We start from the raw sequence: 60948 nt of genomic DNA on the forward strand, positions 1-60948 counted from the left end.
TTTCTCTCCATTATTTAATATATCAATACATTTTAAATGACAGAAGAAATAACCTTTACATAAGTCCGAATCAGAAGTCTATAATTTCTCACTTGTTTCTGAAATACTCCAAAACATTTTTCCAAATTGCAATTAAAACAACATAGTCTAATTTAACCAACGTTTTGGATAAACTCTTTGCATCTGTTTGTGTTAAGCTTTCTCTTCTGGGTCTTGAAAAATAAATATGTGTTAGAATCCTTGAAACATTGTTATATCCATATTGCAAAGCTTAGGGACAGCTTTATAATGGGCAGATCATCTCATTACACTTAGATTAAAAAAAATAATAATCAGAGTAGCACCTGGGTGGCTCAGTTGACTAAGCATCTGCCTTCTGCTCAGGTCAAGACCTCAGGGTCCTGGGATGGAGCCTTGCAATGGACTCCCTGCTCAGCGTGAAGCCTGCTTCTCCCTCTTCCTTTGTCCCTCCCCACCCTACTCAAGTGTTCTTGCTCTCTCTCTCTTAGATAAATACATAAAATCTTTTTTAAAAAATTCGAGTTGCCAAGTTTGTTTAAAATGCTCTGCATATGGGCACCTGGGTGGCTCAGTGGGTTGGGCCTCTGCCTTCGGCTTAGGTCATGATCTCGGGGTTCTGGGATCAGATCCTGTGTCTGGCTCTCTGCTTGGCGGGGAGCCTGCCTCCCCACACCCACCACCTGCCTCTCTGCCTACTTGTGATCTCTCTCTCTGTCAAATAAATAAATAAAATCTTAAAAAATAAGATAAATAAAATACTCTGTATGAGGGATGCCTGGGTGGCTCGGTTGGTTAGGTGTCTGCCTTCAGCTCAGGTCATGACCCCAGAGTCCTGGGATTGAGTCCCACATGGGGGTCCTTGCTCAGCGGCAAGCTTGCTTCTCCCTCTGCCTCTGCCTACCACTTCTCCTGCTTGTGCAGGCTCTCTTTCTCTAACAAAAATAAAATAAAATAAAGTGCTCTGTATGAGATTCCAAGGGGTATATCTACCCCAATGTTTATAGCAGCATTATCTACTTTAGCCAAATTATGGAAAGAGCCCAAATGTCCATCGACTGATCAATGGACAAAGAAGATATGACATATATACACAATGGAATATTACTCAGCTGTCAAAAAGAATGAAATCTTGTCATTTCCAATGACATGGATGGAGCTAGAGAGTATTATGCTAAGCAAAATAAGTCAGAGAAAGACAACTATATGGTTTCACTCACATGTGGAACAAAACAGATGAACATATGGGAAGGAAAAAAAAGAAACAACAAAACAAACCATAAGAGATTCTTTTTTTTTTTTTTAAGATTTTATTTATTTTTTTGACAGACAGAGATCACAAGTAGGCAGAGAGGCAGAGGGGGTGGGGAGGAGCAGGCTCCCCACCAAGCAGAGAGCCGGACATGGGGCTCAATCCCAGGATCCTGGGATCATGACACCAGCTGAAGGCAGAGGCCCAACCCACTGAGCCACCCAGGCAGCCCACCATAAGAGATTCCTAATGATAGAGAACAAACTGGAAGGGTTGCTGAAGTGGGTATTGGTGGGGGATGGGCCAGATGGGTAATGGGCACTAAGGAGGACACTTGTGTTGAGCACTGGGTGTTGTATGTTAGTTAGGAATGACTAAATTCTACTCCTAAAATCAATATTACACTATATGTTAACTAACTAGAATTTAAATAAAATTTTGAAAAGAAAATATAACTGTTGCAAAAATACTGAAGTAGTCAATGACTTCAGGTACTACCAGGGCAAAAATTTCTCCCAAACTAAGAAAATTCTGCATAATTAATGGATTTTTTAAAAAAGATTTTATTTTAAAGTAATCTCTATGAACATGGAGCTCAAACTCACAATCCTGAGATCAGGAGTCCCACATTCCTCCAACTGAGGCAGTCAGGTGCCCCATAATTAATGTTTTTAAAAAAGGCTTGTAGATGTTTGCTCTCACTATGTCCCACAGTTAAATGATAGTACACCTGATCATGACTGTCGTGCAGTGTAAGGGTGCAATTGTTGGGGTACCTGGGTGGCTCAGTGGTTATCCTCTGCCTTCGGCTCAGGTCATGATCTCAGGGTCCTGGGATTGAGTCCCGCATCGAGCTCTCTGCTCAGCTGAGAGCCTGCTTTCCTTCCTCTCTCTCTGCCTGCCTCTCTGCCTACTTGTGATCTATCAAATAAATAAATAAAATATTTTTAAAAAAAAAGTGCAATTGTTGAATAAAGTCACAGATAGATTTTAGTTAGTGAGAAGTTAAAAATTGTTCAAGGGTGTTTCTATTGTTCATATAGAATACAATCACCATCTGAAACTATTTGGCAGTACTATATATAGACTTCAACTAATAGAGTAATGTTGGATCTGGTTTATGTATTTGATTCATGAGTTAATTTTATACACCTTTTCCATCTATTAGCCTTTAATAGGTTTTAGATAAGTCACTTTCAGTCTTTTATTTTGACTTTTTTTTTCCAAGTTCTTATGCAAAAATAGAATTCTGCAGTTAGTTTAGGGATTACCACAAAATTACCTTTGTTTTAAGAACACAACATTTTGACTAGGACCTCTGATTTCATTTTTATTTAAAAATTTAATAGCTGGAGACACCTGGGTGGCTCAGTCAGTTACACATCTGTGCATCTGCATTTGCCTCAGGTCATGATCCCAGGGTCCTGGGATTGAGTCCTCATTCAGCTGGGAGCCTGCTTCTCCATCTCCCTGCCACTCCTCCTGCTTGTGCTCCCTCTCTTTCTCTATCTCTGACAAATAAATAAATAAAATCTTAAAAACAAATTAATAACTGCTGCTACTGTTCTGACATTCTAAATAACTCAGGATGTTTACCCTGTTTATTTTTTTTCCTGTTTATTTTTAAAGAAGTTGGTTTATATACACCCCCCCCCCCACTGCTAATTTGACTGGTTTTAAAAAAATAAATAAAATAAAAATAAAGAAGCTGGTTTAGTGCATTTTTTATTAGGCTTATATATACAGTTGATCCTTGAACAGTGTGGCAGTGGAGGACACCAACCCCCAGGAAGCCAAAAATTTGTGTATAACTATTGGCTCCCAAAAAACTTAACTACTGATAGCTTAATGTTGACCAGAGGCCTTACCTATAACACAATCAATTAACACATATTTTCTATGTTACACCTACTGTATATTCTATTCTTAAAATAAGCTAGAAAAAAAAAGAAAATGTTATTAAGAAAATCATAAATAAGCTAGGAAAAAAGAAAATGTTATTAAGAAAATCATAAGTAGGGCACCTGGGTGGCTCAGTGGGTTGGCCCTCTGCATTCGGCTCAGGTCATGATCTCAGAGTCCTGGGATCAAGCCCCACATTGGGCTCTCTGCTCAGCAGGGAGCCTTCTTCCCCCTCTCTCTCTGCCTGCCTCTCTGCCTACTTGTGATCTCTCTCTGTCAAATAAATAAATAAAATCTTTTTTAAAAAATCATAAGGAAGAGAAAATACATTTATGGTGCTGTATTTATTAGAAAAAAAATCTGAATAAGTGAACGCATCCAGTTCAGACATGTATTGTTCAAGAGTCAACTGGTATTTCAAGTAAACATGGCATTCTAGCGTTCTGTGGGATATACTTGGCTTTTAAACATCTGAATGTATTTAACCAGTCCAAAACCCACCTGATGTAATCTGTCTTGTTGAAAACCGTCTGCAAACAAAATAATTAATGCAACCTTTAGTTTTAAAATGGGCTAGTCAGGTTCTCATAGCAGTTTGACCATTTTATTTTTATTTTATTTTTTAAAAGACTTTATTTATTTGACAGAGAGAGAGAGTGCACAAGCAGGGGCAGCAGGAACCAGAGGGAGAGGGAGAAGCAGGCTCCCCACCGCAGGGAGCCTTATGTGGGGCTCAATCCCAGGACCCTGGGATCATGACCTGAGCTGAAGACAGACACTTAACTGACTGAGCCACCCAGGTGCCCCTGCCTATTTTAAATATATGTAAAATGTATCTGTTTGAGAAGTATATGTTTTCCCATGATCTGTTCTGTTGACTTCTCTGTGAATATTATTTGATCAAAACTTGGAAAAAGTGAACTTTATCATTATTCAACGTTGAATGAAAGTGTTGTCCCTCATAACAGACCACAATGAAAAATCATGGCTATTACCAAAATCAATTAATTCATTAAAGTGAAACAGCCTCTGATGTTCGTGTGTTTTATTGATTGTACAATGTTTACTTTTCTTTACTATTATTTTGATCTTCCTTCTTCTGTTTTCTGTTTTCTGTTTCAAGTATTTTGATTATCATAAGCATTTTTATCTCTTCTGTTGGCTATCATGAATCTTTCCCTAATCTTCATGATTTTGAATACCAGAGACTTTAGTTTCTGTTGCAATATAATAAAAAAAAAAAAAACTGGGAGGTAGGATCATGTTAAACTTACTACCTGCCCTTTCTTTCTTTCAGTTTATGTTTTCGGCTTCCACAAGAATACCACCTCCTCATAGTTGAATAGTGAAATAATCGCTAGTGCCAAAAAATAAAGATCTAAAATGAATGTATACACAAGGGCAATTCAAATATGTTTTTTTTTTAAGATTTTATTTATTTATTTGACAGAGAGAGACACAGTGAGAGAGGGAACACAAGCAGGGGGAGTGGGAGAGGGAGAAGCAGGCTTCCCGCCGAGCAGGGTGCCTGATGCGGGGCTCCATCCCAGGACCCTGGAATCATGACCCGAGCCAAAGGCAGACGCCTAACGACTGAGCCACCCAGGTGCCCCTCAAATATGTTTTAAATTGCTGCTACACTGCATAGAGCAATGCAGTTGTGAAACCAAATTTCTTTTATTCTACATACATTGACTTAGTGATGAAAAAGTGTAGGAATTTTGTATCTGAAACACTAGTTTCCCTCCTGGTGCCAATTTCAGTGCCATTCCATCTGAAACCACCAGATTTTGAAGTGGCAAGTGCATTAAAATGCAATCCAGTATGTCAGAGTTGTACACACGTGGATACTTACTGCAGTGCTATGTAGGTTCCTGCCCTATAATTTCTTTCTCTTAGATTCTGTTTTGCATGATTCCCATTTTTTAAAGCACAGTGCATTTTTCAAATTAACAGATAATGTATTATTAGTTTCAGAAGTAGAGTTCTGTGATGCTGTGTAAAATTTGCAAATTTTACAAAATTACATGATCCTCTGAACACATGGCAAGAACTCCTTGTAGGTCCTTCGGCAGAACAGGTGCCAGTGAGGGGCACTAATGGCCCATGCTTCATTTACTTTGCAGCAAATTCTTCTCTGCAAGGCAATAAAATGTACAAGGGAGAGAGTGTTTGCTATGTCCAAGACTGCCAAGAAGTGAAATAAGATGAGGACTTCAATTATCTCCATTTCTACTTCAGTCTGTATTTTCTAATTGAGTGAGTTCTACTTTCCAGCTTATCTCTTAACTCAGGCAAAAGACCCTGTGGGCAAAGCACCTGTGGAACCAAATCTACTGCCTCAAGAATAGGGACCACCATAGGCACCTCAGTGGCTCAGTCGGTTAAGCATCTGCCTTCAGCTCAGGTCATGATCTCAGGGTGCTGAGATCGAGCCCCACATTGGAGTCCCCGCTCAGTGGGGAGCCTGCTTCTCCCTCTGTGATCTTTCTGGCTCTCACTCTCTCTCAAATAAATAAATAAAATCTTTAAAAAAAAAAAAAAAAGAATAGAGACTACCCTGAGCCAGCAAGCCCCCACCCACCTGTGACTGACCCCAAGACGATGATTGACCTAAACTTCACTGCCCACCTGCAGGAACCCACTGACTTTTGTTCCATGTTTTCCTTATATAAATCTAGGATTTCCTTATATAAATCTAGACAGTCTTTGAGACATTAGTCCTCTGTCTTCCCAGTGTTGGTTTCACTGAAATAAATCCCTTTCTTGCATCACCACCACTTATCTCTCTGTCTTTGGATTTTGTCAGAGGTGAGTAGCCAAACCTGATCTGTGTGGATCCCCAGAGCCAGGTGCTCTTATACCCATGTGCCCCAGTTATAGACTGACATGCAACTTTTAGGTTTAGCAGGTGGAGACTTCTGTGACTTGGAAAATAGCCATTTCACTGGAAGCCCCAGAAGCTACATGAGAATGAATTAAAGAGAGAATAGGAACTTAGAAAAGTTAGGGGAAAAAACTAGCCGAAATTTGGCTATGATCTTTCTGCTCTGATACAGAAAGACTGCCAGAAAGACTGCCAGGATGTAGTGAAAGGTAAAGAACAGTGGGTGTGTTATGGTACTATTGCCGAATGCATTGATACGTAAACCTTCCAAGTACGTACATGACGCCGCTAGCAAGGAAAATTAGTCTTTAGAGTTTTTGAAGCGTGTGAATATATTATTTAAAACATTTAAATACGTTATTTAAAACATTTAAAACATGGGGTTGCCTGGGTGGCTCAGTCGTTAAGCGTCTGCTTTCGGCTTAGGTCATGATCCCAGGGTTCTGGGATGGAGCTCCAAATCAGGCTCCCTGCTCAGCGGGAAGCCTGCTTCTCTTTCTCCCACTCTCCCTACTTGTGTTCCCTCTCTTGCTGTGTCTCTCTCTGTCAAATAAATAGATAAAATCTTTTTTAAAAATAAATAAATAAAAATTTAAAAATTTTTTTAAAATGTGTGTGTGTGTGTTTAAGAAATGTAATTGTGATGGGAAGCAGTAAAGTGCTAGAAGTTAGAAGAGACACAAGTTGGGGGGAAACGGGTCTTTAAGGACGGGTAGGTTTGTATGCTGATTCAATAGAGAGAAAGAGAGTAATAATGCAGAAGAGAAAGACTAATTGTAGAAGCCAAGTGCCTGAGGTGAGAGGAGAGCCATTTAGCTCTCTTGAGGACAGAGCTGGCTGCCGATAAGGTAAGTTTGTTCTCATCAAGATAAGGGAGAGTACCACCTGCATAGTCTAGCATCTCAGAGTGGGGAGGGCAAAATCATTTATGAAGTTTTGGCCCATTTATATGGGCCACAGTGGAGGTTTGATTAGGATTAGGTAAGAATATGATCAAATAGTTTAGGATCCGTGGACACAGAGAAGGAAGCTAGAGAAGGTACAGCTGAAGGCAAATTGGCAGATTTGGTGAAAGGATGAGGTTTAAAGGAATCAGTCCCAAATGATTAACTCTATTTTCTTTCTATTTCCCTGGTAAAATCTGAAGCAAGATCATCAATGAAGAGTGAGGGAGTGCTGGGGGTGCAGGAAGTCTGAAGGGGAGAGTTACTTTGGAAAAGAACAAGAGAAGATAGCACACAAAGATAGTATGAAAATAGGTGGTTGACCAGGTGTGCGCCTCGCCTCTCAGCTAAAAGGCAGTCCCCTCAAAGTTTACTCATCTCTCAGATGCAATTCACCCTTCTCCACAAAAAAAAAAAAAAAAAATTTAAAACCATTGTCACTCCCAAAGCAGCTGTCAGCCACAGGAAGTGGAGTTCCTCCAAATGTCTCTATGTCAGCAAAAGTTCTTTCCTTTCATTTTAGGACTAACAACCTATTAGAAGAATTGTTCCAGATCAGGAGGTAGCTGGCCACAAAAGTGACTTCAGGTTTCTATAACTTCCAACATAGAGAAATACCCAAGACTTTGAAAATACAATGTTTTCTGGTTTTGTGTCTTCTCCTCAAGACTTTAAGATCTTTAAGGCCAAAAAATAAAAAAGATCTTTAAGGCCAAGTTGTTGTTTTTGTTTTGTTTTCTGGTACTTTTTAAATTTAAATTCAAGTAATCAACATATAATGTATTATTAGTTTCAGAGGTAGAGTTCAATGATTCATCAGTCTTATATAACACCCAGTACTCATTACATCTCATGCCCTCCTTAAGGTCCATCACTCAGTTACCCCATCCCTCCATCCCCCTCTCCTCCAGCAACCCTCCAGTTTGTTTCCTATTATTAAGAGTCCCTTATGGTTTGTCTCCCTCTCTGATTTCATCTTGTTTCATTTTTCCCTCTCTTCCCCTATGAACCTCTCTTTTGTTTCTTAACTTTCACATATTGGTGAGATCATATGATAATTTTCTTTCTCTGATTGACTTATTTTGCTTAGCATAATACCCTCTAGGTCCATCCATGTCATTGCAAATGGCAAGATTTCATTTTTTTTTTTTATAGCTGAGTAGTGTTGTATTGTATATATAGAGTGCATCTTCTTTATTAAGGTCAAGTTTCAATCAGATGTCAGTGGGCAATAAGACTTCTCCTTCTTCGGAGTTTATACAAAGGACAGGACAATGTCTCCTGCCATTGCCCAGATTGCCCCCTTCCTTGTGAATTGCGTAGCATTGACACATAACAACCATTCAATAAATAATAGCTACCATATAATCCATATCGTCCCTTATTTGCTTTCCAGTATCTCAGCCCATGAGACACACTTGAGTTATTGGCAACTCCTAGACCTATTTGGAAAGAATTTGAGTTTCCTCAGAGATGGGGTTTAGAGAAATACTGCTTTGGAAGTATTTTTTTTAATCCCTGTTCTCGTTCAAGGTGAAGCTGGTAAGAAACAGGGAACAGAGATCCCACCCAAGTAAGTTTCACAAAGAGTGCTTCATAGGTTGTGTTTACTCAGTATTGAACAAAATGACCCAATCAGTAGTTTTACAGGGCTCCTTGTGTATGAGAAAGGGCCAAGCCATATCATATTAAATGATGGAGTCATGCTAAAAACTAGCCTAAAATTGGGGCATAGGTTTTTGGCTTTCTTGGTTTTTTTTTTTTTTAAGTTTATTTATTTATTTAAGTAATCCCTACTTCCAATGTGAGGCTCAAACTCATGACCCCGAGATCAAGAGTTGCACGCTTCTCCGACTGAGCCAGCCAGGCATCCCAAATAGGACATAGTTTAAATATGCACATCTAACAAGTTAAATCATGTCATTCAAAAGATAATTGGGAGAGTCATAAAACAAATTAATTCATAGTGCATTACAAGCATGGCATCCGGGAGGGGATACACATTTCAGATTGTGTGATAAATGCCTTCTGTTCTCAGTCTTTTCTGTATCTCTGGGGGTGTAAGAGTAATTTCATTTGGAGACAAGTGTAAAAAATCTACATTCTGTTAAAAAAGAAACAGCAGGCCCAAGATGGAGTCACTTGTGCTGAGCCCAGGGGGCCAGCAAACAAGGACTTAATACCTAACCTAATTACAGATTTAGCCAGGAGTGGAATTTTACACTAATCAGCCTGGAATTTCCTGGTCAACACTCTTGAGGGAATCTGCAAGGTATATCTCCACTCTTCCCGAAAGGAAGGTGACCTTGCCCAAAATAATCCTTTCTTTTGTTTATAAGGTCCTTGTTCCCGCCCCCTTCTGCCTATAAACACCTCCCATTTTATATAGTTTCTCGGAACTCCTTTCTACTTGTTAGGTGGGGTATAACCCACTTTATGAATCAATGAATAAAGCCAATTAGATTTCAAACTTACTCAGTTGAGTTTTATTCTTTTAACAATTCCAAGCCCTGAAGGGTGTTGCCCTGTGTAGCCTTGCTCTGGGAATGCCTTGGTTATTGCTTATTGCAAAGAAGAAATCTCCCGTAAATACTATTAAATGGAAAATAACTAAATAAAATAACACAAAAGAAAACCAAAATTACTCATTCTGCCAGAGTTACAAAACCAAATCCATTCAGTTGCTTCAGCACTAGGAGAACATTTTGGAGTCTGCTATTAACTATTAACTTTATCATGGCTTGTGTACAAGAGGTTGTGAGACAAGGAAACTGAAGAGACTCATATAAAAGACTGCTTTTTTTAAAAAAGATTTTTATTTATTTATTTAACAGACAGAGATCACAGGTAGGCAGAGAGGCAGGCAGAGAGAGACAGGGAAGCAGGTTCCCCACTGAGCAGAGAGCCTGAGGTGGGGCTCGATCCCAGGACCCTGGGATCATGCCCTGAGCTGAAGGCAGAGGCCTTAATCCACTGAGCCACCCAGGCGCCCCAAAAGACTGCTTTTTTTATAGCCTCTATTCTTGTTAGTGATGTGGGAAACAAAGGTAGAAGAGAAATTAAGTTTCCTTCCTACTTATAGTCCATTAATAAGTCCTTGAAACAGGCAGAGCGACATTCCTCTAAGAGCTCAGCTGCCTTGATGTTAATACTTTGCTAAGGGCAGAAGGCAATCTTAGGCCCGACCCCCAGGATCCTGTGAGTCTACTTTAACATATAAAAATTCCTTTAGAAACTGCCTTTGTCTCTAACCCCCAAGATATATATTGGCAATCATATTCCCCCAAGCATATGACCCACTGGTATACATCTAAAGGGTCTCAGGACTGAGTTTTTGCCAAACAGTAATAAATGACCTTTTCCTAACAATAGCTAGCCTTCTCACAATCCTGGAAACCTGGGAGGCTTTTGCTATCCCTAACCCCTTCTCAACTTGAAAGTATATAACCAGCCACTCCTCATAACCCTAGTGCAGCTCTTTCTGTCCACAGGTCCTATTCCCGTGCTTTAATGAAACCACCTTTTTGCACCCAAGACATCCCAGAAATTCTTTCTTGGTCATCAGCTCTAAACCCTGAACAATTCCTACATCACTAAGACTGGCGTCCCCAACTTTCACATGCCTGAATGTATGTCCTCCTTGTAATGGTCGAGGAGTTAATGATTTCTTTGGAGTTTTCTAGCACAATAGATAACATCTAAGGAGTGACAGGGCAAGGTCATCATGAACATTTTCTAAGACCACCAACTGCATACACCTTGATGCCAAGAACTCTGACTCCAGACCAGAAGTGACTTATGGATGACACCTGAGCACTCATCTCTGATCAGTTCCTGGTCTTTGACCAGTTCCTGGATGCCTAAGAGAACTCGTACTCCAGTCACTCACTCCTGGGTGGAACAGTGTGACAGTCTTTCAGGGATCTTCCAACTATCTTAATGTTAATATATTGCTGGAGGGGAAAACAACCTTAACTTGACAATGGCAAGGCCTCCATTATCTTGTAGGTCCTTTTTAGCATACGAAATTTCTTTTGAAGCCTCCCTTTTCCTTACTTTCCCCCAAATCCTGAGCATATAATCAGCCACTCCTCAAGACCCCAAGGCAGCAACTCTTTCTGCCCACAGGTCCTAACTTGTGCTTTAATAAAACCACCATTTTGCACCAAGGATCTCTCAAGAATTCTTCATTGGTCATTGGCTCTGGACTCCACCCCACCAAACCTCACCTATATTCCAAAACCACATCACTTCTATATCTTAAATGAACTCTGTTCTCACTTGTTCTTGGTTCATGTTTGATTTCCATCCTGCATGAAACCAAGGACCCTCTTGGCTGGTCCTGTGAGACCCCCTCTGGGTCCTTGGACCTAGTCGGCCTGCATCAGTTGGAACAAATAAATTAGTTTTTTGAAGTCTAAGGTACAAATAAAATAATGTTTTCAAATATTCATTCACAAGTAATACTGACAATGCAGGACAATGAATGAAGCGTTCCCCTATTCTGGGACTCTGGCAAATACCGTAAGTCACCTCTGGGAGTGGATATATGCTGGTTTGAGATGTCTTAACAAGAAAACGATGAAGGAGAGTTGGAAGAAAGGCAGGCATGGACAAAGGGCCCTCGCCCTAAGAGGAGACCACCCTTAAAAAGAATTTTACACCCACCCTGGAAGGAGCCCTCCACTCTTTCGCACATAATGATAGACGGATGACAAAAACCCAATTGGATGGCAGGCACCTGGAGGGTTAATCAGATTAAAACAGCCTGTCACCAAGCCCATAAAAAACCCTAGACTGAGAAGCTCCAGTGGCAACCCTCTCGGGTCCATCCCTCTTCAGGAGCTTTGTACTACCACTTTACTGTCCTCAGTAAAACTTTGCTTTGCTGCAAAGGGAAGCTCTACCTCTTCATTCTTCAAATTGGCACAACCAAGAGCTTCGGGCACTAAAGGAGAAGGAAATCCTGTAACAGAACTATAGGTATAAACCACTAAATGCACATTTTAGCTTTCATTTAATTGTTTAGCACGCCTCAGTTATATTGAAATTTATTCATTTAAGAACTTCACCTACTCTACTACACACAAAATAATAGGTGAGCCACTGGGGTGGGAGAGGCTTGGGAAACAGATAATGGAAGTACTTAAGATTACCTCTAGGGTCAAAGATTTTACACTTGAATCAAGATGATGCTTACCATCCACACAATACCGTGTTCAGTCTTAAAACAAACCAATCTATAGTTGGTTTCTGTTTAAAGTTAAAGGCATTCTACCTTTCATTCTATGAAGTTGGAAATGGGAGAAGATTCGAACTCTTCCTCCAGACAAGGAATGGCACAACAGGCAGATACGTCCTCATACATGTTAAAAGTATTTCTAAAGCAACACAACTTCATCAGAACTGCCACCTGGCTGACAGTAATTGTATGATCACCTCCTTTCAGAGATGGCAAAATGGGAAAAAAATACAACAGTAAGCACCAACATACCCATCACTCTGCACTTCCATATACATATCTCCCCATCACATGTTCTCCTCCCACTCTTAGAGACAGCCACCATCCTAAACTTTAACATCTGCTTGCTCTTCATTTTCACCAAATATGTACACTAAACAACATTGTTTGTTCTTGTTTATGACTTGACTATATCACGCATGGGTTTTTTTTTCACCCATGTTCTTTTGTGACTTGTTTTACTCACACTCAGTAAAAATTCATCCAAGATAGTATGTATAGCTGCTATTCATTTTCGTTGCTGCATGGTGTCTCATAACTCATAAGCACTCATATTCAAACTCATAAGCACTGCCTGCTTACTCCAATACTTATGAATTTTTCTCAGGACCTGCTGTAAGTCCAGCTATGACTAAAGCTATATTTTACTGAAGCTGAAAGGGGTGGGGCTAATTGTGGCCAAAGCCAAATCATCATTATCATCATTTATAAAAATATGAAGATTAGTTAGAATGTGAAGAAAAATTTGGAAGCCACTTAATAGGACCAGTGAGGAATCATGAATGAAAGAAAGCATCCTTCAGAAAAATTATGGAGGTAGAATCTGTACAATTGGTAAGTTTTTGGATTTTGGAAGTGAGAAAAAGGGAAGATCGAAGATGAAAGAATGTTGGAATTGGGGCACCTGGGTGGGTTAAAGCCTCTGCCTTAGGCTCAGGTCATGATCTCAGGGTCCCGGAACTGAGCCCCGCATCGGGCTCTCTGCTCAGTGGGGAGCCTGCCTCTCTGCCTACTTGAGACCTCTGTCTGTCAAACAAACAAATAAAATCTTAAAAAAAAAAAAAAGAAGAATGTTGGAGTTATGAACTAACACGGGAAAGCCAGAAGCTGGAAATGAAAGACAGGTGGAATATCCAGGTTCAGGAAATAGGTTAAGGATAAGAAGTAATTTTCATTAGAACTGTTGAAAAGGTGATCATCAAAGTTTGAAACTGTGCATGGTCCAAAGGGAGTTCATAGTAAGGGGTTCACAGTCCTGAAAAATGCCAAAGTAACACATCACAGCAGCTCTTTCTTATTCAGATAGGAGCCAAGACTCTCTTCAAAGTTTCCCTCAAGTGTTTCTGGGAGTTCTTGAGAAATTCCATTACTTCCCTTTCTGTTTTGTCTCTCTTTGCGGGGCACCACTGCCACTTCCTTCTCACTCAGGGGTTTCCGCCACCTCTTCAGGGCAATACTCTGTTTCTCTGGCTCATGTTCCCGGTGTGGTACCCAAGGTGCCACATTTGATGGCAATGTGGAAGCGAATGCCTAGCTCCCTATCACGGATAAATTTCTGTTGTTTAAGTCACCAAGTCTGTGGTACTTTGTTATGACAACCCTAGCAAACTAGTACACTCCCTTTTGGAGCTGATCTATATTAGAATGGCACCTGGTTGGTAGGCTCTCCTAGGAACAGAGATCACTTCTCTGTCACTTCTCCCCACAGACCACCAAGGCTTATTACTCCTAAGTCAAATGCGTCATGCTGCATTCTGACGCAACCTGTCATACACAGACATGGCTGGTGGGTCTGTCCTATAAGATCTGCAGACATGCTTGGGTATGTTTCAATTTAAATAGGAGACTCAAGCTACAATGACATTACTGGATGGGCAAATGAGCTTGTGATAGGAAGAAGCAATTGGAAACAGGAGAAACAAAAAGATCTAATGAAGACTTACCGGGTGTGAATGTCTATTGTTAACCACACAAGAACATTTACGTATGTTATTCTATTAGTTAATTTATTCATTTAAAAATATTGATTGAGTGTCCATGACATGCAAGCTATTCTGTGAGGAGCTAGGGCTGCAATGGTGAACAAAAAAGACATGTCCCTCCCTGGAGGTAGCTTCTTAAGCCTTAAAGGAGATAGGGAGATGTGGAAAACAAAACATGATTATAATACCAAAAGATGAAGATTCTAACGGAAGAATTCTAGCATGCCCTGAGGAGACAGAGGAAGGATTATGTATTAGTCCACTAGAGCTGACACAGCAAAACACCACAGACCAAGTGGCTTATACAACAAAAATTTATTTTCTTAGTTCTGGAGACTAAAAGGTCAAGATCAAGGCTGACAGAATTGGTTTTCTCTTAAGGCTTCTCTCTCCTTGGCTACCTTCTCACTGTGTCCTCATATGGGCTTTTCCCTGGTGTCTCTTCCTTTTCTTATAAGAAGCCTAGTCTTACTGGGTTTGGACCGCACTTTTATGACCTCATTTAAGCTTCATATTCTCTCTAGAAGCCCCATCTCCAAACAGAGTCACATTGAGGATTGGGGCTCCAATATATGAATTTTAGAAAAACACAATTCAGTCCAAAACAGATTAGCTTTTCAGAAAGAAGTCTCATTCAAAGTAAGATCTTAAGTTTGCATGAAAATAGCCAGGTATAGGATGTGGGGAAAGTGTGCTTCAAACATCAGGTAAAGCATAGTCGAAGACCAGGGCACAAGAAAGAATATAGCAAGTTAGGGAATGAATGGTAGTTTTTGTTTTGTTTTTGAAGATTTTATTTATGTATTTGTCAGAGAGAGAGAGAGAGAGTATAAGCAGGGGAGAGGCTGGTAGAGGTAGAGGAAGAAGCAGGCTCCCCACTGAGCAAGGAGCCCAATGCAGGGCTTGATCTCAGGACCCTGGGATCATGACCTGAGCCAAAGGCAACTGCTTAACTGAGTGAGCCACTCACGCATCCTGGGAATGAAAGGTGGTTTGCCCATTGAATCTAGAGAAGTAAGCAGACAACCTGGGAAGACCTGGGAAATCATGATAGAACTGGGACTTGATCTTAGGGCAATAAGAAGACAACGGCTGTAAGCAGGAGAGTGGCATAATCAAATTTGCCTTGATGATTTCGGCTCTAGTGGGGAGAGTGAACAGAAAAGTGGCAACACTGTAGACAGGAAGACAACTCTTAGGAGTCTGTTAATGATGAAATAGCTAAGGTGGTAGTGGGAATGGAGAGATCTATGCAGAACTGAGAAACCCTCAGGATGTAGAATTGATGGGACTTGCTAATGGACTAGAAGAGGAGGAATAAACTGAGGTTAGTGCTTAGGTTTCTGAGTTGGGCAAATGGGTGGGAAGCTGGTGCCATGCCCTAAGACAGGGAACAAAGAAACAGATGGTCGGGGGTGGGGAGAATGGTGAGCTCAGTTTTCAATATATTGAGTTTTAGATGTGTGAGTCATACAAGTAAGGATGTTCACAGCCTTATCAGCCAGTTATTTCAATCCCTGCTTTAGAGATGAGATTAAAAAAACAAAATTTAAGTTTTAAGAGGTTAAAAAAGTGGGATGGACACCCAGGTTTATCTGACTCCAAAGTTAGGTTTTTTCTGCTATAGTCTACAGAATTTTATCCCAAACTCTAAGAGTTGGATCTATTTCGAAGTTCAGAATTTTCTAACTTTTCAAAGCTAATATGGTGCTTTTACTCCATGTAATAGAACAGAGACTGGGGCAGTATCTCAAGATAAAAAGATGCATTAACAAATCTTCAATGAATCGCATAAACATAACACCAAGTGGGATAAAGAAGGATTAAATAGTATCATGATAGCTGAGGAGAGGTTTTGCCACCAAATGAGTAATACAAAAACTTTTTGTTTTCAAGGTGTACTGGATTTTGGAATTGTGGACAAAGGTGCACATTCCAGGGTAATGCAAAGGCATGAAAGTCAATTAAATAGAATTTCCAGAAGAAAGTGGTGGTTAGTGATGTCAAACGTTACTGAGAGATGAAAGGCATACATTGAAGAAAGGTCATTAGATGTGGTGATCAAAAAATTAATAGAGATATCTTCAGGAGCATACCCTCTACTAGGATGAAGTTTTGGGAGCACAGGTCAGCTTTTAAAGAGTTAAATGGTAAGACGAACTACCCATCAATAGAATGGTTAAAGTAGTAAAGACAAAAATTGCAAAGTATCAACAGCAATTTAAAGTAAATGACATATTCATTCACTGCTAGTGTTAATGCAAACTGGCATAAGCCTTTTGGAAAACTGGCAATGTCTACTAACACTGAACACATGCAGCACACATGACCCAGCAATTCTAGTCCTAGATATTTGCTTAGCGGCCATGCATGCACACGTGCTCCAAAGTACATGGAGAAGAATGTTCATATTTTATTTTGTAGTAGTGGTGAGTGCATGGGCCTTTATTATATTCTAAATGCATCAGTTACAGATAAATAAAAAGTGCCATGCATGGATTACTAATGACATTTGCTCACGAACCAAGGATTATAATTCATTCAAATCTGTGGTGTGGTCCCCAAGAAAAGGGAGAAGTCTAAGTTGTTAATGAGAATGGTCCATGAGGACGCACTTCTCCTTTGGAACACACTGATGATCAAAGCAAAGGAAGAGGTAGCACGATGAGAGTTAACCTTGAGGTGAAAGCCATGTGACTGTGTGTACGGTGGAGAGAAAGTTTGGGCCCCTGCTACAGCTCTGCCAGGCCAGGCCTGGATTGCTCTCCTCCAGATGTCTTTTACAGACTCCTATCTTCCTTAAGACATTTTTATTCTGTGATTTTATATTACATGCAGGAAAATGCAATTTGTAACTAACAAGTTCAATGAAATTCCCCATTTGATTTAATCTAGTCAAGGTTGGTTTCTGCTAGTTGCCAAAGAAAGAGGACCCACAAAAATAGGCGGCATAAGATTCTTGGTTATTAAGTCATAAGTTGTTATTCTTTGTTTAATTTAAGGCTTATTACTAAAGAATATGTGAAGAAAGTATAGTTAGTATAGCCAATTATTTTATTTTAAAAATTTTTAAAGGATTTTATTTATTTGATAGAGCGAGCACAAGCAGGGGAAGCAGCAGGCAGCGGGAGAGGGAGAAGCAGGGAGCCAAACGCAGGGCTCCATCCCAGGACCCTGATTTGAGCCAAAGGCAGATGCTTAACCAGCTGAGCCACCCAGGTGCTCTTCTACCCAGTGATTTTAAAAGACAGTTGGATCCATGATTAAAAATAGAGTGGGAGGGTGGACAGCTGGCTAAGTCTCTTCTGCAAGCAAATGTCATGAAAAAAAAAAAAAAAGAGCCAGGATTTATCTAGATTAAAAGCAAATTAAGAGAATTAAGATATATAACCATCATGAGCAAGGTGTGAACCTTGATTGGATCTTGACTTGGTACTATTTTGGCACTTTGGGGACAGTTGGGGAATTCTATCATATAGGCCGATGTTAAGGAATTGATGGTACTTGATTATGTACAACTAAGGCATTATAGTAAATCATAGTAAAGTACGGAAAATGCTCTTATTTTTTTAGAGATGAATACTAAAGTAATTAGAGGGGAGTGATATGTTGTTTATAATTTAAAAAATTTTAGCAAACAAATAGATGGAGAAAATATGGTAAAATGTTAGCTACTAAAGACAGGGTTTTGGGTATTTGGGTGTTCATTATACTATTATAATTTTTGATATATTTGAAATTCTTCATATGAAGTATACAAAGTACACCTATGCAAAAAAGGCTTTAGTGGTTTATACAATTATAAAATATACTTCTATAAAACACAGCCAATAATTACAATTTAATCAAGTAGTAGTTGCTCTGGGATCATTGAAGAATTCAAGAGAGTTCTGCAAATTATTTCAACATTGTGACCAAAAATTCTCCTATTGGTTTATTTCCCCAGTTACTTTTCTCCCTTCCTCCCAAAAACTAAACAGAAAAAATATAATGTGATGAATATGGCAGTCAAGCCAGGTAAGAGTCAATCGGAAACGTGCAGGTTTTAGAACTGGCGAGAGAGAATTCAGCATAGAAAAACCTAAGTGTCTGGCCAAGGCTGAAGTCTGGCCAGCCTCCATCTATGCTGTGAAAATTCTCTGGCCACAGTCCCGAGGTCTTCACATCTGAGGTTGCATCATTCTTCCCACGGTTGCTTCTGGACTGAATGTCAACAGCATATGATGCAAACACGTCAGGAAAGAAAGTATATTTGTCATATTTCTTTTTCTTTCTCTCTTTCCCTCCTTTCCTCCCTCATGTCCCTTTCCTTCCTCTCTCCTCCCCTCCTTCCCTCCCTCCCTTCCTTCCTCTTTTTTTTTAAAATTTTATTTATTTATTTGACAAATACAGATCACAAGTAGGCAGAGAGAGAGAGAGAGCGAGGAGGAAGCAGGCTCCCTGCTGAGCAGAGAGCCTGATGTGGGGCTCTATGTGGGGCTCGATCCCAGGACCCTGAGATCATGAACTGAGCTAAAGACAGAGGCTTTAACCCACTGAGCCACCCAGGCACCCCTCTCTCTTTCTTTCCTCCTTTCTTTCTTTTCTCCTCTTCCTCCTCCTCCTCCTGCTTTTTCTTCTTCTTTCTCTCACTTTCTTTCTTTCTCCCCCACTTCTTCTCTCCCTCCCCATCCCCCCCCCCTTTACTTTTTGTTTGTTTTGGAATCCTTTGCCTACAAGGGTTTAAAAGAGAAACTCCCAGAGGGTCTTCCAGTTCCCTGAAGGGTGGGGAAAGTATAAAGACATAAAAAAGACCATCTCAGAAGTAAAGAGTACAGTGAAAGCGAGTGGTAAAATATTCAATTAATAAATTGAATGTTTTCTCTGTGCTACTTTGCTATGACCCCTCCTTCCCTGAAGCCCTCACATGGCTTCCCAGGATTGTCAGTGAGAGCTGTTGGGTACTAATGTTCCTCGGGTAGAATGGCGGCAGGAAGCATGGTCAAAGAGGGACTAAACAGATTAACAATGGCCTGGTGAATCTTGACATCTTCAGAAAATATTTTGTGAGAGGAAGCTGGAGGAAGAATAATCTCTAAACTTCTGCCCTACGACTTCAATCATTTCTTCTGTACCATCCCATTTCAAACTCTCCTCTCATCTAGATTTACTTAAGAGTAACCAAGCCCTATCATCTTCCAACATCACAGGATTCCCGTGATCCCTTTCCAATATGTGACCCACTCTGTTTGAAACAAAGTCCAGGTGGATCAGCATTTTGCAGCAAAGGGTCAGAGCAAGAGGTAGAACTGGAAGTTTGAGGTCTGTGTAATCAGGGGTGGGAACTATAATGGTTGAAGAGGATTTAATTAGAGATGCCTCAGTGTTCTGAAGTTAAAAAAAAAAGTTAAAAAATATGTTTTGTTAAAAAAATATGGGGGTGCGCCTGGCTGGCTCAGTCAGTAGAGCATATGACTCTTGAACTCAGGGTTGTAAATTCAAGCCCCACATTGGGTGTAGAGCTTACTTTAAAAGGAAAAACAAAAATCTGAAAAAATATATATATGTGGAAAGGGTTTCCCTCATGCCAGACCTACCACAAATAAACAGGGAAGTTATTTTTTCTAGATGGAAATGAAGCAGCTCTACTGATGCAACAGCAGATACATGGTCCAAGGACATTCTGGGATTTGGGAGAGCTCTCCTCTGCTCCCTTGTTTGACAAACACTAACCTAATACAAAGTTGCTTGAATCATTGCCTTTCTGCCTTTATTTGACTGACTTTTCCCAGGTGTCAACTTACTGGATAAGAAACCCGCCCTGAAATTCTACTTTCCTTGGCTTCCCCTCTGTTGAACTTTGTTGAATAGAATGCCTGACTCCTGCCTAACTTGGCTCTCTTCACCCTGGCTCCTGCTGAAGCAACTGGACAGCTTGGCTCAGAGTCCAAGGAGTTAGGGCCTGTGACCTCACGGCTGCCCTCCCCCTCCCTCACAGGGCCTGTTCCTGCCCAGTCTGGTTTGTGAATAGTTCTTGGCAAATACCCCGGAGGAGAATAGAGCCACTAACAATAGCAACTCCCTTTTTAGCTTCAATCTCTTGGTACTCAGGACTGTGAATTTAGGAAAACCCAAAATAACCTATGTAATTACAGTGGGTTACCCTAACAGTCTATTTCTGTTATTACCACATTCGTTGTCACTCCAGTAGATATTTAGCTGCTTATAGTGGAAAGAATACTGGGCTTATGGCCAGACAGACCTAGATTTCAAACCTAGTTCAGCTACTTACCAATTTTATGACATTGGGCAAGTCACTAATTTGAGCCTGTTGGAATTAAATGAGCAAGCCTTCATGTAGGTACTTGGACCCCTGCAAAGTGTTACACAAAGTTAAACCATTGCTACTGATAAATGGGGATAGAAAAGTTTTAGGAAAAAGAAGAAACTTAAATCTTCAAGAAGCACTGGAATCAACTTGAAGCGAGATAGTGTTTACCCTGTGCTCAATATCATGCTCACTCGTAAAAACAACTAAAACTATAGTCTCCATTTAAAGGTAAAGGCAGTCCAGTCCTCTTTTATTTTTACTTTTTAAAAAAGATTTTATTTATTTATTTGAGAGTGAGCAAGAAAGTGAGAGAGAAAGCATGAGCAAGGAGAGGGAGAAGCAGGACACCCCCCACCCCCTGCCCCCCACCATTGAGCAGGTAGCTCTATGCAGGGCTCAATCCCAGGACTGGGAGACCATGACCAGAGCCAAAGGCAGAGGCTTTTTACCAACTGAGCCACCCAGGTGCCCCTTTAAAAATTTATTTATTTATTTGTGTGAGAGAGAGTGGGGGGTGGGGGCAGAGAGAGAGGGAGAGAGAATCCTGGATCAGACTCGCTGCTGAGCTTGGAGCCTGACCTGGGGCTTAACTCCAAGCCCAGGAGACCATGACCTGAACCTAAACTAAGAGTTGGCCGCTTAACGGACTGAGCCACCCAGGCACCCCTGCAGTTCAAGGAAGTGTTACTTTTTGTTCATGATGAATTTGTAAAAGGGAAGGATTTGGTGGTTTCTTTCAAGGCAAGAAAAGTTGAAGCAGGAAGATGAGTCCTTATACAGAATAAGCACAGGAAAGAGGGTTATTACCCACTTACAGGCCAACTATGCCAGCTTACACTAGTTTTCTCTAAAATGTAGCCATTGTTTTCATCACTCAAATTTTTATTTTATTTTTTTAAGATTTTATTTATTTATTTGATAGAGAGAGACACAGAGAGAGAGGGAACACAAGCATGGGGAGGGGGAGAGGGAGAAGCAGGCCTCTTGTGGAGCAGGGAGCCTGATATGGGGCTTGATCCCAGGAACCTGGGATCATGACTTGAGCCAAAGAAAAATGCTTAACAACTGAGCCACGCAGGCACCCCAGATTTTTATTTTATATTAGTGAATAGGGTTGGTCCTTCAGACTTAGATGTATTTTTGCCCCATATCACTCTCGTGCATACATAAAAACCTAAACATAAATGAAAGAAAGTTGGTTAAAGGTTTTTTCTATGGCAATGCAACTTTATCACAACTGCCACCTGGCATCAATGACTATAAGATCACCTGATCTCAGACATGGTAAAATAGGGAAAATCACAACAGGCATTGCCTACATACCTGCCACCCTGCTTGGATACAACACAATGATGGTCTCAGGAGATACATGAGCTTTTCCCAAAAGGCAAAGATGCTGTCCATGTACCTGAAGGGATATAAAGCTACAAATAGTCAAAAACAGCCAGTGGCAACTTCTGGTGCAGCTGCTATTTCCCAAATTTCAAGGAATCAGCTTGGATAGCTCTAAAGTCTTTGTAGGCCTGTGACCCTTTCCTTTGATGACATCGCCTTGTCCAGCATGCTTTTCATAGCCTTTGGCTTGTTGGGCCAACAGGGTGACAGCAAGTGGCAGAAAACTAGGGCTGGTGGATGCAATGTCTGTGTCACCATTTGGATATGGTTGTATACATCCATTATGTTCTCTCTTTTACTGATCTGACTGAAGTTTCTCTCAAACACTGGTGAGTACTTGAATACATCATACTCTCCTTCCTTGTCCAGCTGTCACTGAAGTTTATTAAACCTGTCCACTGCACAGCCAGCCACTGGAAATTCACTAGTGCAGTGACATGGATTTACAACCCATGTTTACAGTTTGTCTACTCACCTAGAAGGGGTCTATAATAGTTTTGTTGTTGTTTTGCTTATAGCAAATTATCCCAAATGCGTGGCTTATAGCAACACCCTTTCATTATCTCACAATTTTCATCGGTCGGTAGTCTGAGCATGACTTCAATGAGTTCTCTGCCCAGGATCTCACAAGGATGCAATCAAGGTGTATGCCTGGGCTCCGACCTCACCTGAAGCTTGGGGTCTCTTTTAAGACACATGACTCTTGAACAAATTCATTTCCTTGAAACCGTGGAACTCATGGTGCTTCTCTCCCAGCTCCTTATCTGTATCCTTTACGACATAAATCATAATTATTTTTTGTCAGCGAATTCCTTGACAGAAGGAATTCCTAGCAGAGTGGTTTAGCACATAACTGCTAACTTAATAAAGTATTCTATTTGGCTATTTGTAACACCTATTACTTCTATTACTTCTTTACACCTATTACTTTCTTAATCAGTATGCTATCATCTAGAGGGCAGAGCTCTTTATCATTCTTTTGTCTCCCTCCGGGGGAAGTCTAGTCCAGTGAAAAAATCAGATGCAAGAATAAAAGTGGGAACGGGAGAGCAAGAGAAGACGTGGCAAAGCAGAAGGATTTGGGGAAAAGTCATACGGAAGAAAATGAGAGAGGCCAAGAGCTAAGTCAGCCATCTTATTTAAATTTCAACAAGGCTGTCCACCCCCCCACGTGACGTCAGAGAAGACGTCAAGAAGCTAAAGATACGCCTCTCGCGAGAGGAAAGACCGCCCATGCCCCGCCTTCCCTGAGCCCCACCCACTCCCCCCGCTCTCCACTCCCACCTTGAACCAGCCACGTGTGACGCCATGACGCGTGCGTGGCCGCAGCGCAGGGGGCGGGCCCGCGGCGCGCCACCGGAGGAGGAAGTGGTGCGGTTGTTGCTCCCTCCGCGCCCACTGCTGTCTCCCGGGGCGCGGAGAGGGGCAGCTGTCGCCACCGCTGCGTCGCCCCCTCTACTACTGTTTCCCTCCATGTGCCCCGGCGCCGTCGCTCCCCTTCCTCAGGCCGCCGCTTACCCCGGGGTCTATGGAAGTAATGGAAGGACCCCTCAACCTGGTGAGTAGCCCACAGAGGGTCGTGTCCGCGCTCGGGAGCTTTTGCTTCAGGAGTGCTGTCGTGTCTCCGGCGTGCTGCAGACCCTCCAGGCCGGCGGGGCTGGTCCTGAGGGGAAAGGGAGGAGAGCAGGCGTGGTCCCCCAGCGCCTCCGCGCAAGCAGCCCCAGACGTTGCCCCCTTCAGTATCGCGGGAAGCTATCACGTCCCACTTCCCGCCGCCCTGGGGCTCTCCCAGTCGCAGTGCCGTGAGCGAGGGGCTTCCACCAGCGGGGAAAGCCACCTCCTCTTCAGGCTGGAGGAAATGCCTCCAAGCGCCACGTAACCACCTCGCTGCAGCCTGGAGGGGCACTGAAGCCGGCAGGGCAGCAGTGGTATGTAGCACTGGCTCTAACTTCCAACACATTGGGTCTGAAGCCTGAGCCTCCTTACTTTGGAGAGTTGGTGCAATAGCTCCTGTTTTCCCCCATTTTTCCCTCCACGCATTTCTCACCTACATTCAGATGCATAAACTGAGAATCTCTCTTCTCTAGTAAGTTAGAGACAGCTGGGGAAAAAAAAACAGGGCCGTCCCTGTTTTTAGCTCCGTTTCATCACTTTAAACATCATGAAAATTCGGTAGTGTTTGTGCTTCTCAGAAAAAGCGTACATAGGCTATTTAGTTATTTACGTTTTTAGGCATTTCAGATGTTCCCATTAAAACAGCAGCGAGCAACACGAGTTCTTTTCTGACTGACTACTGCATCTTTTGGTTTCCTAGAGGGTACCTATTTTGGATACCGAAGTCAGATTACTTAAGGTTGTAGACAGGGGGAACTTTTGGAGTCACACGTTTGCAGTTCATTTGCGAAGGTGGGCGATGGTAGCATTGGAGGAAGAGGGAGGTATGGAGAGTTAGTTTCTGAGGTTGGAACTCTGAACCCTAGTGTGGTGGAAGAGCTCGAGGCTGCGTTTAAACCATTCTACAGAGAAGCAGTCGAGCGTGGTGGTTTGAGTATAGATTCTGAAGCTAGACTGCTTGGATTTCAGTTCTGCCTTTTGTTGCTTAATAGTTCTCTGACCTTGGGCAAATGAGTTGACCTTACCCTGTTTCTGGTTTGTTGTGAGGATTAAAGGAGTAAAGAGGTGTAAACGGCTTAGAACAGCATCTTGTACCTAGTACAGTGTAAGAGTTAGCTATTACAGTAGCCAGACCATAAGCTCTTAATTTAAAAACTCGTTTATGGGGTGCCTGGGTGGCTCAGTGGGTTAAAGCCTCTGCCTTTGGCTCAGGTCATGAGCTGGGGGTCCTGGGATCGAGCCCCACACCGGCTCTGCTCAGCAGGAATTTTGCTTCTCGCCCACCCCCCCACCCCACCCCTGCGGCCCCGCCTGCCTCTCTGCCTACTTGTGATCTCTGTCTGTCAAATTAAAAAAAATCTTCAATAAAAACTCATTTGTAAAATGAATGCTTGGACTTGATGCGCTTGAAAAGCCTAAGATTCTAGGACCTACAGTTGATGTTCCCAAGTGACTGGTGCCAGGTTAGCTGCTCTGAGAAACACCTCCTAGTTGTTTTTTTTTTTTTTTTTTTTAAGATTTTATTTATTTATTTGACAGAGAGAGATCACAAGCAGGCAGAGAGGCAGGCAGAGAGACAGGAGGAAGCAGGCTCCCTGCTGAGCAGAGAGCCCGATGCGGGACTCGATCCCAGGACTCCGAGATCATGACCTGAGCCGAAGGCAGCGGCTTAACCCACTGAGCCACCCAGGCGCCCAACACCTCCTAGTTTTAAGTTGAGCCTGCCCCCATTGGTTAAGAGTTGTTTACACTTAAAAGGAATTGGATGAGATTCGTGAGTTTTTTTTAAAAACCAGGGATACATCTTGCACTTTTCTGTATTTAAAGTGATGAATAGTTCAAGTGAAATATAATAGATGGCTCAGTACTCAAACTTCACGGGAATATTATTAGAAATAACCAGCAGTTTACAGAGTGCTTCAGAGTTCAAGTGTCCTTGCAAAATGACCATTGGTTCAGTTCCAGTTTGCTTCACTTTATTTGGCTACAGGCTGCAGCATAACTCCAGCCAGCGGCCCCACTCGTGTGTGGTAGCTTATGAGAAGACTGGAGCTGGGTGACAGTTGAAGATGGAGCAACAGAATCACCAGTTTAGGAGAAATTAGTTAAATGGTGACAGTAGTATTATCTTTCTATAGAGGAGAATTTTGGCTAGAACCTTGTCGAGCAGGCTAGCATAATTCCATTATCCAGCCGTAAGATGTTATGTGGACAAGTATCAGACCATTTGAGATTTGAAAGATCTGAGTTGGAAGATAACAGATGAACAGAGATTAACATTTATTTGAATCATTTTAACTGCTAAATGCCAGTGAGAGGCCTCTGAATTTGTCACTCAGTTTTAAAAGATAGGTTTTGTTTTTTTTTTAAGATTATCACTTTTTTTTTTATGTCAGCAGCTAACCAACTTAGTATCCAGTTGACTAAACGTGAGAAATAGTTCTCAGTGCTATGATTTAATGAGTGCCTGTGAAAATCCCAGTAGTTTATATAGGATTTTCCTGTTTCCTTTTTTCTTTTTTTTTTTTTAAGATTTTATTTATTTATTTGACAGAGATCACAAGTAGGCAGAGAGGCAGGTAGAGAGAGAGGGAGAGAGGGAAGCAGGCGCTCTGCCGAGCAGGGAGCCTGATGTGGGCCTCAATTTAAGGACCCTGAGATCATGACCTGAGCCGAAGGCAGAGGCTTAACCTACTGAGCCACCCAGGTGCCCTATAAAGGATTTTTCTAATGACATTATAGTATAGACTAGATTTGTTGTGTAAGGATGTATTACAGTACCTAGGTTTATAATTTGTCCTCAGAGTATCCTTGGTATTTAGGAAGAACTGCTTCCCAGTTTTACAGAAAAATAAGCCTAGACTGATGGAAATAAAATAATTACTTGGATTGTGGGTCACAAGTTACTTTAATAATCATGACCTTTTCTAACAGTAGTTCTGAATTAATGTACAGTACTCACCATTTTCATTCATTGTGAGCTTTATATATATTGGACTGTGGATTTTATGTCATATAGTGCTTTTGCTTTAGTATGGATTCTCTTATGTCAGGTTTGCAGTAAGGGCCTTATGTGCTTACTTCCTGGCAGTAGATATTTTAAAATACAGGAGACTGGTCCAAAAATAGTCATTTTAATATATAATACAGATACTGTATTCTAGTTCTCTGGTTTTTGAAATTGGTTAAAAGAAAAACTAAATCCAATATCCCTTGTTGGGTGCAGAGAAATAACTAGTCTTTGGACTAAACAAGTTTGGTTTCATCAGTGTTTTTCTTTTTGTCAATCTTTAATATAGAAAAATATAGCTTATAAAGTTAACTTAGTGTATATTTAGGCATTTCTTTCCATTTAATTTTGTCATAGTGAGTGCTGGTAGCAAACATCAAAACTTGTGTGAGATAATTTGTAGTTCTTTGATATGTTTACTGCCTATTTGGGAAGTGATGTCAGACCTTAATTTACACATGACTGTTGCTCATGCTTTGTTTACCTACTCTGCAAACTCTTAAGGACAGGGTCCATGTGACTATGTGGCTGCAGTTGTATGGGTTTGGCTCTCTTAAGTGCTGAGAATGTTTTGTTGAGTAACTGAGCTTCCCTCTGGAGTGGTCATTTCTCATCTAAGACAAGGAGTCAGATATCATGGTCCAGAGAACAGCCTTGTACATACCAGGAGCCTTTATAATTATCCCATCTTACTTAATGGTGACAGTAAAATGTTTAAGGTAAAAAACAGCCTGTTTGAACCACTTTCTTATTGCCCTAAAAAATTTCAAGTAAAGTTCATCCTCACAGCTATGTTGGGCTCACTGGAAGCACTCTGGGGAAAGGTAGTAGAGCACGAAGACTTACCCAAAAGTTACTAAGTGCTAGGGTTGGCATCTGGCACTTAACATATATAGTTGACCTTGAACAATGTGGGGATTAGGGGTGCCAGCCTCCTGTGTGGTCAAAAACTCCATGTATAACTTTTGACTCCCCATAGACTTTTTTTTATGATAGTATACTATCAATTTTTATTTATGAATGTACTACCTTAACCATAAGTTTCTGTATGTTCCTTTATTATTTTCCATGTTTTCCATATTTTCAACAATAATCATAAGTAATTTTTTAAAACGTTTATTTATGGGGTGCCTGGGTGGCTTAGTGGGTTAAGACTTCTGCCTTTGGCTCAGGTCATGATCCCAGATTCCTGGGATCGGACCTCCCATGGGGCTCTCTGCTCAGTGGGGAGCCTGCTTCCCCCTGCCTTCTCTCTCTCCCTGCCTCACTGCCTAGTTGTGATCTCTGTCAGATGAATAAATAAAATCTTTTTAAAAAAATAAAAGTTTTTTTTTTTATTTGGGGAGGTGGGGGAGGGGCAGTGGAAGAGGGGGAGAGACTCTCAAGCAGACTCTCTGCTGAACACAGAGCCTGATGTGGGGCTCAGTCCGGCGACCCTGAGATCATGACCCTAGCTGAAATCAAGAGTCCAGTGTTGAACCAGCTGAGTCACCCAGGCGCCTTCCCCCCATAAAGAATATTATTAATAAATGAGAACATAATTTAAAAATGCCTCTATTATTTTACCAGTATTTACATAAACTTAAATATTTGTTTCCATGACCCTAATAGTCTTAACTTATTTAGTGTTTCAAGTTCTTATTTAAATTCTAGTTAACATATAGTGTAATACTAGTTTCAGGAGTAGAATTTAGTAATTTGTCACTTACATGTAACACCCAGTGTTCAGTCACAAGTACCCTTAATACTTGTCACCCATTTAGTTCAAACCCCCTGCCCCACCTACCCTTTAGCAACTCTATTTGTTTTCTGTAGTTAAGAATCTTCTTATGGTTTGCTTCTCTCCCTCCCCCTCTCTTTTTTTTCTTTCCCTTATGTTCATCTTTTTTTTTTTCTCTTAAATTCCACATATGAGTGAAACCATATATTTGTCTCTGACTTCATTTAGCATGATACTCTCTAGTTCCATCCACGTCATTCCAAGTGGCAAGATTTCATTCTTTTTGATGACTAATATTCCATTGTAAATATGTACCACATCTTCTCTATGCATTCACTGGTTGATTTGGGCTCTCTCCATAATTTGGCTGTTGTGATAACGTTGCTATAAATATTGGGATGCACGTGTTCCTTTGAATCACTGTTTTTGAATCCTAAATTTTGTACCCTAAATTCCTTGTAGTGCAATTGCTGGGTCATAGGGTAGTTTTATTTTTAACTTTTTGTGGAACCTCCATACTGTTTTCCAGAGTGGCTGCACCAGTTTGCATTCCTACCAATAGTGTAAGAGGATTCCCCTTTCTCCTCATTCTCACCAGTAACTTGTTTCCTGACTTGTTAATTTTAACCATTCTGACAGGTGTGAGGTGATGTCTCATTGTGGTATTGATTTGTATTTCCCTGATAATGAGTGATGATGAGCATCTTTTCATGTGTCTGCTGGCCATCTGGATGTCTTCTTTGGAAAAATGTCTAATCCTATCTTCTGCGTACTTCTTAACTGGGTTATTTGTTTTTGGGGTGTTGATTTTGATAAGTTCTTTATAGATTTTGGACTAACCCTTCCTGAGATCATTTGCAGATATCTTCTCCCATTCTGAAGGTTGCCTTTTAGTTTTGTTGATTGTTTCCTTGAACTCCCAGTAGTTCATATTTGCTTTTGTTTCCCTTGCCTCTGGAGATGGGTCTAGTAAGAAGTTGCTATGACTATTGTCAAAGGGGTTCTCCTCTAGGATTTTGATAGTTTTTTATGTCACATTTAGGTCTTCCATCCATTTTGAATTTATTTTTGTGTATGGTATAAGGAAGTGGTCCAGTTTCATTCTTTTGCATGTTGCTGTCCAGTTTTCCCAACTCCCTAAAGACTTAACTACTCCTAGCCTACTGTTGACTGGAAGTCTTAACCAATAACATAAACAGTTGATTAGCACATATTTTGTATATATATTATGTACCATTTTCTTACAATAAACTAGAGAAAAAAAATCATAAGGAATGTACTTTACAATACTACACTGTATATACTGAAAAAAAAAATCCAGGTATAAGTGGACCTGTGCAATTTGAACCACTGTTGTTCAAGGGTCAGCTGTATTATTTATCTTCTTAGTAGCTGTATATTTCGCCATTTTACAGATGAAGATACTGAAACGCGGAGTAAATGGTGATAGTGCGATTTGAAAGCAAGATTCTCATTAAAATAGTGATCTTAGTATTAGATCAGTGTTTGCCCATTTGTTTTTTTTTTATTTTTATTTTTTTAAGATTTTATTTATTTATTTGACAGAGAGAGAGATCACAAGTAGGCAGAGGCAGGCAGAGAGAGCAGGGAAAGCAGGCCCCTGCTGAGCAGAGAGCCCGATGCCGAGCTCCATCCCAGGACCCTGAGACCATGACCTGAGCTGAAGGCAGAGGCTTAACCCACTGAGCGCCCTGGGTGCCGCTCATTTGTTTTGACTGTGATCTGCAGTGAGATTTTTATGTAATGACCAGGACACATATACATATGTCTGTATTACTGCAGAGCTGCCACATTATGCATATGCCTCTTGAAATTGTGGGAAATACAGGGGCTTTCATAAATTTCACTCAAAACAAAACTCTAATATTTACTATTGCAATATTTTTAAAAAACTAACGTTTGCTGTTACTGTGTAATACTTCATATTAGGTTTTTAAAGCTCTAATATTTCCTATTAGAGCTTAAATATTTAATATTTACTGCTAGATTTTTTAAATGCTGGTTTTGCCCCACTAAATTGATTTCACAACTTACTGGTGGATTGTATCCTACAGTTTGTCTTCACAGCAGATAGTGGCAGTTCTGAAGAAAAGTGAGCTACACTGGAAATGAGGTAGCAAAAAAGATGCAGCAGAGCTGCATGTGGGAGAAATTGATCATTAGAGTTAAAATAAAAAACAGGTCTTGGACTTCTCTAACACTTGAGCAGTTATCTTAAGTATAGTTACATTACGTTACTTTGATGGGTCAGTTCAGTACTTACTTTACTGTTAGGTACTACTTTTCTGTGGGAGACTTACAGTGAATTAATTGGGGAAGGGAGGAGAGTGAATGTGGCTTCTCCTTTGCTCTCTATTGAAGACCCTGCCACCAGGTTCAGAAGGACATTACATTTTCCTCTACCTTTTCTGTATTGTGTTTGTTATGGTGTTCTCTTCCTGTCATCTTTATGTACAGCTTTCCCCAAGGACACAGAAAGAAATACATGAAAAGTAATAGAAAGTAAAACTCTTTTCCTTTGGGGAAAAAGACAATATTGAGTCTGTATTTTTAAAGCAGTATGTGAAGTAGGAAGTACTTCTTGGTGGGGGCAGTCACTAAATAATTTAGTTGTAGTTAGGATTTTCACTGGTTGCAGGTGATGAAAGTCACTTAAGGTTAGCGAATGCTGGGGCACATGGGCGGTTCAGTGGGTTAAGCCTCTGCCTTCGGCTCGGGTCATGATCTCAGGGTCTTGGGATCGAGCCCCACATCGGGCTCTCTGCTCAGTGGGGAGCCTGCTTCCTCCTCTCTCTGCCTGCCTCTCTGCCTACTTGTGATCTCTCTTTCTCTGTCAAATAAATAAATAAATTCTTAAAAAAAAAAAAAAGATTAGCGAATGCCAAAAGCGATAATTTATTGAAAGGGATAATGTATTGGAATCAAAAGAAAGGTGCAGGAGGGCCAGGGCTACAATGTAGGTGGGTCTAAGAACTTGGGGGACCTGAGGCTCAAAGTTAATCAGATTTTCCCTCTGCCTCTTCAGGCTTGACTGCTTTACTTCTCTCCACAGACTTATATTAAAGATTAATTCCTGAATATCACATTAGTTAAAACCACTTAAAACTTTTTTTAAATTTTTTATTTTTTTAAAGATTTTATTTATTTATTTGAGAGAGAGACAGTGAGAGAGAGCATGAGTGAGGAGAAGGTCAGAGAGAGAAGCAGACGCCCCATGGAGCTGGGAGCCCGATGCGGGACTTGATCCCGGGACTGTGGAATCATGACCTGAGCCGAAGGCAGTCGTCCAACCAACTGAGCCACCCAGGAGTCCCCACTTAAAAACTTTCTTGACAGACTCTCTGTTCCTAAGCTTGAAAATCTAGTGGAAGAGATTCTTTATGTGTCCAGAGGACAACGTAATGTAAGATCATGGCAACTTCATAAGAATCCTGTTGATTACCTAGGAAGAAGAGCAGTTCATAGACGGAGTTATGTGTGAAGTTATTTGTGAAGCGTTAGCTGTTTCTAACAAGGATTCAGCAAGGGAGGAATTTGTACAGGACACACAGTAAGACGTTACTAAATCTGGAGCTCTTTTACTTCTTATAAATGTTTTAGAACGTTTTGTAGTATTGGACTTTCATTTGTATTGAAGACAGAATAGGAACATTTCTGGTTAAAATGCCCGGGAGATTGGTTGTTGGATGAAATAGTGAATGAAGTGCACCAAGGACCAATTCTTTTTTTGTATATATGTATATACATATGTATAGTTATTTTTAGATTTTGATGCAGAGTTTTATTCTGATATTTTTCTGAAATACAGTAATGTTTGTCAGCATTTACCAGTCTCCTATCCTTCTGTGCAACTTAGCATTCATTCCCTTATCCAGCTAACCAACAACTCTGAGAAATAACTGTCTCCTGGACCTCAAGGATTCAGCAGTGAAGAGGACAAGGTCCCAGTTGTTACAACTTTTGTCCCATGTCTTCAGTTTTCTTTTCATCTGTTACATCCTCATTCCGTATTTTCTTTAATATCTGAAGCATAGTTACTTTAAGTTCCTCAATATTAATTCCAGCATATGGGCTATCTCTGGGTCTATTTCCGTTGTCTGTCTCTTTATTACCAGTCACTTTTTCCTGCTTCACATTCTTAGTAAGTTTATTGTATGTCATGCTTTGTGGATGATGTGTTGTCGAGACTGAAATAGGAGTCTTCCTCTAAAGAGTATTTCATGCTGGTTGGCAGTTAAAATACTGGCAGATCACCATGATCTAGTCTAAACTTGGTTTTTAGGCTTTATTAGGGTGGACCTATTTTAGTTTTACCCATAATGCCTAGAGTGGGATCCTTAGTCCATAGGGCTGACAGAACTGAAAACCCTGGTGTTCACCAAGGTTACTGTAGTCTGTCCAGCCTAAACAGCAACATGTCTCCCCAACACTGTGTGGCTTCTGAAATGTCTGTGCAGCGTCCGCTTGGTCTCCTGGAGTTATACCTTGTGCATATGCAGCTTAGGCATTGGCTAAGGACCTGAAAGGATTTTTTTAATACCTGTTTTTAGGTTGTCTTCTTCACTGTAGTTCCCTCCAATCCTGGACCCTCCTCAAATTCCAGTCTTTTGACTCTAGTCCTCATTCCACCTTCCCAGTTAGATACTGCCTTCTGCTTGGGTTTTATTTTCTGCACTATATTTCTGCACCTCAGGAAGCAAGCCAGGTGAATGTAGGTCTCACGTTGTGCTTATCCTTTTCTTGAAAATGTGGCCTTCTGTTAACTTTTTTGTTCAGTGTCTGTAAACTGTTGTTTTTATATATTGTAGCCAGCTTTGTAATTGTCTACAGCTGGTGGTAAGCCGATGCTATCTACTGCCTTACAGCTGGGTTATAAATCTAAATCTCCATGAGAATTCAAGAGGTTCTCAACAAAATTACATCAGTTTATTGTAAGCCTAAATGCCAGAAAGTACTTTAGTATGAGATTGTAGTATCATGAAGTCTAATATCCAGTACTCAGTGACAGTATCACAACCTCATGAGGATTGGCTAGTCACTGCTTTCCCTATTTAAACATCGGTTTCTAGGGGTGCTTGGTCGGCTCAATCAGTAGAGCATGTGATTCTTGATCTCAGGTTGTGAGTTGAAGCCCCACATTGGGTGCAGAGTTTACATTAAAAAAAAAAAAAAGTACTTCTAATAGAGTTTGAGGCAGCTTACAATGAAAGATGAAGATGCTATATATTAGTATATGAGTTATACAACAAAGTATTCCAAGATTTAGGAGCTTAAAATAACACACATTTGTTTTCTTACAATTTCTGTGAGGCAGGAATAAGGGCATGGCTTAGGTGGGTCCTTTGCTACAGGGTCTCAAGACTGATGTCAAGGTATCATCTGGGGTTGCAGTTCTATTTGAAGGTTCCACTGGGGCAGGAGCTACTTCTAAGCTCACTCACATGGTGGATGGTAGGATTTAATTCCTTGAAGGCTCTGTGATCAGTTTTGGATATAGTTCCTTGCTGGCTGTTGGCAGACTACCTTTACTTTTTTCCATGTGAGCCTTTCCATAGGGCAGTTCACAACAGTACTCTTGGCTTCATTAAAGTGAGCATGGGAGAGAAAGTGCTACCAAGATGGAAGTGGCAGTCTTTTGTAAACTAATCGTCTGAATCAACAAAGAATATCAAAAAAATAGAATTCTGTGGGACTATATCAAACTAATAAGCTGCACAGCAAAGGAAACCATTGACAAAATAAGTGGGAGAAAATATTTGCAAATTATACATCTGATAAGGTGTTAATGCCTAAAATATATTAAGAATTCATATAACTCAATAGCAGAAAATCAAACATCCAATTAAGAAATGGGCTGAGGATCTGAGTAGACATTATTCCTTTTTTAAAAGATTTTATTTATTTATTAGAAAAAGAGCATGAGTAGAGGAGGCAACAAACAGAAAAGCAGGACACCGTGCTGAGCAGGGAGTCCAACTTGGGACTCAATCCCAGGACCCTGGGATCATGACCTGAGCTGAAGGCACACACTTAACTGACTGAGCCACCCAAATGCTCCAAATAGACATTTTTCCATAGGAGACATGCAGATGGCCAATTGGTACAGGAAAAGATACTTAACATCACTGATATCAGGGAGATAGATGCACATCAAAACCATAGTGAGATACCATTTCACCCATATTAGAACGGCCAATATAAAAAAGGCTAGAAATGACAGTTGTTGGCTAGGATGTAAAGAGAAGAGAACCGATTTGCATTCCCACCAATAGTGCACTATTGGTGGGAATGCAAATTGGAGCAGCCACTATGGAAAACAGTGTGGAAGTTCCTTAAAAAAAAACCACTTCTGAGTGTTTGAAGAAAATGAAAACACTAACTTGAAAAGTTATATGGACCCTATGTTCTTTAAAGCATTAGTTAAAATAGCCAAGATATGGAAACAACCTAAGTTTCCCTTGCTGGATGAATGGATAAAGATGTGGTATTTATACAGTAGGATATTATTCAGACACATACACACACACACACACACACACGTACACACACACACACACGATGAAATCTTCTCATTTATGGCAAAATGAATGGACATAGAGGACATTTTGTGATATGAAGTAAGAGAAAGACAGATGTGTGATTTTACTTACGTAAGGAACTTAAAAGGCAAAAAAAAAAAAAAAACCAAAAACCCCAAAACAAAAAACAAGTTCACAGAGCAGATTGGTAGTTGCCTTAGGTGGTGATGGTGAGGGGTGGTCAGAATAGATGGAGGAGGTCAGAAGGTACAAACTTGTGGTTATAAATAAGTCCTAGGATAGAATGTATAGCATGGTGACTGTTGCTGATAATACTGTTTGTGTATTTGAAAGTTGCAAAGATAATATATCTTAAAAATCTTCATCTGAAGAAAAAAGTTTTGGGGCATCTGGATGGCTCAGTTGGTTAAGTGACTATTGATTTTGCCTCAGATCATGATCTCAGGGTCATGAGATTAAGCCCCATGTTGACCCTGCTTAAGATTCTCTCTCCCGGGGCGCCTGGGTGGCTCAGTGGGTTGGGCCGCTGCCTTCGGCTCAGGTCATGATCTCAGGGTCCTGGGATCGAGTCCGGCATTGGGCTCTCTGCTCAGCGGAGAGCCTGCTTCCTCCTCTCTCTCTCTCTCTCTCTCTCTCTGCCTGCCTCTCTGCCTACTTGTGATCTCTCTCTGTAAAATAAATAAATAAAATCTTTAAAAAAAAAAAAGATTCTCTCTCCCTCAGCTGCCTACCTCTTAAAAAAAAAAGTTTTTTTGTAATAATGTAAGGTGTATGATGTTAAATAGACTTGTGATCATTTTGCAGTATACACAAATATCAAGTCATGTACATCTGAAACTAGTATAATGTTATATGTCAACTATACTTGAATTAAAAAAGAAAATAGCCTATGGGAAGCAGCTACTAATGATTAGTTAACTGTGACGTATTAGAATGAAAAAGATAATTAGGACAGAAAACACTGATTTTTATTTTGAAGTATAGTTGACATAGTGTTATATATTAGTTTCAGGTGTACAATGTAGTGATTTAATAGTTCTGTATATTACTCAGTGCTCACCAAAGTTACCATATGTTATTAAAGTGTTACTGACTATATTCCCTGTGCTGCACTTTTCATCTCTGTTACTTTATTTATATATTTTTTTTCTTCTTCTTTTTTATTGAGTTATAATTGGCACACAGTGTATTAGTTTCATGTATACACCATACTGGTTTGATATTTTAAGCATTGCAAATTGATCCTCACAAGTCTAGTTATCCATTACTTATTTTATAAGTTTGTATCTCTTAATCCCTTACACCTATTTGGTTCATCAACCCACCCCTCTTCCCTCTGACAACCACCAGTTCTCTGTGTTTGTGTCTATTTCTGTTTTGTTGTTTTGGAAAACACTGATTTTTATGAAAGATTTATACACTTATAAGAAATCCGGAGGGTTAAAACAGACAAAAAATTGAGCTCATTTATTTACCAGCAAGGGAGATGAAAATGGGTTAACGGAGTTGAAGCTCTTGAACAGTGTTATGTTATATTGCCTTTTCTGCCTAATAGTTTCCTGGCCAGTATTGATACTTTCAGAAAAAGATAAATAAATTTTAAGTTTAAATTTGTTTTGTTCAGTAGCCAAAATAGATGCATTCTTGGCTTAAACAGTTTTTGAATTACTAGTGAATCCACTCATAAAGACCTGGAGTGTCTTTTATCCTTTCTTAATGAATATGAAATATTGTGTTAAAGCCTTTTCCGTAAATCAGTGCATCTTGAAATACTTGGCAAAAACCCCCCAAGTTATCAGAATTAAAATCTATTACTGCCCAGACTACTTTTAGAATCTCTCAACAAATAATCTCCATTTCAGTTGCTTCTTGTTCCTATTTTATTTTGAATTACCAGAGAAACTTTATTTATAGACTTAGTATGTTTAATAGCTGTGATTCTGCCAAGAAGAGTATTTATTTATTTATTTATTTATTTTTTAAAAAGATTTATTTATTTATTTATTCGACAGAGAGAGAGATCACAAGTAGGCAGAGAGGCAGGCAGAGAGAGAGGGAAGCAGGCTCCTCGCAGAGCAGAGAGCCCAATGCGGGGCTCGATCCCAGGACCCTGAGATCATGACCTGAGCTGAAGGCAGAGGCCTTAACCCACTGAGCCACCCAGGCGCCCCAAGAAGAGTATTTAAAGAGATCAATTTTAGGGGCACCTGGGTGGCTCAGTGAGTTAAAGCCTCTGCCTTTGGCTCAGGTCATAATCCCTGGGATCCTCGGTCCTGGGATCAAACCCTGCAATGGCCTGTCTGCTTAGCAGGGAGTCTGCTTCCTCCTCCCTCTCTGCCTACTTGTGATCTCTGTCAAATAAATAAATAAAATCTTTAAAAAAAAATAAAGAGATCAATTTTAAATTGAAGGGATCTTTAAAAATTGTTTTAAAAATAAGAAGTATTGGGGTGCCCGGGTGGCTTAGTTGGTTAAGCATCTGACTGTTGATCTCAGGGTCATGAGTTCAAGCCCCATGATGGATCCTACTTAAACAAAAAAGAAAGTATCAATAATAATAATAATGATAAATAAAAATAAGTTTTTTTTTAAAGATTTTATTTATTTATTTGACATACAGAGATCACAAGTAGACAGAGAGGCAGGCAGAGAGAGAGAGAGAAGGAAGCAGGCTCCCTGCCGGCTTGATCCCAGGACCCTGAGATCATGACCTGAGCCAATGGCAGAGGCTTTAACCCACTGAGCCACCCAGGCGCCCCTAAAAATAAGAAGTATTACCAAAATAAATTTCCTGTAATATTTTCACTTAAAAAAAAAAATCAGTTTAGTCTCTCCCAACTACATTGTGAACTTGATGGCAAGTACCACCAAGGGTTCTGTGGTCTTTTAACTAGTTTAATTTTAACAATACTCTCATTTTAGAGATGGGAAAACTCAGGCAGAAAGTTAAGAAAGTGAATTTCATGTGTCTAGTAATTGTTCAGGCTGAGATTTGAACCTAGGCAGTCACATTCTGTACAGAGTCTGGGCTTGCTAGGTGTCTAACAAGAACTTAGTAGGAGCTGTATTTTTTTGTTGTTGTTGTTAATAGGGAATTTGATTGCTGTGGTGTCAAATAACCTAGAGTAGGTGTGTGTTTTATTTATTTATTTAAAGATTTTATTTATTTGACAGAGAGAGATCACGAATAGGCAGAGGCAGGCAGAGAGAGGCGGGGGTGGGGTGGGAGGGTGGGGGGAGGAGGAAAGCAGACTTCCTTTTGAGCAGAGAGCCTGATGTGGGGCTTGATCCCAGGACCTGGAGATCATGACCTGAGCTGAAGGCAGAGGCTTAATTCACTGAGCCACCTAGGTGCCCTGGGTGTGTATTTTTAAGTGAGCTGTAACTCCTGAATTGGCAGAGTGATCAGAGATTGGACTTTACATGGGGAGGTTTTAGAGAATGTAGGAGGGGTAAGAGATCCTGTTTTCACCACTTGAGGACTTTTTGTTTCTTTGGTGTTCAAGAAGCAATTTATTCTGTTACTTTGGAGCTTGAAGTTGAATTAGGAAGCTTCGTAAGTATAGTACAAAATAGAAAGTGATTTAATGTCATCAGAGACACGGATCATAGAGACATAGTGTCTGAGTGAGGTGACCTAGAGCGTCTCATCCCTGCTTCTCTCATGTGTCCAGGAGCCAGCTGTGCTTCACCCACATCTGCTCTAGACCAGTGGAATTAGTCTGTGTTTTAACCAGATCCCCAGGTCATTTGTATTCCATTAAAACTTGAAGCACCAGTCTGTTCCACGTCTGTCACTTCACAGAGCCTGAAGGATGACGTAATTTAACTAGTTAGTGGTAAAGCCAAGACTTGAGCCCAGAGCCCTGGGTTGATGGTAGGGGTGGATCTGCACTTGCCATGCGTAGTTAGGAGGTACTTTGAAATTTCAGAGAAGGTTTGTCTCTTACATATGGCTTCTTGCAAAGCTCAGAAAGATTAAGGCACCTACAGATGGACCCCTTTCTTTGTTTTTCACTTACTGCCTAGACTTAGTGAGAGCCTTGTGCCACTTGCTTTAACTGTATTATCAGAGCACATTACTTAGAGAAATTGTGTTGATTATAACTTAGCTTTCTTCATGTAGATTCTTTTCCCAAAAGATGTGTACCACTTCTGGGTACTATAAAATACTCCTGGTTCAGAACACTTTTTTTTTTTTTTTTTGCTCAGCTGAAAGTATTTTAAGCCCTTAGCCATTTCCTTTACTTTTTATTATTTTCAGGAATAAATTGAGAGTTAGGAGGAAAGTTTTATTATTATTTGAGGAATAAAAAGTCTCTGAAACAGTTGAAATGTATGATCGTGCTTTTAAAGAGTGTTGCTGGGTCTTCCTTACAAAAATAGAAGGGAAAATGTAGACAGCAAACATTGCTGAGTGCTGTTTTCTACTTTTGTTTTCCACCTCTGTTTTACATTGAGCATGATTTGCAAACATGCCCAGAATATTTCTAATCTCAGTTGCAAAACCAAATTCTCTGAAGTATTTTTATGAGGCATCTGTGGCACAGTTTTTTTTAAATTTTATTTTTTAAAAAGATTTTATTTATTTATTTATTTGACAGAGAAAGAGAGAGAGACAGTGAGAGAAGCAACACAAGCAGAGGGAGTGGGAGAGGGGGAAGCAGGCTTGCCGCTGAGCAGGGAGCCCGATTCGGGGCTTGATCCCAGGACTCCGGGATCATGACCTGAGCGGAAGGCAGATGCTTAACAACCGAGCCACCCAGGCGCCCCTGTGGCACAGTTTTTGAAAAGCATTCAAGATAAATCACTTTACACCTGACAGAACAGATTTGCTTTTTGTCTTCTTAAAACATTGAGGTAAAGGGGCACCTGACTGGCTCTGTTGGAAGAGCATGTGGTTGTTGATCTCGGAGTTGTGAGTTCAAGCCCCACATTGGGTATAGAGATTACTAAAGAAATGAAGTTGAACAAATTTTTTTTTTTTAAATTGTGGTTAAGTACACATAGCATACAATTTACTCTCTTTATCATTTTTTACTCTATCATTTTTTAAGTACAAAGTATAGTAGCAAGTATATTCACTTGTTGTGCAGGTCTCCAGAACTTTTCACCTTGCAAAACTGAAACTCTACACCTTCAACAACTGCTCAGTTTTCTCTTCTGCCACCCTCAGCAACCATTTCACTTTGTTTTTATGAGTTAGACAGCATTAGATACTCATATAAATGGGATCATACAGTATTTGTCTTTTTGTAACTGCTTATTTTATATTTTATTATTAGCGTAATGTCCTCGTTGTAGCATGTGTCATCCATGTTGTAGCATGTGTCAGAATTTACTTCCTTTGCAAGGCTGAATACGAGTTCCTGTGTGTGTGTGTGTATGTATGTGTACACACACGTGCATGGATGCCACATTTTGTTCCTCCATTGATCTATTGATGTACATTTGGGTTGATTCCACCTTTTGACTATTCTGGTTAATGCTGCTGTGAATGTGTTGTAGAGTGCTTTTCACTTTTTTTTCCCAATAAGCTTTGGTAAATCATTTGTGTGTTAATGTGAGGAAAACTACAGTAGTTAGAAGAATTGCATTGATCATTTCTGTCTGTCTTCTTGCCTGCTAATGTATAACCTTAGGTAAGATATATGGCCCTTGGGAGTCTGCTAGGCCTCCTTATGTCAGAAAGTTGCAGGAATTCTTCTTTTTTTTTTTTTTAACAGAGAGAGAGGCAGAGGGAGAAGTAGGCCTCCCAGGGAGCAGGGAGCCCCATGTGGGACTCATCCCAGGACTCTGGAATCATTATCTGAAGTGAAGGCAGACACTTAAGCAACTGAACCACCCAGGCACCCATTTGTAGGAATTGTTAAAGTGTAGCACAGATTCAAAGAGGCCAATGACTACTTACTAATCCATTTTCCTTTACATTTCCTTTAGTCATTTGCTTTCAGGAGTTCTGAGTTTATCTTTGTTGTTTTGGTCAGTGGTTCTTGAGAAGGAAATCACTGTAATATTAAATATTTGTATAGTTAATTCTTCAGCTGTACAGTGTACAAATTTTTATCTTAAAAACAAATAGTCACTGATGGAAAGAACCTAGATGTCCATCAACAGATGAATGGATAAAGAAGATGTGGTACATATACACAATGGAATACTATGCAGCCATCAAAAGAAATGAAATCTTGCCATTTGCGACAACGTGGATGGAACTAGAGGGTATCATGCTTAGCGAAATAAGTCAATAGGAGAAAGACAACTATCATACGATCTCCCTGTTATGAGGAAGTGGAGATGCAACTTGGGGGGGTTAAGGGGGTAGGAGAAGAATAAATGAAACAAGATGGGATTGGGAGGGAGACAAACCATAAGTGACTCTTAATCTCACAAAACAAACTGAGGGTTGCTGGGGGGAGGGGGGTTGGGAGAGGGGGGTGGGGTTATGGACATTGGGGAGGGTATGTGCTATGGTGAGTGCTGTGAAGTATGTAAACCTGGCGATTCACAGACCTGTACCCCTGGGGATAAAAATATATGTTTATAAAAAATTAAAAATAATAAAAAATTAAAAAGAAAAAACCAAATAGACACTGTAATGTTGGAAGGGAAGAATGAGTTGATAAAAGAGAAGCTTGACTTTTCTGTAAGTAGTTTCCTGATTATAGTTGTTGAATGATACAAACTAGTGGAAGATCTGCAAGATGATTTTTGTTTTGAAAGGAGGTTGTTAAAAATCAAGTAAATATACATTTTAGATAACAATCTGTGATTGAACTCTTCATTAATCTCTGAAGAGTGGAAAAATGTGAGTCACTGAAGGAATTAAGTGCCTGGTGTGAAAGTTAATGGTTTATGGGTAGAGTTGAGAAAAGTTGCCAGTCGTTTCAGCTCAAGGAGCTATCCACTAGATTTCTCACCGATATAGCCGTAGTGGTTTGCTATATGGCAAAAAAGGGTATCATTTATCTTGTCAAAAAAAATTTTTTTAAGTCAAGTCTTTTTTATAATTCAGAGGAATTTTGGAATGTTTGTCTTCTAGGCTCATCAACAGAGCAGACGAGCAGATCGTTTATTAGCTGCAGGGAAATACGAAGAGGCTATTTCTTGTCACAAAAAGGCTTCTGGTGAGTATTTTTCTAAAGAAATACTGAGTCTAAAACTGGAGGGCAGTTTCTTTTCTCCAGCATCTCTCAATAGTTTATTCAGAACGAAAGTCACAATAGTAAAGATGTGTTGTTGCCCTGCATATACAGGGTTGACACTACTGGCCCATGAGAACATTGGTTTGGATTACTTTTCCAGTAAGTATTTTGGATTTCCCAGTTATTCCTAATCTAGTCTTCCTAAACCATGAAGGTTGCATATGCCTTATTATTGGTAAACGACTCTGGACACAGGTTTCTGAATCCAAAGATTACCTTTTGTTTGTTTGTTATTTTGTGAGTAAAGTGATGAAGTTTATTAAGTGAAGATACAGAAAAAGCTCTCAAGAGTGAGAAGGGTCCTGACAGGGTTGCCCTGAATCCAAAGATTCCTAAAGGTAAACGTGCTTGCAAGAAGTCTACCTGTTTATCTTAGTTGTTAGGGAAAATGGATTTCAAATAGTTAGCTGTTTTGGGTTATGAAAGTAATAACTGAATTAATTTTAACCAATCAGTTTTCACTGAATTTCTGTTTTCTAAGATGCTGATGACACTCTTTCTTTAGCTTCTTTCTGAGTATTTCATCTGTACATTCATGCCTGTGGTATCTGCTGATGATTGCTTTCTTTTCAGTGTGAAATTTAGGATTAATAACTTCTCATCAAACAGTTATTTTATCCCAGTCAGTTGCACAGTTCAGCATATGTTGAACTCAGAAAAAGATCTTTGGGGTTTGTTTTGGAAAGACTGGTTTCTCTTGGCTGGTTAACAAACCTAGAAGCTTTGGGGAGGGAGTGTTTTACTCATGCTGCATTCGAAATAGGCCACCTTTCTTAGAGCAAGTCCTGTAGTCTTTCTGGTGGAGGAAGACACTATTTTTTCCCTTCTAGGCTGCTGTGTTGATTAAAGCCATGTTGTTTCTTGGCAGAGTGTACCCCTCCAGTGTTGCCTTAGTGCTGAAATACAGACCACACAGTGGACTCTGGTTTGAATAAGTTCTTTTATGTCAGTGATTTTTGCCTACACACCCATGATTTTCAGAGAAAATTTCAGGCCTTGTTTTTAAAGAATAAGTTTTGCCCGTGAAGTGTATCCCTTCAGTAGTAGGGCTGAGTGCATAATACATACCCTGTAAGTCTTTGTTAATGAATTTTTACGGTGAGTTTTATCAAGAGCTTTTATACAAAATTAAACTTGGCCGCTAGTACTCTTTAAATCTTTCATAAACCATATTTTGTTGTGAATCAAATTGTTAAATTTATAGTCACCTCACAAAAAAGACAAAGTACTACACTGTTTTAAAAACAAAACAAAACAATGTTGTGTGGTATGCCTAGGTGGCCTAGTCGGTTAAGTATGCCTTCGGCTTAAGTCATGTGGGATTGAGCCCTGCATTGGGCTCCCTGCTCAGGTGCTCTTCTCTTCTCCCACAGCTTGTGCATGCTCTCTCTCTGTCAAATGAATAAATAAAATATTATTTTAAAATGTTGAGGATGAATGCCACTGACCTTTGATTAAATAACCTACAGTGGTTGTGGTTACATGTATATAAAATATAATACAGTGGAGTGACCAGCATATGTTTTGTATTGAGGAGTAGGAGATTCTGAGTATATAAAAGGTAGAAAGGTATCCTTCATTCCTAGCCTGCATCCCTGTCTTTATCTGAGGAGTTAACACTCATGTTGGGCTTTACATGCCTCTCTCTGCTTTTTCAGTATCTGTGTTCTGCGACATCTCAAGGAGTAGTAGAAAAGATAAAGGCAGCCTTTTGGATCCCATTAGCTCTAAGTAGGGAGGTAGAATTTAAGTGTGATTAGTTAATCCCGCTGAACTGATTTGATTCGGAGTTCAGACTTGGTTAAAAATAGCCTTGTGTTTTAGAGTGGAGTTGTGAATGTAATGCTAGTTTGAAAATTGATGTAGTTAAGGGCGCCTGGGTGGCTCAGTTGGTTAAAATTCTTGGCTTGTAGTCTTACGCAGTCCACTTCCCTAAGTGGGTTTTGTTTTTTTCACAAATAATGAAAAGAGCAAATTTTATTTTATTTATAAATAAATTTATATTTTGTTTTTAAGTGAACTCTACACCGAACATGGGGCTGTAGCTTAAAATCCTGAGATAAAGAGTCAAAAATTCTACTGACTGAGCCAGCCAAGTACACCTTAAAGCCCAAATTTTATTTTTTAATTTTTTTCGAATATTTTATTTATTTGTAAGAGAGAGAGAGAGCACAAGCGAGCACAAGCGGGGAGAGCAGGGAGAGGGAAAAGCAGGCCTCCCGCCAAGCAAGGAGCCCGATGTGGGACCCTCTCCCAAGACCCTGGGATGTGACCTGAGCTGAAGGCAGATGCTCAACTGACTGAACCACACAGGCGTCCCAAGACCCGGATTTTAAATTGAAGCGTGGGACGTTCTTTAAGTGACAGTATGACTTTTTGTTGATTCTTTTGCACTTTGGAAACTCAGTGTCTTTGGGTATCCTCTGCTATCATGTTACGGTTTCAAGGTTCTACAGGGGCGGTCCAGTTGGTCTAAGCTTGGTTTTTCGAAACTTCCATTTGTTTATAAAGTGAATTTAAAGCAAACTGTAGTTCGCATAGGGACACAAATGTATACAGACATAATAGGTAGTTTAGGGAAGTTCATCCACACTGTATCAGAGTAGTAGATGAAATGTCTCAACAGCCTTAAACATGAAGAAAAAAGAAACGGTCTCTATGCAGCTATTCAGACTCACTATAGGAATAAAAGGTAGAAAAGTTGAGGATAAAAATGTAAGTATGGCTGCAGCAAAGGCTATAGAACCAACTGTTTTCTGTTGGGGAGAGACCGTCCAGTTAATTCTTTATCATAAAGACTGGTGGAACTTGGTAGACAATAAAATCAGTAAAATATTTGAATCAAGACGACAGAAACATTGCATTGTAGTATCTGCAAGAAGGCAAAAAGGAACTTAATGTAGGGATGAGAGATACTGAAAAGTTTATAGTAAGGAAGAAATAAACAAAATGGAGACTGCATGTGATCTATTATTATAATACTTGTCATTTATATATACTGTTTTGTTCCAGATAGTATATAAAAGCCTTAGAGAGGAATGTAGCAAAATATAAAATGTAATTAAAAATAAGCAGATGAGGAATACACAGAAGGAGAAAATAAGGAGTGCCTGGAAGCATAGTTCACAAAATGCACCATGAGTTCTTGCTTATTTGATAGAAGGAGAACTTGGCTTTGAGCTTTCTAGAAGATATCTGAGAGAGGAAAACTAAGGATTTTTACAGTGACTTTTTACATCCAAGTCAATTAAGTCACCCAGGAACTGATCCTAAGGTCAGAGAGAAGTTGATTGAATTACTGACCATTTATGGTCTTCATAAAAGACATTATACTATCCTCAACAACTTGCTTACAATAAATAAGTCAACAAGTTCTTATGGCTCTTAACTACCTGATTCTTGGTAGGTTGATGGGATAGCTCAGAAGTAATTCAATAAAAGTAGTTCTGTAGGAGGCCAAAATGATATAATTAAGGTATTCATGTGGGTAAAAAGACACTATTAATTCGTTTTTTTTTTTTTTTTTATATTTTTGTGATCAAGATGAGTAATAGGGTTTTGAAAGGTTCTTGTTTCATTTTAATTCTTCCTGATTCTGTATTTCTGATTAGGCTATCTGTACTTTCTTAATTATGAAGTCTATAAGGATTTTGAAGAACAGACCCCTTCAGGACGGGTAGAGAGTATCTACAGTTGGTTACCACTGACTTCTTGGAGAAGTTAAGAATCCTGTCTTCAAATCCCCACCTCGTTTCTTTTCAGGAACAGTATAACTATTTAGCAGAATTGCTTCTAAAACCAGTTCTTTTTGGCATAGGAGTACTTAAACTCTTCCTTTGACCTGTTGATTATAAGATTATGACACTCATATTAATAATGCCTTTTTTTTTTTTTTTTAAACCAGCATACCTTTCTGAAGCCATGAAGCTCACACAGTCTGAGCAGGTGAGATAGTTTCTTAATATTTTTGTGGTAAGGGTTAGAAGGATTTTCTTGTGGGGACTTGAACTGTATATAAAATAAAATACTGTGCCCCTCTCAGAACACTGTAGTCCAAATACGTAAGATGGAAAAGAGAAGAGTACTTCAGAAATTAAAACTCAGTGAACTACTGTCAGTGTTCCAGACATGGCATGCAGAAACTTGTTTTCTCTTTGTTACTCCTAGATCTTGGGTCACTAAATGTGTTCCCTAGAGACTTCTGGGGCCTTTCCTGAGCATTGACTCATGGAGAGTAAGCAGGTCTGGTCAAGGGGAAACCAGTTGGCCTCCCCTTTGCATGCCAAAAATAATTTAAATCTGAATTTGTCTTTTCCTGAATTCCTAAGCAGTTCTGGTACCTTTAAATTTTGTTTCACTAATGGCTTTAAATTTCTTCTGTGTTTGGGGAGGGCCTACCTAGGTTTTGAAAATACCTTTATCCAAAGATGATTTTCTGATTAAAAAGCGGCAGGGTACATAGGAGGTACTCAGTAGTGTCTGTCTAACTGAATTAAGGAGGTTCTTTCTGTAAGAGGATATCAATGGGCAGGGAAAAAATGCCACTTTCTCAGACTGAACCAAGAGAACCTAAAAGTTATGTTCTATTCTATGCTCTTCCCTTTGAATGTATAGAACTGCTCATGTTAGCCATGTAATATAAACATACACTGAGCCTCCTTAACCCCATTAATAAAAAGGGATTTTAGCTGGAGCGCCTGGGTGGCTCAGTCAGTTAAGTGTCTGACTTTTTTTTTTTTTAAAGATTTTATTTATTTGTCAGAGCACAAGCAAGGGGAACAGCAAGCAGAGGAAGAAGCAGATTCCCTTTTGAGCAAGGAGCCTGACCGGGACTCGATACCAGGATCCCAGGATCATGACCTGAGCCAGAGGCAGCCACCCAGGTGTCCCTGAAGGTCTGACTCTTGATTTCAGCTCAAGTCATGCTCTCAGGGTTCTGGGATTGAGCCTCACTCTGGGCTCTGCACTCAGCCTGAAATCTGTTAGAGATGCTCTCTCTCTCCTTCTCCTTCCCCCCTGCTCTCTAAATCTCTCTCTCTCTAATAAATAAAGTAAATCTCTGGGAAGATCTTAACTAGTTGTAGAATGAATGTTTAAAGAGGAAAGTTTTTTAATTTTAAGCTAAGTACAAATGGCATTTCAGAGAGGTAGGGCCATTCAAAAAAAAGTCTTAATGTGTTGATTTGGAAAGGACTTCTGACTTTCTGAATGAATGGGGTTTTGTTTATGAATTAAAAAAAAAAAAACAACTTATCTATGGTAGAAAGGCCCAATTATTTTGTTTTTGCTTTTTTGTTTAAAAAATTTTAAAACCTAGCGGAATAGAATTCTCATTGAATCACATTATCATTATTTTTTAGACCACTGTTTTTCTCACTTAGAACTTTTTAAAAGCACCCAGTAAATATTGTTAACAGAATACCTGGTAGTATTTTAAACAAAATATTAAAGCTTTTTTTTGTATACTCTACTGTGAATACGTTACCTTTACAAATAGAAAATTGTTAAATTTTCCACAAATACTCATTGACAAAAAACACAGTATAGAAAATGTGGAAAATACATATTGTTGAGTCTTGAACAACTTGAGGCTTAGCTGTGCCAGCTTCCTAAATAGTAGAAAATCTGCCTGTAGCTTTTGCTCCCTCTACCCCCCGCCAAACTTAATTACTAATAGTCTACTGTTGACCAGAAACCTTAACGATAACACAAACAGTTATTTGCACATACTGTGTATGTTGTTTAATTATATACTGTATCCTTATTACAAACATAAGCTAGAAAAAAAATACTAAAATCACAAGGAAGAGAAAATATGTTAAGAGTACTGTCTTGTATTTGTTGACATAGTAAGTTTCTGTTGTCTACAAGATTGTCGTTACTGCCAACATCAGTACTGTAGATGTTAATATGTATTACTGACACGAGACATCAAAAATGAAAATGTGAAAAAAACTTCATTTATTTACAGGTATAACAATGCATGCACTGATAACGAAGAAGCGGCAAGATGATTGCTTTATGGTAGACTAGCCTGAACACCAATGTATGAGTCATTCATTATAGAATATTTATGGTGTATAGTATTACAGTGGTATTGGAAACATTGTTACATTTTTGAAAACCCACTTAACGTGATGGTAGGCTAACATGCGGTTTCTCCCATTTATGGGAGATGTGTACTGAATGGTAATATAACTCTTTTAAAGCAAAGGCATAAAATGGTAAGAAAACATTATGCCCATGTAAAGACTGCTTCCACACAAGTCTTGCACTCGGTGTCAGACACAATGAGTACTTCGGCGATGAGGAGGACACAAACTGTTCATACAGTTCTTCCTGCATAGTTACTAGATTTTCACATGAAGCTGCTCGCACAGAGGTTAAGTTCATTAACTATATGGCATGCTGATGAGTTACTACTCTTCATTAAGTGGAAGGAGATCATAAGGTTTTTGCATTACCATCATAAAAGGTTTGTTTTTTTTTTAAAGATTTTATTTATTTATTTGACAGAACAGTCAGCGAGAGAGGGAACACAAGCAGGGAGAGTAGGAGACAGAGAAGCAGGCTCTCTGGTGACCAGGGAGCCCGATGTAGGGCTCGATCCCAGGATGCTGGGATCATGACCTGAGCCAAAGGCAGACGCTTAAGTGACTGAGCCACCTGGGCGCCCTGGTTTTGTTTTGTTTTTTCTTTTTTTTTTAAAGATTTATTTATTTATTTGACAGACAGAGATCACAAGTAGGCAGAGAGGCAGGCAGAGAGAGAGGAAGGGAAGCAGGCTCCTTACTAAGCAGAGAGCCCGATGCGGGGCTCAATCCCAGGACCCCGAGATCATGACCCGAGCCAAAGGCAGAGGCTTTAACCCACTGAGACACCCAGGTGCAGCTTGTTTTGTTTTTGTTTTTTTTTTTTTAAAGATTTTATTTATTTATTTGTCATAGAGAGAGAAGCGAGAGTGAGCACAGGCAGACAGAGTGGCAGGCAGAGGCAGAGGGAGAAGCAGGCTCCCTGCCAAGCAAGGAGCCCAATGTGGGACTCGATCCCAGGACGCTGGGATCATGACCTGAGCCGAAGGCAGCTGCTTAACCAACTGAGCCACCCAGGCGTCCCTTGTTTTTTTTTTTTTTTTAAATAGGTATTTATTTGTTCACAAATGAGGTTCGCTGAGCTCAGCTGATCAGTTGTGGGTTGGGGGGAGTGGGCAGCTCTTGTGTAATCAGACGGTGGCAGCTGGTGATGTTGTCTCTAAGGTGGCTTCTTTCCGGTGGCTGAGCTAGGTAGACTTACAGGGCCTGAGATAGGCAGAGCTCCTCAGGTAGCACAGCCGTGATATCCTCCTCTACCTCCCCCTCCTCTTCTCTCTGGTCTCTGTAATCTGGCCACGTGGCAGTTGAAGTTTCCCAGCATGATCCCTCCTGCTCTGTTCCTTGAATTGACCACAAAGGCCCACCCACGTTTGAGGGGAGGGGTATTAGACTCTGTCTCTTGACTTTTTTTTTTTTTTTTGAAAGATTTTATTTATTTATTTGACAGAGAAAGAAAGCACAAGCGGGGAGAAGCAGGCTCCCCTGCTGAGCAGGGAGCCCAGTGTGGGGCGGGGTGGATCCCAGGACCCCTAGCACTCCTGGGTCATGACCCCAGCTGAAGGCAGACTGACAATGACTGAACCACGCATGCGCCCCCTCTTTACATATTTTAAAACCAACATACTGGGGCTGTACTGCCCTGGTTGGTCCACACCTCAGCTTTGCCTTTTGGCTATGTGACCTTGAGCATGTTCCTGAGAGTGTCTCCCTCAACTTATTTTTGTTTGTTTATAAGTTTGGTTGATAATATAGTATTATATTAGTTTCAGGTACACAATATAGTGATTTGACAATTCTGTGTATTCAGTGCTGACCATAAGTATAGTCCCAGTCTCTCACCATATAGTGTTACTCCAGTATTAATATTGATTGAATTCCCTGTGCTGTACTTTCCATCTCCATGACTTATTTTATAACTGAAGTTTGTACCTCTTAATCCCCTTCACCTGTTTGTCCCATCAACCCATCCCCCTCTCCTGTGGCCACCACCATTTCTCTGTATTTGAGTCTGTTTCTGTTCATTTGCTTGTTAGATTCTACCTACAAGTAAAATCATATAGTATTTGTCTTATCTCTGTCTTAATTTGTTTAATGTGAGACCCTCTAGGCCCATCCGTGTTGTCATAGGTGGTAAGATCACATTCTTTTTAATGGCTGTGTAATATTCTGTTATTTACATACACCACATCTTTTTTTTTTTTTTTTTTTTTTATTTAACAGACAGAGATCACAGGTGGGCAGAGAGAGAGGCAGAGAGAGAGGAAGGGAAGCAGGCTCCCAGCCAAGCAGAGAGCCTGATGCGGAGCTCGATCCCAGGACCCTGGGATCATGACCTGAGCCTAAGGCAGAGGCTTAACCCACTGAGCCACCCAGGCGCCCCACCACATCTTTTTTTTATCCATTCATCTATCCATAGACACTTAGGTTGTTTCCATATCTGGGCTGTTGTAAATAATGCTGCAGTGAACGTAGGGGTGTGTAGATCTTTTCCAATTAGTAAACGTTTTTCTTTTCTTTGGGTTAATACCTAGTAGTGGAATTACTGGATTGTGTGGTGGTTCTATTTTTTAATTTTAATTTTTATTTATTTATTTATTTATTTATTTATTTAAAGATTTTATTTATTTATTTGACAGAGAGAGATCACAAGCAGGCAGAGAGGCAGGCAGAGAGACAGGAGGAAGCAGGCTCCCCGCTGAGCAGAGAGCCCAATGTGGGGCTAGATCCCAGGACCCTGAGATCACGACCTGAGCCGAAGGCAGCGGCTTAACCCACTGAGCCACCCAGGCGTCCCTATTTTTTAATTTTTAAGGAACTGCCTTCCTGGCTTCCATAGTGGCTCCACCAGCCACACAGGAGGGTTCCTTTTTCTCTACATCCTTGCAGGTACCTGCTGCGTCTTGTGTTGTTGATTTTAGCTATTCTCACAGGTGTGAAGTGATACCTTATTGTGGTTTTCATTTGCATTTCCCTGATGGGTAGTGATTTTGAGCTTTTTTTCATGGGTCTGTTGGCTATGTGGATGTCTTTTTTGGAGAAATGCCCATTCATGTCTTCTGCCGATTTTTAAATTGGATTGTTTTTTTCATAAAGAGTTCTATGAATGCTTTATATATTTGGATATTAACCCCTTATTGGATTCATCATTTGTGAATACCTTCTTCCACATTGTAGGGTGTTGCCTTTTCATTTTGTTATAGTTTTTCTTGTGCAAAATTTTTAATATTTTGATATAGTCCCGTTTACTTTTGTTTTTGTCGTACTTGCTTGAAGAGACAGATCCAAAAAATAATCCCTGAGAACATTAAAGAACTTACTGTTTAGGTTTTCTCCCAGGAATTTTGTGGTTTCAGGTCTCACGTTTAGGTCTTTAATTCATTTTGAGTTTATTTTTGTGGGTGGTATAAGAAAGTGGTCTAATTTCATGCTTTTGCTTGTAGTGGACCAGTTTTATTAAAGAGACTGTCTTTTCCCCATTGTATATTCCTGTCTCCTTTGTCATAGATTTACTATATGTGCATTTGTTTTTGTGATCTCTGTTCTGTTCTGTTTGGTTTATGTGTCTGTTTTTGTGCCATACCGTACCATTTTGATTACATCGCTTTGCAGTGTAGCTAAATCTGGGAGACGAGTACCTCCAGCTGTGTTCCCCCCTCCTTTATTTTTTTAAGATTTTCTTTATTTTGAGAAAGAAAGAGGGAGAGAGCATGAGAGAGCATGAGTGGGGGGAAGGGGCAGAAAGAGAGGGAGAGAGAGACTCCCTGCTGAGCTGGGACCACCCTCCCCCCCAAACTCAGGGAGATTATGACCTGAGCCGAAGGCAGACACTTAACCACCTGAACCATCCACGGACCCTGGTTATAAATTTATTTTTAGGTTTTTTATTTTTGATACAACTGTAGATGTGACTGTTCTCTTAATTTCTGCTACTTTGATATTAGTGTCTAGAAACGTGATGGATTACTGTATATTTTCTGTCTGCAACCTTACTGAAATCATTGATTCTGATACTTTTCTGGTGGCTTTTTATGGGTTTCCTGTATATAGTATTGTGTCATCTGCAAATAGTGATGATTTTACCAGTTTGGATACCTCTTATTTCTTTCTCTTACTGCTGGGGCTAGGACTTTGCTATTAAATTGAGTAAGTGCCAAGAGTTGATACCCTTATCTTGTTCCTGATCTTAGAAAACTTTCAGCTTTTAACTGTTGAATATGATGTTAGCTGTGGGTTTTTCATATATGACCTTTATTAGGTTGAGTTATATTCCCTCTAAACTCATTTTGTTGAGAGCTTCTTTATGAATAGAAGTTGAAATTTGTCAAATGCTTTTTCTGCATCTCTTGAGATGATTGTATGATTTTTTTTATCTTTCATTTTGTTAATGTGGTATATCTGGTTGATACATCTGCAGATACTGACCATCCTTGGATCCCTGAAATAAATCCCACTAGATGGTGGTGTGGTGGATGATCCTTTTAATGTGTTGTTGATTTGGTTTGCTAATACTTCGTTGAGGATTTTTATATCTGTGTTCATCAGGAATATCAGCCGGTAATTTTCTTTTTTTTCTTTGTCTGATTTAGGTATTAGGATAATGCTATCCTCATAGAATTTGGAAGCTTTTCTAGCTCTTCTGTTTTTTGTAATAGGTTTAGAAGGGTAGATATTAACTCTTCTTAAAATGTTTGGTAGAATTCACCTCTGAAGTCATCTGGTCCTGGACTTGTTGGGAATTTTTGATTACAGAGTCTGTTCAGGTACTAGAAACCAGTCTGTTTAAATTTTTCAATTTCTTCCTGCTTTAGTTTTGGGAGGTTATGTTTCTAGGAATTTATCTATTCCTTCTAGGTTGTCCAGTATGTTGACATGTAATTTTTGGTAGTAATCTCCTAAAATCCTTTGTATTTCTGTGGTATTAGTTGTAACTTCTCTTTTCATTTCTGATTTTATATGTAAGTATCCTCTTTTTTTCTTGACGAGTGTTGAAGGTTTATCAGTTCTGTTATCTTTTCAGAAAACCTGCTTTTCGTTTATCTTTTCTGTTTTTTAAAATGTTTCACTTATATTCACTCTGATCTTTATTATCTCCTTCCTTCTATTTACTTTGGGCTTTGTTCTTCCTTTTCTAGTTCTTTAGGTGAAATTTTTGTTTTCAAGGTTGTCAGTATCACTGTTAACTTCCCTTTTGTTTTTGCTGTCTCTCATAGTCTTTGAACTGTTGTGTTTCATTGCTCCATGCCTTCTTCTGGAGTCCTCTTTGATTTTTCTTTTTATTGACCTTGCTTAGTAGCATGTTTTAGCCTCCACGTGTTTGTGTTTTTTTCCAGTTTTCCTCTTGTAGTTGATTTCTAGTTATATGGTCTGGTGGTGAGAAAAAGATGCTTGAAATGATTTCAGTCTTTAAATTCATTGTGGCCTAACATGTCAGCCTTATTCTGAAGTCTGTTGTGTGCTTGAGAAGAGTGTGTATTCTGTTGTTTCGGGATGGATTGCTGTACACGTATTTGTTACGTCCATCTGGTCTAATGTGTTTTTCAAGGCCAGTGTTCCTTTATTAATTTTATGTCTGGATGATCTGTCTCTTGGTGTAAGTGGAGTGTTCAAATTCCCTATTACTCTGCTACCGTCAGTTTCTCCCTTTGCGTCTGTTAATATTTGCTTTATGCATTTAGGTGCTTCTCTGGTGGCTGTATCAATGTTTCCAGGTGTTTTCTCCTTTTTGGATTGATCCCTTTATCATTTGGAATATCTTTTTCCATTCCTCCGCTTTTAGTCCACGTGTGTCTTTAAGGGTTGGAAGTCTGTCCTAGGGAACACCTACGTAGGCCTTGTTGTTTTTAATCCATTCAGCCACCCTGCCTGTTTTGATTAGAGCATTTAGTCTGTTTACATTAAAAGTAATTATTGGTTGGTATCTATTTATTGCTGTTAAATTGTTTTCTTGTTTTGTAGTTCGCCCTCTTCCCTTGTGATTTACTTTCTTTAGTGTTACGTTCTGATTCCTTTCTCTTTGTGTCTGCTACAGATTTTGGATTTGTGGTAACTGTGAGGTTCCTATATAATTACATGTGTATAGCTGTCTGTTTTAAGGTGGTGGTCATTTAAATTTGAATGCTTTCTAAAAGCACTACATTTTTATTTACTTTATCACCCCTGCCCACACACATTTTATATTTTTGACATCTATTTTATACTTTTTTTTTTTTTTTAAGATTTTACTTATTTATTTGATGGGGTTGGGGAGAGAGCGAGTGAGCACAAGCAGGGGGAGCAGCAGCAGAGGGAGAGGGAGGAGCAGGCTCCCTGCTGAGCACAGAGCACTATGTAGGGCTCTGTCAATCCCAGGACACCGAGTGGAAGAGAGGTGCCTAACCGTCTGAGCCACCCAAGCGCCCCTATTTTATACCTTGTTGTTTCTGAGTCCCTTAACTAATTACAGTAGCTTACGTCAACTTAGGTCTTTTCACCCTCATACTAGCTTCATCAGTGGTTTCCACTTCCTTTTCTGTGTTTTCCCTTGCTGGTCAGATTTTTTTTTCCCTTTCATATATTTTCTTATTTCTAGTTTTGGTCTTTCCTTTTCCATTTAAAGAATTTCCCTTAATGCTTCTTGTAAAGCTGGTTTAGTGGTGACGAGCTCCTTTAACTTTTGTCTGTCTAGGACACTCTTCTCTCTCTCCTTCAGTTCTGAATGATAGCCTTGCTGGATATTTGTTTTTTCCCTTTCAGTGCTTTGAATATATCATGCTGCTCGTGGCCTGCAGACCTTTTGCTTAGAATCCAGCTGATTCTGGAAATGTTTAAATTGTAGATTTAAAACAGAACAAGCATCCCATACTTCTCAATAACTGAACACTTTCACTCTTTGGCAGAGGATTTGCTAACTGGATTGGATCGTCTTTGTAACAACATTGAATTTTTAGGGTTCAGGACTCAGTAACTAAACACATTTACTTTTCTTTGGCAGAGGATTCCCCTCCTGTAAAGCTACCACCAGAGGCCTAGCCTTCCCCCCTTTTCTAGCTGGCATCTTGCTGGGATGTCGATGGAGTTGCATTAAACCCGTATAGTGACTTTGGGAAAAATTGACACTTTTTGTATTCCAAGTCTTCTGATCCTTGAGTGGGGCAGGTGACATCTGCCCTGGGCTCACCTCCCTGTGGTGGCTCAGAGAAGTGCTGGCCTTGGAAGGTCACCTGCATCCTGCTGAGGATGCATCCTGACTGCTCCCCTGCTTGCTTTGGGAGGAGTTCCCGCTTCTCCCCTCCCCATTTGTGACCTTGGCAGGGGGTCACCAGGAGCCCTGAACCCAGGGAATTTGCAGGAAGGCTTTGCACAGACAGGAGCACCAGCCACAAGCATTTTTCTTAAAAGGCCAGAGCCTCTCTGGCATTTAGGAGATCTTGGGATTTAGGGCCTTAATTGGTCCTAAATGGAGTACTAGGAAAATAAAACATGTTCTCCATTTCCTTCCAGATACCATAATTGATTTTATTTGTTTGGATTCTAGTATTGTTACTGTGAATCAGGGCTGTGGTGTTAGAAGACCTGGTAAGGTCTTAGGGGGAAAAGAGATGACCACATTTTTGTGCTGTCTTCATGGTGGTGGTCAGAAAAACACAATTCCAGACAGGAGTTTTGCACCTGCCTAAAATTTGTACCATGGGATTTGTGGTCAACTCTGTTAGGGTTTTTTGGTCTACCTCCTGTTTAGTGACAACTTGTCCAGTCGGGTCTTCTACTCTGGAAACCTGAGAGTGAAACGTGGAAATTAACTTGTCCGTGATCACTCTCTTCCAGCTGTGTCCTGCACCTCACTCAGTCACCAAATAAGAGTAGATGTGTTCACTTACTAAGTAGTACGGGATGGTCGTTCTGTTTTATTCTGATATTTGCACATTTCACATCAGAACTCGTGTACATTGTGTTTTCATTTCTGAAATTGCCAAACTGTGTTTCCATGTTGCTCTGCCCAGTTGCAGCAGCGGCTCCTGTGGTGGCGGATAGCAGGCTTCACACTGCTGTAGAATGTATGTGATCACTTTGGGGGCGCCTGGGTGGCTCAGTGGGTTAAGCTGCTGCCTTCGGCTCAGGTCATGATCGCAGAGTCCTGGGATCGAACCCCGCATCGGGCTCTCTGCTCAGCAGGGAGCCTGCTTCCTCCTCTCTCTCTGCCTGCCTCTCTGCCTGCCTCTCTGCCTGCTTGTGATCTCTCTCTGTCAAATAAATAAATAAAATCTTAAAAAAAAATTAAAAAAAAAAGAATGTGATCACTTTGATGGTGACAGTAAAATTGATTTCTATAATTAATAACATCCCAGCATGTTATTTTATAATTGAGATTATACAGTTTTCATCTAAACCATAGTGCAGACATCTGTGCAGAAATGATATAAAGTAAAACCACTCTAGAAGTTAGATGTTGTTACAGAGATGAGGAAAGAGATTTACCCAAAAAATCCCCACAGAAACCTAGCTGGTAATCTTATGGGGATTCCCTTACATGTAACTAGTTGTTTTTCTCTTGCTGTTTTTAAGATTTGTTTTAATTTTTTTTTTAAATTTAATTTTATTTAATAATTTTGCGGGGGGGACGGGGCATAAGCAGGGGAACGGCAGCCAAAGAAGTGTGAGTTCCTGTCTCAGCAGGGAGCCTAATGTGGGACTCTATCCCAGAACCCTGGGATCATGACCTGAGCTGAAGTCAGAGGCTTTAACCCACTGAGCCACCCAGGCGCCCCAAGATTAACTTGAATTTTTGACAGTTTAATTATAATATGTCTTGGTATGGATCTCTTTGGGTTAATTTTGTTTGGGGCTTGTTTTTTATTCCTGGACCTGATGTCTGTTTTCATCCCTATGTTAAGGAAATTCTCAGCTCTTTCTTTTTCGTCTTGTTTTAAAATAAAAACTATTTTTAAAACACTTTTTTAAAATTTCAGGGGTAGAATTTAGTGACTCGTCAGGTGCATGTAACACCCAGTGTTATGATGAGATCACACGTGCCCTCCTTAATGCCTATCACCCAGTTACCCCAACCCCCCCACCCCTCCCTTACACCTCTCAGTTTGTTTCCTAGAGTTTGGTGTGTCTAATGGTTTGTCTCCCTGTTTTCATCTTATGTTTCCTTCCTTCCCCTGTGTTCATGTGTTCTGTGTCTTTAAATTCCACATATGAATGAAATCATATGGTATTTGTCTTTCTCTGACTTACTTCACTTAGCATAAAACCTTCTAGTTACATCGACATCATTGAGGATGGCAAGATGTTCTTTTGATGGCTGCATAGTATCCCATTGTGTAGAACTATTTCCCATCATCTTTATCCATATGTCAGTGGACATCTGGGCTCTTTCCATAGTTTGGCTTTTGCAGACATTGTTGTTATTCTCCGTATAAGTTTTCTTATTATGCTTTGTTGTCCCAGAGATCTCTTAAATAACTGTCCTCATCCAAAACGAGTTTTTCTTTTGATGTTGATTTTGGGTGATTTCTGCCCTTTCAGATTGCAGATCTGTTCTTCTGTGTCACCTAATCTGTTTATTCCTAATAGTGTATTTTGTATTTATTGTATTCTTCTGCTCTGCCTGGCACTTTCTTGTATTATGGAGGTATTTTCTGTCTCTTTGTTGACGATTTACGTTCATGCATTCTTCTCCCAAGTTCAGTGAGCATCTTTATGACCATTACTTTCAGCTGTTTATGGGGTAGATTGCTTATCTTTGTTTCATTTAATTGTTTTTTCTGAGGATCTGTGTTGTTCTCTCGTTTAGAATGTGTTCTGTCTCCTTATTTTGACTGTCTTTCTGTTAGGGAGTTTACCTTCGTCTCCTGGTCTTGACGGAGTGGCCTTATGTAGATGTCCTATGGGGCTCAGAAGTGCAGTCCTCCCTAATTCCCCTTGTGGCCTGCATGGACCCTCTCTTTGTGTAGGCGGCGGCGGCGGCGGGCGGGGGGGGGGGGGGGGGGGCATGACTGCTGTGGGTGGGAGTGGCCTCTGGCCCAGGTGAGGCCTAGTACTTGTTTTGAAAAAATTTGAGGTTCTGTTGAATTGCAAATATAGTATGTAAATTTTAAGTGTTAGTCATTCAGAAAGGGGGATAGGATCTTGGAATGATATTCATTGGATATTACTAAAGAGACTTAAATGATACCTTTCCTTCTGTGTAATAGGCTCATCTGTCACTGGAATTGCAAAGGGATAGCCACATGAAACAGCTCCTCCTCATCCAAGAGAGGTGGAAAAGGGCAAAGCGGGAGGAAAGGTTGAAAGCCCAGCAGAGCACAGACAGGGAGGCGGCCACCCTGCTGCAGGCATCTCACAAGCCCTCTTCTGAGGATGCCGAGGGCCAGAGCCCCCTTCTCTCTGAGAAGTACAGCCCTGCCACCGAGAAGCATCTGCCTGAAATTCAGGGGGTCTTTGACAGGGATCCAGACACACTACTGTTTTTACTTCAGCAGAAGAGTGAGCCGGCCGAGCCGCGCATCGGAAGCAAAGCCCCCAAAGATGATAAGACAATTATAGAGGAGCAGGCGACCAAGATCGCTGATTTGAAGAGGCACGTGGAATTCCTTGTGGCCGAGAATGAAAGATTAAGGAAAGAAAACAAACAGCTAAAGGCCGAAAAGGCCAGACTTCTCAAAGGCCCAGTAGAGAAGGAGCTGGATGTTGATGCTGATTTTGTAGAAAAGTCGGAGCTGTGGAGCCTGCCGCCACATTCCGAGACTGCTGCGGCCTCCTCGAGCTGGCAGAAGTTTGCCTCGAACACGGGGAAGGCCAAGGATATTCCCATACCCAATCTTCCGCCCTTGGATTTTCCGTCTCCAGAACTTCCCCTTATGGAGCTCTCGGAGGATATTCTGAAAGGATTTATGAATAACTGAAATGGAAGGCCATAAAAAAGCTGAGAAGACAAGACAAATAATAGAGTGATACAGTTTATCCAGAAAAAAAAGGGAAAACCACACAGAGGGTAACTGCAGAGATGCGCCGTGTGGGGAGAGGCAGCGCGGGGGCCAGGAAACGCTCACTGTGAAACGCGTCACGTGTCTGATGGGGCACTCGCGCTAAGGAGTCCAGACGGGGCAGACACTAGACTCTCGGAGGCTCACTTTCTCCTGATACAAACCAAATGGCTACCTGGAATAATTTTTCGAGCAGCAGTTATTTTTCTTATCTTCAGGGTTAAAATGTATAAAAGTATGTTATGTATAATTAATCTGTAATGCCATAAATGATAATGCAAAACCTAAATAATATGGCGGCCTGACGGGCCACCTTGTATTTGAAACATGCTTTCTATCATGCATTGACTGTATGCATTTTGTTATGCACATTTCGTTTGTTGAATAGGTGTGTAAGACACACCTTTCTAGATGAAACTCTGTGTGCCACACTTTGCACTACTCATGATATAATGAGAACCTCAAGACTATCAGGAGAAATTTAAATTTCCATTTTATGAAGAAAGGAACCAAATTGTTACGCTTTTTCTTTTTTTAAATTACCAGTTTACATAATTAATCAGGGTGCATTTTAAGTTCTAACTTTTTTGTTTATTGTTTAAATGTATCATCTGAAAGTACTAAGGAAGTATCCTTTACTGATGCATGAGTGGAAGTAATGGTAGTTGGCAGTGTTTGATTGTAAGAAGTCAATAAAGTAATTGTGTTTCATACCTTTGTTGAATGTGGTCGGTAGTTGACAAGTTTTGTGTGGCTCCTCTGTTGTCAGTTCTGAATACGCACGTGAAGAGATTCAGCCAAACAATTTCTTGGTTTGTTAAAGACGTGCTTCATGATTTTGTTGTCCGTTTCTCTCATGGGGTGGTGAAAGAGAGTAAGGGAGTTGCTGAGGTTTAAATGTGCCCCTCTTCTTGCCCAGCTGCACGGACAGTGCTGAGGCCGCAGGCAGCTGTCCCCAGGTCCTCCTGGGCCCCGCTTGGAGCCCTGCACATGTGTACATGCGCCCTTCCTCTGCCACGTCCACTGGTATCCCAGGAGCCCGAAGGAAGGGGAGGAGGAAGAGGAGGATGGAAGCGAAACACTTGACTACGGGCCCCCTGGGTGTGTTTAAAGCCTAGACTTTAAAGCCAGACAGACAGACACCACACTGCCTCAGAGACTGCCCTCAGGGACAGTGGGGGGAGGGGTAGGACTGGGCCCACACGTTTGGCAATGAAACTGGCAGAGCAGGAGGAGATGAAGTCGAGCCTGCAGAGGCCATGCTTTTATCATGTCTCATCCTGCTGCAGGTGAAACCAAAAATAAATTAACTTCTTAAAAGTAAGACTTCTTCCTATTCTGTTCAAGTTACGTCAGTTTGTCCATCTCGGGGTTGTAATATCCCAGATTCAGAATATTGTGCTTGCCTCACGTTCTTCACAAAACTTGAAATTTAAAAGTTTGTGCCCCAGGGTCGCCTGGGTGGCTCTGTGGGTTAAACTTCGGACTCTTGATCTCAGTTCAGGTCATGATCTCAGGGTCTTGAGTTCAAGCCCCACGTCTGGTTCCAGGCTGGGCATTGAGCCTGCTTAAGCAAAATAAAACTTAGCCACCTCACCATTTCTCTCTCGAAACCGAGCTTTGCTGTATTTTGACCTGAACCTTTTCTAAGTCCTCCTCGCCCACGGACAGCGTGCCCTGGCTCCCTTCCTCTGCTCCCTTTCTGCACTTGGACCTCTGTTCTATCAGGTCCCCCCGTTCTAAGTATCTCCAGAGCAAACGCATGTTCCGTGGACTTCTGCTCTGTCCTTGGTGTGAAGCCCTCACACTAGTTCGTACTCAGGTTTATCTGGTTCAGTTTCGTGCTTG

The 60948-nt window shown here is 40.4% G+C and overlaps 1 protein-coding gene across 2 annotated transcripts; it reads left to right on the forward strand.

Annotated features, from left to right (window-relative positions):
- Nucleotides 1–23245: 23245 nt before the first annotated feature.
- Nucleotides 23246–59813, forward strand: NRBF2 (nuclear receptor binding factor 2). Of its 2 annotated transcripts, XM_047701582.1 has the most exons (4): nucleotides 23246–23490; nucleotides 41879–41963; nucleotides 45946–45986; nucleotides 58309–59813. In XM_047701582.1, the coding sequence occupies exons 1-4, from the start codon at nucleotides 23461–23463 to the stop codon at nucleotides 59017–59019; spliced, it is 867 nt and encodes a 288-aa protein (XP_047557538.1). In that variant the 5' UTR covers nucleotides 23246–23460; the 3' UTR covers nucleotides 59020–59813. The 2 variants fall into 2 exon arrangements, with proteins under 2 accessions (XP_047557538.1, XP_047557539.1); XM_047701583.1 differs by lacking the exon at nucleotides 41879–41963 and having other exon boundaries at nucleotides 23253–23490.
- Nucleotides 59814–60948: the final 1135 nt, after the last annotated feature.

Source organism: Lutra lutra, chromosome 14, assembly GCF_902655055.1.
Source record: "Lutra lutra chromosome 14, mLutLut1.2, whole genome shotgun sequence".
In the NCBI taxonomy this organism is placed as follows: Eukaryota; Metazoa; Chordata; class Mammalia; order Carnivora; family Mustelidae; genus Lutra; species Lutra lutra.

What these genes read in the sequence shown, in the direction of transcription:
- NRBF2 (XM_047701582.1), top strand. Translation starts at nt 23,461, where the DNA reads ATGGAAGTAATGGAAGGACCCCTCAACCTG. An exon ending in TGGAAGGACCCCTCAACCTG is followed by an intron (nt 23,491 to 41,878) that starts GTGAGTAGCCCA and finishes TTTGTCTTCTAG; the next exon opens with GCTCATCAACAGAGCAGACG. An exon ending in TTGTCACAAAAAGGCTTCTG is followed by an intron (nt 41,964 to 45,945) that starts GTGAGTATTTTT and finishes TTTTTAAACCAG; the next exon opens with CATACCTTTCTGAAGCCATG.